A 72,089-nucleotide genomic window follows, 5' to 3' on the forward strand; every position below is an offset into this window, starting at 1 on the left:
AGTAATGGGCTTGAAATCCCTGCGTTTGGCCAGAGTGAGTGGGGATAAGTCTTGGAAGATCTGGAGAGGGGTATTCTGGAAAGTCAAAGAGTCCAGTCGTCGGGCCTCCCTCATGACAGCCTCCTTCGCAGTGAAGTAGTGCAGTCGGAGGATGACATCTCTTGGCTGGGAGGAGTCCTGAGAGCGAGATCGCAGGGCTCGATGCGCTCGGTCCAGGAGCAGATGTTCCTCAGGGGTGTCAGGTGACAGGTGGGCGAAGAGGCGCTTGAGGTAGAGGTCAAGGTGGGCCGTCTCGACCTCCTCGGGGATACCCCGAATCCTCAGGTTGTTTCTCCTTGCCCTATTGTCCTGGTCCTCATGCTCCTCCCGCAGGTGGGCGACATCTTGGCGGAGTTGATGGAAGTCGGTCTCGACCGTTTGTTGAAACGACCCCACCTCCTCCACTCGTCGTTCAAGTTGATCGGTTCTGGAGCCGATGTCGGCAATATCGGGTTTCAAGGAGTGGAGAGCCTGGACTGAGGCTTTAACATCCCGCATCTCCTTAAGGAGGGAGAGAAAGTCCCTGCGGGTGAGGGGCGTGAGATTGTCGTCCTCAGCCTCCGAGTCAGAGGGACTATGGGTGGGCTCGGGAGCATCAGGTCTGCACTTGGCCGGGGTGTTTTTTCTGGTAAGGAATGGTGTGAGGTCAGACCCCTGTGACTTTTTGCCACCCTTGGGCATCGTGAACTTATGAAAAGGGGGGTGGACAGGAGGGTGGGAAGTAGAGGTGGCACTCCAGCAGTGAAGCTCAGGACCAGGGGAGGTAAGGCGAGGGCCCTAGAGAGGCATCACAGTGTGTTCAGCCAAGCACTGCAGACGGGGCAGGTCCAGGGAGCCCCAGGAGAGCGAGGGGCCCACGCCGTCCCCGAGAGGAGCCAGAGAAACAGAGTTGTATGAGGCGGGGTTCCGTGGAGGACCACCCCCGCCGATGGGCCTCGGAGATAAGCCCCGGGCACGGACCAGCCAGTGACCAGGGCAGTACCGGGGTCAGAAAGCAGGGGGAGGGGGGTCCACGGCTGGCAGCGGCAATGGCCCCCAGATGGCATATGATGTAGGCTCCGGAGGACTGCAGCAGAGGAGCACTACTTGGAGGTATCAGTGGAGACGGGTCTGGAGGCCTGCAAGATGGCCGCTGTTAGTGTGCCACAGAGGGAGCCGCCGGGTGGTCCAGCGCTATTCCGGGGTCCTGCAGGAGGATCCCCGCCGTCTGGGGGCGCCAGGAGGGCCGGGGAAACCAGCAGGTATGTGGGGAGGAGGGAGGGGTCCGCCGGGCGCCCGCGGGAGCCCCTCGCGAGTGCAGACCGGGTCCTGAGCTCTCGGCCGGGCCGACGCCAAAATCGAAGCCCCGGCTTCAGATCGGGGGGGAAGGCCGCAACCCCCGGGAGCCGCCGGAAGCCTCTTGAGCGCTCATGGTCGGGTCTCAGGGCAGGGGCAGGGGGCGCAGTGGGCCGCACCTACCAGGGGGGTTCCCGCCGACCGCTGTCAATTCCGGGCCTCCTCGTCAGCCTCCCGGCTCCCGGCGTCCTCCAGCGAGACGGCCGCCGCTCGCACCGTGGCCCCCAGGAACCGTCCACTGGCCGGCCGGCCCCGGGTCCCAGCCTCCAGGAGTAGATGTGGGGAGATGCAGGCAGGATGGCCGGGAGGGTGCAGCTCACAGCGATGTCGCGGCTCCGATCCGCCGCTCCCGCCCGGCTCCAAACTCGAGCCCCCGGCTTCAGGCTGGGGGGAGGCAGCAATCTGCAGGAGAGCTTAAAAGCACTCCCCGACTCCGCGGGTCCCCCACAGCAGCTGCGGACACACACAGGGGGTCACGGCAGGTGATCTGTGGCAACCCAGTGCAGAACAGGGGAAGGAGAGGTAACTTAAAAGGCCTGTGTGTGCAGGAGCTGGGGAGAGCACGTCCTCTCTCCAAGACAACCAGGCCACGCACCCACCACAGATTTTCTAAAAAGACTAGAAGATCTGAAATGGGAAGAGGGGTTCATAATGGTAGCGGCAGATGTACGATCGCTATACACCATTATCGACCATGAGGACGGTCTATTAACATTGGACCACGCATTAGAAAAAAGCGCAATGGACATAAACCTCAAAACCCTCATAAAGGAGGGGTCAGGTTCATTTTAGAGAATAATTATTTTTCTTTCAATAACACATTTTATTTACAGAAAGTTGGAACATCAATGGGCACCAGGTTTGCCCCAAGCTATGCGAACATCTTCATGGGACAGTGGGAGGAAGAAACTATATGGAACCACTGTCCATTTGGGGTGAACCTGGAGACCTGGAAAAAGTACATTGATGATGTATTCTTTATTTGGAAGGGGGATGAAGAAAACCTAAACGATTTCTTCACATACCTAAATACGAATACCAAAAATATCCAATTTTCGTTTGAAAGTAGCAGACAAACCATCAATTTCCTAGACATCACAGTATCTGTGGATGAGAATGGTCTGAACACCAAAAAGTTTATCAAACCAACAGACTCGGGAACCTATATTAATGCTACCAGCTGCCATCATCCTAATTGGCTGGATTCAATCCCAGGAGGACAATTTAGGCACCTAAGACGAAATTGTACTAAATCGGAAGTCTTCAAGGAACAAGCTAAAGAGCTACAAAAGAAATTCGAGGCATCAGGATATGATACCAAAAAGGTCGCCTGTTCACTAATGACAGTATCAGATATAGACAAAAAAGATCTGTTGGTGACAAAAAAAAAAAATTCTGCTAGCAAGAATTACGATTGGTCTTTTGTCACTTAATTTAGTAGTCAGTATAAAGTTTTGGAAGGATCCCTCACCAGACATTGGAAGATCCTACAAAAAGATCCAGTCATAGGTGACCTTTTGCCAGTTAGGCCTAAGTGCATTTTTAAAAAGAGCACCTAACATTAAAACCAGTTTGGTTAAGAGCACACAACCGGGCATGAAAAGGATGAATACCATCAAGTCCAAAGGTTTCTTTCAATGTGGGAGTTGTCTGGGGTGTAGGGGTATCAAAGGGATTGGCAGTAAAGTTACAGAGGTAGCCATCAATAAGACAAAGTTTAAAATATTAGACTTCATTACCTGTAACACTAGTAATGTCATTTACGCAATCGAGTGCGATTGCGGCCTTTGGTACATCAGAAGAACCTCCCAACCACTTAAAATAAGATTGGTGGAACACCTCAGGAATATTAGAAAATCCCTGACCACTCACGCTTTATCAGAACATTTTCGTGTTGTCCACCAAAGTAATTGTGGTGCAATCAAACAGTTCTGTGGTATCAGAAACATTAAAGGCGACTGGAGATGCAAAGACATAGCGACCCAGTTAGCAAAAGCGGAAATGAGAGCGATATACGAATTAGGGACGCTAAAACCAGAGGGCCTTAATTGTGACTTTGAAATGAAATGGTTTTTATAAAGAACGATCTAGTGTTTAATTAATTCCAAAATACCTTTTACTAATTATCCTGTTTTTATGTACCGCTTCTTTTTCAATATTAGTGTATTTTTATGATTTTTTAAGAATTTATATAGAGCAAAAATCCCTCCTCTATATATATTGTAGTTTATTTATATATATTGGAGTTTTTTAAAGTACATATATATATATATATATGTCTGTGGTGAGAAGTTTAAATAATTGATACTATGCCTTTCTCCATTTAAGGATCAGTCTTCTACCATACATAGTATTCAATAACGGGACTGACTTTCTTCTGTTTACATCCATCACCGGCAGTGACGTTACGCTACTCGGAGAGGACACTGACTACTCACTAACAACAAACGTCACAGGAAGTGACGTGACGCCCCCCGATATGTACAAAATCCTGACCACGTCTGGACATTGGCAATGGACTAAGTATGCCTCGTTGAGCATACCTCCGGTAGAGATTTCACATCTGTGAGGTACATGGTCATGACGGGTCACAAAAGGAGATCGAGTCATGGACAGTGGACGATACCACAACTGGAAGTATGCAGCGGTCGCCATGACAACGCAGGGAATCCGGAAGAGCAGCGTGCAGCTAAGGACCATGGGACTCGGTTAGGTAATCAACTGTATAGGCAATAGAAAAAAAAAAAAAAGAAAAAAAACAACACACTTTATCAGAGCACTTTTTAAGAATACATAAATGCTCTACATCAAAAATTGCTTTCTTTATGGGAATTCAACAAGTGAGGTCAAATTGGAGAGATAGAGATACGGAAGGAAATTTGGCCAAGGCGGAAATGAATTGGATTTTTAAATTAAATACACTCATTCCCCTTGGTTTGAATTCTGATTTTGAGCTCAAATGGTTCATTTAATGAATCAATAGTTTTCATCAGTTCACATACAATCCTTGTTCCATTTAATTAATGACATAGAATCATGGGCTAAATTTAGTTTAAACATCAATAGAGAGATAAATTTTTATAATCTAATAATAAATGTGCCGGATAGATATTCCATTCATAATAAAAGTTTCTCCAAGTTCATTGTTGAATAACTAAATTAGGAGCAGAATGTACCGCTCTTTTAGACCTTTTTCTTATTATCATTGATGTTTGAAGAGATGCATTTTCCCTTCACTACAAACACCGCTGGACGGAAGTGCCGTTAGACGTACTTCCGGTAAGTGGAACGCACGCGGCTCCACTTCCGGTCAGATGGAACGCAAGACGGAACGCATGGCGTTCGTCATTGCGGTTCCTAACTTAACTTTCTTCATTTAAGATTACAATAGACAAATTCTTTTGAACATTACAGGAGTATGTAATTGCAATGTGTGAATGTGTACTTTATTATCATCTTTATTTTTTTTTAAAAAATTCCGTTACCCAGCATACCATGGGATAATTACCATTTCCTGTTTAGGGGCATAAATACCCTTGTTATCACTACCTGGACATGCACCTTGAAAAAGACCAGGGAGGTCGAAACGTCGTTGGTGAAACCAGGTAGTGATTTTTCTATCACTTTTGTTCATCTTGTTTTCTCTATGGAATACCCTTTTGGAGTATGTTTAACATGACAGTACTGGCATAAAACCGGATTATGCCATTTTTGTCCATTACTTCTGACCTGCATGTTTTTGTACAAACCAGAAAGTGGAAACTACATAGAAAAACATCTTATTGCTGTTTTTATTAACTTTTAATAAAAACGTTTTGGATTATCGTGGATGTTATCCTGACTTGAAAGATACCTTTATACGTGGGAACAATCCCCCTCCAAAAGTGAGTTGGGTATGTTTTTTGAAATAGCTCCTTTCCTGCCTTATAATACGGTGGATACAGTATTAAAAGATACCTTTATATACCTGTCCCTACTTATCTTGATGTGAGTTTTGATACGTCCAAAAATACCTGCAGAGCGGTGGCGAGATACTATCCTTATCTACTATCAAATTTGGTTTTTGGCACTTTAGGCCTCCTTTTCTGGACACTCAAAGGCTATTTTTATCAGTGTTTTAAGCAATATTACCCATAGATTGTATTATCTCTTTTTTTCATGTTTGATATCTGGATATTATGAGACATTTGAGACAGTGATTGCCCGAAGGGACAACAGAACATGTGACGTATATCAAATTTTATGATTGTGTTATCGCCTTTGATCTATCCTTTTACTTTTTTTTCTATTGATTATTATTTTGATCTGTTATTTGGACAGATCTGTTGAGGATCTAGATTGGGCTGACAACTTTGCGCCAGGAATTTACACTGTTGTATTTTTATAATCAACTGTATAGGGTCCAGCTGCATTAGCTGCGAAATGATTGGTTGGGAACCATTTATATGAATCCTGTAAGCAGCATACCAAACTACTCTGCACCTTGATAAAGACGTTTTTCTAAACGTTGTTAGTGTAAACCACTAGTGGGTTTATCACTAAAAGAAAGGCTTAGTGTGTGGCGCACTCTTTTGAAATATTAATACAGTATTAAAACATAACTTTTATTCAATCTTTTAAAATAAATCTCTATAGCCAGGCAAAGCAAATCATCTGATAGCCTGAGAGTGCAAGGTAATAAAATATTAACCCTAAAATCAAAATACTATGATTATAATAATTCTACAATAGGGTTAAAGTAAATGAAATATTGAACTACAAATATTAATAAAATAAACAGAGAATTTTTAAACAAGCTGTGTGAGTATTTATTCAGAAATTATCAATGCTAATAGGCTATTAATTCAAGGAATTCATAATCTAGGCGACTCATTACATTAGTAGTCCCTTATGATTTCTAGGACACAGACTATTACAAGGCGAGGTTTGTACATAAAAGGATAGTGTGGAGGTATTGTAACATAACGCCATCTTTTACACCAGTCTACTGTTCAAGACTGCAGTAATAGTGCAGATGTAAATTGATACAAAGTTATGTCCACCAACTCGCAACAACTATATGGCTGGCATAACAATAAATACAAGAGATCAGATAATGAATGAACTGTCTCTTGTAATAATATTCATAAGAACTGTGTGAAAAAAGAAAATTATAAATAAAATAATTGGTACTTCGGATGATTATTGCAAACTCACAAACGACCATTAATTTATCAAGTATAAGTGGACACAATTAGGTGTTAGAAGCTGGTCTCAAAACAACAAACAAAAAAACATATTATGTATATACATAGGTACAACAGTCCCAGTGCATGAAATGATAATAGATGGTATTTAATGGAACATATATAGACCTCTTTTGATGTCCTAAAAGCCAGGACTATTTAGCACAGACACACCCAAAGATGGGATAGCCAATCAATTTCCCAAAAGGATATAATTAGACCCATTTATCCATGTGTCAAATCTCCACATTTACAACAACTCTATAGACTGGATTCATTTATGTGGTGATATATAACATTAATAAGTTGCTATACTAATGTGGTTTTCTTAAAAGCTGATTATTATTGTTGCAGCTTATTGTTCTAGATCTCATATGACACTATAGTTTTTTAAAACATTTTGGAAGTGCATCAGATAGGGAGAAAAAACGTAAGATAGAGCCCCTGGTGTGTGGAAACGGATTCCCTTTCTACTGTTGCCCCATATGCCACAATGGGCAGTGGTGGGTACAATGAGAGCGGGGAAGAGCCGTCCACCAAGGACTGAAAGGACAGAGTAGTGCGAGCTGCTTCTGCTGTCCACGTTCTATGTCCCCCCTCCCCTGTTACATATGAGCATTGCAGGGGGGGCCGCAGACAAAAGAACAGTGGATGAGAGGGCTGCTCTGAGTACCTTTCTGATGTCCCGTCTGGTGTGTCTGTGCCAGAACAAGGTGAGTTCCCCGTTGGTCCTGGCAGATAACCTCGGTCCGGCAGTAGCGATGAGCTGGAAGAAATCACCCAATATAGGGGACAAACTGGTCAGAAGCCATTTCTGCCGTCTCCCAAAACGAGAGGATAAGATCAAAGGCACATATCCATGTGGATCATGTGTAGCCTGTGGATATGTCGAGACTAAACCTGACATCAAAGACAGGGATGGTAATAAACTGAGAATGAAAGAGTTCTCGAACTGTTTAACAACCAATGTCATTTACTGCATCCAATGCCCGTGTAAGATGCTATATGTAGGAATGACCACTAGAATGGTCAAGACTCGCATAATGGAACACATGGGCAACATTAGGAATGTAGAAATGGACTCAGCAAGATTCAGGAAAATTACATCAGTAGCCAGGCATTTTCATCGTAAACATGCAAAATCCCCACATGGACTTAAGTTCTTTTGCCTTGAAAGATTACGGATGGGCATTAGAGGAGGCGACTCCTCAAGGGAACTACAAAAACTGGAAAGCAAGTGGATATTCAAATTAGACACGTTGACACCCAAAGGTTTGAACGAAAACATTAATTATGGAGCTTTCCTTCCCGTATAATTACATTCTTGTCCCTCGAAACAATGTAATCTAATGCTATCTGTAGTGCGTTCTCTCTCGTTCTCAGTTCTCTCTCATGTCATGTACTCTTCTCTATATCAGTCCTTTTTTCTCTTCCCTCTTGTAACTTTTTCTCTAATGCCCTCTCTCATCCCATGATCCTTCTCATATTTATAGAAGGAGTGACTTACTTATTTAATACTAACCATTTATAGCTAATCGGATTTACTATGTTACCATTACTATTTTACCATTTATAGCAAAATGGATTTATTACTAACATTTAGAGATCCCTTTATCTAATATCACGATATTGTCATAGGCTAATTTTCCACCCATACTTACAATATTTCAATTTGCTTACTCACATCAACTGCACTATTAAATAGAGTCTGTATCAGGTATACATTAGTAGTTTATCAAGTTTATATTTATTATTATATTAATACTTTAGATCATATTGGATTTATACCCCAATATTGTTCAGCAAAAACTACATATATCACAATACTCTCACAACTGTTATATACATTCACATATCCCTCACCCTTTCTTATACACTTGTCTTAATAACTTTCAACTTACACTTATGTAGCGCTTCATTGTTTAATAATTTTTTATAAATATGTTTCTTAGTATCAATTTACATCACTAGTACTAACTCTCAACTGTCGACACCTTATCTTATTATAGATCTTTGATCATACTCTAAAGATTTATTATCAGAGTGTTTTATTAACACGGAACCCATAGTTGTGAATGGGGCACTTATATATTAGTGATTTTCATATATTACACCTCTTTACGATATATTAGTTTATATGCTTTTCATGTCACCACAAGTTCTCTTTCCTTCCTTTTTATATATGTAAAATATGCCAAATTATGTGTCAAATTTAAATTTATATATATTAATAGTAATTTGGCATATGTAAAATATGTCAAATAATATGTTAAATTTTAACTTATATATATAAGTAGTAATAACCTATTACTACCATACCGTGATATTTTAAATTATGGTTCTCTTGATGTGGAATATATTAACTGGAGCGCAATTGATATGTCTCTTTAGCTTTAGGGTTACCATTATTATTTACATATAAATATGAACCCAGGACATGGGTGTATCCTAATAAATAATTAATAACGATGAATAATTAGTGATGCTACGTGGGGTTACGATCTAACATAACCTCCTTTTCTCTCCCTGATATAATTAATTTATATTTAATAAGCAAATAAAACCACTTGGCACATATATGTGAATTAATTGATATTTAAAAGGAATCTCTTCTCTATATGTTTATATTAACTACTAGTCACATTCTATGAGATAATAGAGATCAGGTGATAGTTCATTCTCACAGTTTGACTGTTTTATTTTATATCCTTCTTGTATGTTTAAATCATCAAAGATAATAATCAGTAGTGTTTCTGATATCCAACAATTATTTTTCTTTGTTTCTAGAATGTTAATAGTAATTATTTACACCCATGATGATGGCTTTAAATATGTTCTCCGATTTATTGCTGTTATTATGATTCTAATTATCCTAATGACATGAATCTAATGGCCGTTCAATCAGTGTGCTTTAAATACTGCCTTTTCCCCCATAGCGTTACTGATGTGATCAAGCTATTCTGTGAAACGTACGTCATCAGCGGGATGTGGGCGTGTACCTCTTACGGAGGTTCGGGAATCATACCCGACCCGGCGCCCATCTCTCGTAAAGGCTCTCTGCAAGGACGGAGACCTGTCGGCTCCCTGCAAAGACGGAGACCTGTGTCTGATCTGGGCGCAAGGCGCCATCAGTACACAGGGGCGCAGGAATCAATCCTGACCTGGCGCTCTGTCAAGGTAGTGGCTCTTTAACAGACGGGTAATTATACCCAGCCCGGCACGCTATATTAGCGGGACTCGGGTGTACATTATTCACGGCTCCCTGCTAAGACGGAGACCTGTCGGCTCGGCTCCCTGCTATTACGGAGACCTGTGTCCGCTCCAGGTGCAGGGCGTACCTAATTATAGAGGTGCAGATATTTCTTCAGACCCGGCTTTCTGTCATGGTAACGGCTCTCTATAACTGACCCGACCTGGTACTTCACCTTGGTAGTGGTTCCACAGGACCAACGGGGAACTCACCTTGTTCTGGCACAGACACACCAGACGGGACATCAGAAAGGTACTCAGAGCAGCCCTCTCATCCACTGTTTTTTTGTCTGCGGCCCCCCCTGCAATGCTCATATGTAACAGGGGAGGGGGGACATAGAATGTGGACAGCAGAAGCAGCTCGCACTACTCTGTCCTTTCAGTCCTTGGTGGACGGCTCTTCCCCGCTCTCATTGTACCCACCACTGCCCATTGTGGCATATGGGGCAACAGTAGAAAGGGAATCCGTTTCCACACACCAGGGGCTCTATCTTACGTTTTTTCTCCCTATCTGATGCACTTCCAAAATGTTTTTAAAAACTATAGTGTCATATGAGATCTAGAACAATAAGCTGCAACAATAATAATCAGCTTTTAAGAAAACCACATTAGTATAGCAACTTATTAATGTTATATATCACCACATAAATGAATCCAGTCTATAGAGTTGTTGTAAATGTGGAGATTTGACACATGGATAAATGGGTCTAATTATATCCTTTTGGGAAATTGATTGGCTATCCCATCTTTGGGTGTGTCTGTGCTAAATAGTCCTGGCTTTTAGAACATCAAAAGAGGTCTATATATGTTCCATAAATACCATCTATTATCATTTCATGCACTGGGACTGTTGTACCTATGTATATACATAATATGTTTTTTTGTTTGTTGTTTTGAGACCAGCTTCTAACACCTAATTGTGTCCACTTATACTTGATAAATTAATGGTCGTTTGTGAGTTTGCAATAATCATCCGAAGTACCAATTATTTTATTTATAATTTTCTTTTTTCACACAGTTCTTATGAATATTATTACAAGAGACAGTTCATTCATTATCTGATCTCTTGTATTTATTGTTATGCCAGCCATATAGTTGTTGCGAGTTGGTGGACATAACTTTGTATCAATTTACATCTGCACTATTACTGCAGTCTTGAACAGTAGACTGGTGTAAAAGATGGCGTTATGTTACAATACCTCCACACTATCCTTTTATGTACAAACCTCGCCTTGTAATAGTCTGTGTCCTAGAAATCATAAGGGACTACTAATGTAATGAGTCGCCTAGATTATGAATTCCTTGAATTAATAGCCTATTAGCATTGATAATTTCTGAATAAATACTCACACAGCTTGTTTAAAAATTCTCTGTTTATTTTATTAATATTTGTAGTTCAATATTTCATTTACTTTAACCCTATTGTAGAATTATTATCATCATAGTATTTTGATTTTAGGGTTAATATTTTATTACCTTGCACTCTCAGGCTTTTAGATGATTTGCTTTGCCTGGCTATAGAGATTTATTTTAAAAGATTGAATAAGTGTTATGTTTTAATACTGTATTAATATTTCAAAAGAGTGCGCCACACACTAAGCCTTTCTTTTAGTGATAAACCCACTAGTGGTTTACACTAACAACGTTTAGAAAAACACTGTAATTTAGCTTAGTGGCGCACCTCCAACCTAGTTCCAATTTGACCAGGGCCTTCTTTCCCTTAGCCCTTACTATAGTTCATCTATTGGTTGGTTACTTACAATTACCTCTGTGAATTTTTGCAAAAATACCTGTGCATTATCCTTTAGACGTGTTGTCTTTCCTTCAAAATACCTTGATAAAGACCTCTGTGAGAGGTAGAAACGCGTTGGTGGACACAGGACCGTTAGTGGGGGAGCAGCGGCGAATCGACCGTTCCAGTGCAGCGTGGCACAAGGGATTCCCGGGTTTCCCTTAACCAATTAAACCCGCAAGCTGGCTTTGAACTGTGCTCACAGTTCTACACATCCGGTAATTCTTTACTACCCCTCATTACAGTCCTACCATATATGCTGCTATGTACCTAATGCTGGAATGTTTTTAATGTTTTAATATTGTATTTTACATATGTGCCCTATTAAAATTGTACTTCACCATATGTACACATTTTCCTCTCTTGTATGGCATCCATGTGAGTTTCCAAATAACTCTGGAATCGCTTGAACTGTAACCTACTGTGGAGCACAGGATAAGTCCCCTTCTTCATTATTTGTTTTCTTTGAAAATCTTATTGGTTCTATCCTTTGTTCCCAGGTGGCATTGGGACCTTGGATGGCTTTGCTGGGCCTTCCTTTGTCTGATTTAAATAGTATTGCTAATAAGCTTGTACTCCAAATCCTCCATGCCGCCAGATGTGTGATAGCTAAATGTTGGAAAAAGTCCATTGCTCCCCCTATAAGAATGGTATTGTCCAAAATATGATATATCTCCACGATGGAGAAAATTACTGCTTCCTTACATGATACTGTAGGTCAGATAAATGGGTGGTATTCATGTGACCGCCGGTCAGCTGACCGACAGTCACATGACCTCCTCCACCAGCCCGACGGGTCACTGTCCTGATGGTCGGCATGCCGACCAACAGGGACTATTTCCACTCGTGGGTGTCCACGACGCCCATAGAGTGGGAATAGAACCCGTGGCATGGCGAGCGCAGCGTGGCGAGCGCAGCGAGCCCGCAAGGGGCTTGCTGCACTCGCCCCTCCCCGCCGGGATCCCGGCGTCGGTATGCTGCCGGGATCCCGGCGTCGGTAAGCTGACAGGCGGTCAGGAGACCGCCGGTCAGCCGTACTACACCCCAGATAAATATGTAAGGATTTGGGAACCATGGTTCTCTTACACTAAAACCTCTATTTCATGGGTATGATATATTGCTTTGGAGTTGTATTACTTATGCTTATAAATGGTTGTACGGGTTTTTACTCTGTTTATGTATGATGAACGTGTCTTTTACCCTCATTATATGAGTTTGTTTCTGAAATTTTTCATGGTGGTCCCCCTCCCCCACCCTTCTCTTAGCTCTCTGCTTTTCTTTTTCTTTCTATTCTCCTTCCTTTTCTCTTTCATAGCTTCTCTTTTATACAGAAAATTTATGTTGACATTTGTGCTGTTGATGTACCTCTTTTTTTTTGTATCCCATGGGATATCCTGTACGTTATTCTGAAATGCTTTGTACCATCATTTCCTTTTTGTCTGTATTGGTTTACTCGACATTTTTCCAATAAAAACATTGCTTTAAAAAAAAATAAACAAGGGAGCAAGTGTTGCATAATCTATTTATGTATTCTGTTTTTTTTTATTTGTGCTAGATGAACACCCTATATTTGCAATTCTAGCAGCAGACCCTTTATTCACTTCCAAGGGGTGGGCAAACTAACGGAGGGGGGAGGGGCGTAGCTCAGGGTTAAACCACTGGCTGAAAGCCACAGGGAAAATTTCAAGTCACCTGAGCATTTACCAATGTCACATTATCCCCAGTGTTTGGGGCACAGTGGCACTAAGGTCAGGGATGTAGCTAGGTATGCTTATGGTAAAGTCCACCAATGTCAGCCATCCTACTAATGATTGGGAGGGGGGACAACTACAGATGGTGGTGAGAGGGTTAAGTATTATTTAAACCTCATATATTTACTGATGCGATCTTTATGCTTTTAGCATAAATCATTTTCTCACTGCTACATTAAAGCACAGTGGAGAATTCTTTCTCATTGATTAGTCTTTCTTACTGTAGCTTTTAGTTTTGCAGCAAAGGCTGTACTGGTTAGATCGTGTTTCATCACATACTGCATAGCATCCATTGCTGTCTGACTCCGTCACATTTAAATCTGATGGCAGTCCACATAAGCCCTGTATTTTTTTGTCACAAAAAGTGGGCAGGGCCTTTCCACATATACAGAGGGGCGCAATGTGATACATCTCGCAACTTATTGGGTAAACACTCTTTGTACCTAGAAATGTGATTAAAATCGCAAAGGACAGCTCTCCCGATAAGAGCTGCCCTTTGCAATAGAAGGACTGCAATACAAAATGATAGCTGCTCAATCAATTTAGTAATACTTCTTGGGTGCATAAAAGGGAGGGGGCTATGTCCCAGCAGTCCTTCTGCACATGAGCAGAATAATGTGCGCCGCAGTGGGCAGTGCTGGGAGAGATCTGTCTGGATCTTCAATCACATTTTGAAGCTACATCCCACCCATAGAGTTTTTTAAAGCAGCAATAATTTATTTTTTTAGCGGATATATATAATTGTTTTTACAAATCTGCTCAACAAAAATGTCTGTTATTGAGGGCTCCTTGAAGACAGCTTAGCTATGCCTGCAGGAGCACCGCCGCCGTGTTCACGATCGCGGCGGCTGCATGTGATGTCACGCAGCCACCATGATCACACCCCCGACACGCCCCCGTTTGGCCGCCTCCGCCCCCCATTCATGCCGCACCAGTATGGTTTTGCCTTATAATTGATTGTCACTTTAAAAAAAACAGCTGAATTTAGCCGGCATCCCGCATGGCTGCTGAACTCAGGTGGCGTTACATCCCACCCTAAGGCTGAAGAACAAACGGTGTCTTCACAAACTTCACAAATCTCTGTGGAGAGTCTAAGGGTATCCACAAGTGCTATGTGTGAGTTTGACATTTCTGACACTGTATTTGAAGACAACCCTCTTTCACCATTTCTGCATCCTCTGCAAATGTGGGGTTGAGCAATACAAGTAAAGATCTTGACGTAGGGCCTCATTCAGACCTGATTGCTGCTGTATGTATTCGCACGCAGCCGATCGCATAATGCGAACTCATCACACGTGTGCGCTCACACATAAAAACCTGCCTATTTTGCACGGCTGCACAAAAAGTGCAACAGTGCAAAAAAGAGGTGGTTACGATTCTGCAACGCAGGTGAGCGATGCGTTCGCATAGCTGCGAGTCGCAGCACCACTATCTGAAGAGTTATCGTACATGTGCGTAGCGATCACTACTTAGCAAATAATCGCACAAAGTTGGTTTTTTGCCCCCCTAAAGTAAAAAAACCTAAGGAATGGAAATGTGATTGAACAATTAAGTGATCAAACATTGCAAATTGAAGAGTTTGTCAATCTAATTGCTCAATGACATTCAGCAATTAAGGCAGCAAACATATCAATATAATATCCAATATCCATTATGTCCTATTTGCACAATACACTCAATACTATTTAAAAGTACTATGTATAAAAAATATTTAGTATTTGTTGTTAACCCCCCCCCCCCCAAAAAAAAAAAAAAAAAGCAAAGTCGGTAAAGACACATAAATTAAATGTTGAAAATTGAAAAATAGACACATACAGTATACAAAAACAGAGGATAGATGACATAGAAAATAGACACATAAAACTATATAAGATTATGTTTAGTAAAAACACCACACAATAGGTATTTTGTAAAAGTTTACTTTTTTAAACAAAAAAAACCATTTCAAACAATAATAAAATAAAAATAAATAAAAATAAATGTAACAAATGGTTCACATTGGCCAGCAGGGCCAGGATATGGGACTGCATGGCTAGCAGCTCCATCCGGATCACTTCATTATGCTCTCCAACATCAGGGTCTGTAATAATTGGGGGGGGAAAGGAAAAAAAACACAGTTACAAACATATTGCAAAATTCATAAAATACTCAACACTACAATCCATGAATAATGCCACCGCAAAGTTCATTTTAAACACAACGACTTTGTCATTCTCCCTATTGTATTCACATATGCTACTGGATTAATTATTTAAAAAACTTGGACTCACATATAAATCCAAATATTAAAATACATATCTCATAAATAAGAAATATCTTCCCTTATCTAAAAAAATAACCCAACTCCACCTCTTCACTGGACTTTCTTCACCCACTACCCCACCCCATGTAATGTCCTCCCACACATTATAAGACTGTCCTGTAGGCTTACATTTTCCCTGCATACCCTGTAAATTCACTTCTTCATGCAAGGCTAACAAATTCAAGAACCACCCACATTACTTTCTAAAGCATTCATATGTAATGACAATGACATCAGGACCGTCTTTGCAATGTATTGAGGCCACTATGATAGTGCTACAAATAGTTACTAGCATTGTATATTTTTCCTAATACCATATATTTTATTTAATGGGAGCAGGACCTTCCTACCTCTATGTCTGTTATGACCCAGTTTGCTACCAATTGTAAAGTTAAATGGAATATGTTGTGCTATAAAAAAAACAGAATAAGAAAGCTACCTAAAAGTACATTTTAAAAAATGTGCTTACTTTCAACCATAGGCGCCCACTCATCCTCCTCTTCTTCCACTGGTGGTGGCTGGATGGGGGAAGGGTCTTGAAATGGGGAGGGAGGTTGGATGGGGGAAGGGGCTTGAAAGGGGTAGGCAGCTCGAGAAGGGGGTGAAGTTTGAGGAGGGGATGGAGTTTGAGGGAGGATGGAGCTTGATGGGGGGTGGAGTTTGAGGGGGGATGAAGTTTATGGGGGGGGGGGGCAGAGCCTGAGTTGGGGAGAAACTGAACTGCTGAAATGGTGCTGGTTGGGGTTGCTGCCTCTCAGTCCTTTGTGCTCTGCCTAAGGAGAGTGGAACACAGTTTTGAAAAGGCATTATTAAACATTTGACACTTACCCAGCTAAAATACACATTACCTACTCTCAGTGGTGCAAGTAGAAAAAATGTCTTATAGGTACTGTGTGCGCGTGACGAAGGTGCGCGTCAAAAATGGGTGTGACCAAATGCCAAATGGGGCGTGGCCAATGAAAATGGGGGTGTGGTATACATATGGGGGAGGGGCAGAAACACATATGACCCCAATAGTGCCAGATACACGTTGCCCCACAGTGCCAGATATACATTGCCCCACAGTGCCAGATATACATTGCCCCACAGTGCCAGATACACATTGCCACACTGTGCCAGATCCACAAATGCCCCCAGAGTGCCAGATATACATTGCCCCACAGTGCCAGATACACATTGCCCCACAGTGCCAGATACACAAATGCCCCCAGAGTGCCAGATATACATTGCCTCACAGTGCCAGATACACATGTCCCCCCATATGCCCCCAGTGCCAGATACACATGTGCCCCCAGTGCCAGATATGCCCTCAGTGTCAGATATGCCCCCAGTGCGAGATATGCCTCCAGTGCCAGATACACATGTCCGTCCAGTGTCAGATATGCCCCCAGTGGCAGATGCACATGTCCCCCACAGTGCCAGATATGCCCACAGTGCCAGATACACATGTCCCCCGCAGTGCCAGATATGCCCCCAGTGCCAAATACACATGTCCCCTTAGTGCCAGATATGCCCTCAGTGTCAGATATGCCTCCAGTGCCAGATACACATGTCCCCCCAGTGCCAGAAATGCCCCCAGTGCCAGGTATACATGCCCCCCCTTCCCCTGCTGCTCACCACTGCTGCTGCTGCTGTCCTGTGTGTGTGTGAGGTGAGGAGAGCGCAGCCTGCGCCTCCCCTGCCCCTCAGTCTCTGGCGGCGGTGCAGGTGTCTTCCTTCAATTCAGTGCCGATCCGTGAGCCAATCAAAGCTCGCGGCCGGTGCTGAATTGGCTCACGGGCCGGTGCTGAATTGAAGGAAGACACTATGGGGCAGGAGAGGCGAACGCTGCGCTCTCCTTCCCTCACAGCAGCAGCAGTGGTGAGCAGCGGAGGGAGGGAGCGGCGGCCCGGCGGCGGTGGGTACGGCGTACTCACGGCTAAATTCTTAAGGGTACACCATACCCACCCGTACCCGCCCACTCGCACTGCTGCCTACTCTAGAATGCAAACATTAAATTTAATGGCCCTTTTTTTAGTTATATTAAAGTTAAAATACATTATGATTAACTACAAACACACTTGTTGCTTTTAAATATTTTTTATTTACTGTATTTTCTAAACATTAATTTAAATAAAGAAATGCTAAAAAAAATTGTTGTCAAAATGTACGTTATTAATAACCACTTTTTTAAAATTAGTCAAAATAAAACCCACACACTTACTGTATACATGCACACAAACATGCATTCATACATACATACATACATACATACATACATACACACATTAACACTATCTACAGGCCATACAACATACACACACTAATGGTAGCAAATTTTTATATCTTTTTTATATGAACCTACAAACACACTCATGCGCACACAGATATATTCGGTAATGCTACAGTATGCATTACTTAAGTTGATGTATTTGCTGGCATAGTTGTGCCAGCAAACCAGGCTGTCGCCGGCGGAGGTCGGACCACCGCCTCTCTAATTGCATGATGGTCTGCCTGGTGCGGCCCCTAGCACACAGTTTGCATTTTACTTCTTCGCAGGCTGCATGTTTACGAGCATTTGATACATAAGGGCCTATGCGGCCTACGCGGCGGTCCATTATGGAAGTGAGGAACCACAGCTCCCTCATACTAAATGCGGCAGCTCGCATGGTGCCAATGGCGTATTCTTCAGAAATGCTAATATTTATACAGTCTGCCATATGTTGATTGGCCCACAGCTATGATGCATATAAATACAAATAAACTTTATTGATGCACATGGGAGTTGACATGGTGTATCATGGAGTGGATTCGTTCACAGTAGCGGAGGTTTTCAAATCATACCCATAAAAACACAATCACTTACCACACTTTTTCTTGGTATCTTCTCAACTAAACATTCTAGGGATCATTGTCATAATTTTTTTTATGCAATAAAACAAACATTGTTAATAAAATAAGGTTATGGCCATTGTGTTTAGCCTAGCAACATCATGACAGGTTACTATTCCAAATCTTAGTCCATGTGGATCGTAAATTATGAAAAAATTCACAAACTTAAAACAAATGTGAACCACTCATGTTGTCCTTTTCATGTGTTGACCTTGGCCATGTAGACCTATTGGCCATGTCGACCTAAATACCATGTATACCTAATGCATGTCGAACAATAGTTGTCGACCTAATGAGTGTCGACCTAAGTGTTGTCGACCTAAAGAACAGATATCATATTGGTAAAGCACATCAACTTGGACAGCAAATTAAAACTATTGGTATTTTAAAAACATACAAAAAAATGCACATTATGTGTTTTTATATTACAACCAAATAACGATTATTTAAAAAAAAAACATGCCTGAAATATTGTGCAACAATTCACTCACTTGTAGCATGTCCGAGTCTGTTTATTGGCCCTCAGAAATGGCCAACCCCTGGCCCTGTGGGCAAGATGTCATGTGCCGGCAATGCCACATAAATAAATTTGTTAGCCTACACATAAAGTCACATTTACACATGATGTCAAAAAACTCACCCAAAATCCACGTCATGGCCTTCCAACATGGTTAATTTTTGCCATATCCCTGATTGCCGAATCACGTGTGAATCGTGGGCACTTCCTGGGTGTGTTTTCCATAACTAAAACAAAAACAAAAGGAAGGAAGGAAATATAATTAAGTTTTAGTATTAACAAAAATCTGCAAAAATGTAAAAATGTAAGATACAGTGCCAGAAAAACACACCTCCGCAAACCCCACCATACACTTACCAGCAGAGAATAAATAGAAGGATAAAACGCAAAAGAAGGCAACTCTGGCCAGAAAAAAATACTTAAAGTCACGCAGCCTTTGATAAAAAAACAAATGATACATACATTAATAACACAACACACTGTGCCAAAAAAACACATCACTTCAAACCCCACCATATACTTACCAGAAGAGAAAGAAAGGAAGGTGAAAATCCAAAAGAAAAAATGCCAACTCCAGCCAAATAACAACGTAACTTCATGTACCTTTAAAATATACATTATGCATGTATGAATACCACACCATGCAAACGCAATACACCACTGCAAACCCCACCATTTACTTACCAGCAGGGAGAGAAAGAGAAATTCAATTACAGCCTACAGGATACATCATTACATTATTACAGTGTTACATTATTACACAGCCATATGCATATTAACACACACTAATAATACATATTTACACTTACACCTTCAGGACAAGACCACACAGCTTCTCTCTTGCTCACCATCACCCTCAATACACAGCTGGCTAGCACCTCCTTAAACAAGGCATCCAATCAGTCATATTTTCTAAATTGTGTATACATCACCTGAGCATGTATCGGTAAGCGTGCATTCGCATGTATAAAAACCGCACCCCCAGTTCCGTATGCAGCGTGGTTATGTACCATGGATCCCACAGAGAGGTGTATGAGGAGATTGAATGCCAATTTCTGTGAATATTTATATAGAATAGCTGTTAGACAATGGCAAGCAGCACTTCAGCGACAGCAGCTGCAGGCAGCACAACTCCAGCTGCCAGCTGATCCACAACAGCTGCAAGTACCTAGCTGTGCAGAGGATGTAGAAGCAGGACCCAGTACCCAGTCTAGCTAATCTCAGGCATCAAAGCAGAAGAAGAGACAACCCCCATTAGGCAGGAGGGAGTTGGAGATTCTCGTTCCATAAGCCAGGGAGAGAATCTACTTTGGCCCCCAAAATATGGGTAAAGTAACAAAGGAACACATCTGGCGGGAGATCACAGATCACACAATAAATGTGGAGGCCACCATCGTATGGACACCTCAGAAGGTTAAAAGATGGTATGTGCATCCTGAAAATCACTTTAGGAGAGTAGTATGGGTACAAGGACAAGTAGGCCTAAGTAATGTAATGTAGGCATTTTGTTTTTCATAATGATTTGAAATAGTTCAATCGTTGCTTTAGTTTTGTTTTACTATATTTTTGTGTGTGTTTTGCGTTTAAAAGATGATGGCCATAATATTACAGACTGTATCAGAAACTTGTAAAGACTGTTTAGTTTATTAACTGCACAAACAGATGATGAATAGGTGTGCTTAAGATTTCTTAAATTTTTTAGATGGGCAGACTTCAAGTGCCGGCTGAAGGGGAAGATATCTGCATGGTGGCAGCATGCGAGGGGAACAGGTGGGGTCAGACTCCCTGAGAGTCTGGAGTACTCTACCTTGGAGGAGCAGACCTTGGACTGCCTGGCCGATGAGGAGGTGAGAGGCGTGTTTCATATGGACACAAACGTGCCTGCCCTTGAAGCTCCATATGCTGAGCCAGGTTATTATGTTAGTAATATGTAACTCAATTTAATGTGCATTCCAAATGGCATTACTAATTTTTTTTTTCCCAAACACATTTACAGAACAGGAGGTGCAGCCTGGGGAGGGTGTGTTGGATTCTCTGTCTGAGGGTGGCCTGGAATAACCACCACACCAAGAACACACTGAAGCCCCCCCAATCAAACCTCCAAGAGCTTTTGTTGCAAATATACCAACACGGGGAAAGAAATTAGCTTTTCCAGCAACAGATGCTCTTCACCTCCACTATTGGCAACGGTATGCATAAGCTAACCCTCCTTCTAGGCCTCGTAGCCCAAGGGCTGCAGGCCATTGCATCCCTACAGTACATGCTCAGACTCTCAGGGAGTCTACTTTACCTGCCCAGCCCTGGCTAGGAACAAAACCTCTCTGGCCAAGCCCCTCACAGGTCAACCCGCAGAAGCCAATACCCAGAATCCCCTTCAGCTGGCAAAAACAAGAGGCAGACGCTGAGATTTCTTGCCAGATGTGTTCCTAACAGTTCCTGCCCCCATATTTTTTTTGGCTTTTGGAACGAGAATCTCCAACTCCCTCCTGCCAAATGGGGGTTGATTCTTCTTCTCCCATGATGCCCGAGATTGGCTAGACTGGGTACTGGGTCCTGCTTCTTCATCCTCTGCACAGCCAAGTGCTTGCTGTTGTGTTTATCTTGTTTAAAAAATAAGTTTTTTGTCTTTGATCAAAGAGATTCTTTGTATAATATTTTTTGTTTAATATTATGGGGAAATTTGACTTTTTGTGACAAAAACAAAGCCAAAAATATTTATTTTTGGTTGACCCTTCTACTACTGTATATATTGTTTGTTCTTTTATTGAAGCATGAGTGAGGTACATTATGGCAACACTTGCAGTGAGGTACAATGAGGTGCAATATGACTAACACAAGTGAAGTATTGGTTTAGAAAACATGGCATGTAGGTGGGAGGAAGTGCATATAGCAAGTCTATTTAGATTGCACACAGCAGTTTGAAAGTCAGCTCAAAGCAATGTGAAAACACAAACAGGGATTTAAAAATGAGTTAATCTGTTGTAAGCAGGGCTTAAAGTGGTCCTGGAGAAGTGGTGGAACTCATTTACAGTACCTCTCCACCTACCCTTACCCTCCCCCCACCACATTAAATGTAGCCAGTGCTAGTGTTTTCGGCACCCCCCTGCATACTGTAACTTAGTGCCCTACTTCCCATACTTTATAAAGGGAAATTGATCTCACAAAGAAGCAGCATGGTCACATAATAGTACCCCCAATTCAAATTACACCACACAGTAGCACAATCTTGTTCACATTACACTGCATGTTGTGCCCCTGATTCATATTACACAACATAGTAATGCCCCTTATACAGGTTACGTCATTCAGTAGTGCCCTTAATTAACATTGCACTACACAATGGTACCCTTTATACATGTTATGCCACGCAGTAGTGCCCCTTATACACAATTTCCACAGAAGTAGTGCCCCTTATACATAATGCCTACAGTTGTTGTGCCCCTTACACATACTGACCACAGTAGTGCCACTTGAACACATAGAAGTACCGCTAATATACAAAATGCCCACAGTAGTAGTTCTTCCTTACACATAATGACCTCACTAGTGCCACTTATACACATCTCTGCCTCTGTGACTCCAGTAGTTCACTGTCTGTGTCCCTCCAGCAGATGGAGGAGGAACATGGAGCCACAAGGACCTGAGGAAGGGAGAGGTGGCTGCATATCATCAGTAACACTAGCTCCGCCTGCATCATCTATTGATATAGCTGTTGGGGAAGTTTTTCAGTTGGAATTACTGTACAGGGCAATGGAGGTGGTGGAACTAGTTCCCCCTACCATTACAGGTGGTGGAACTCAGTTCCACCTCGTTCCCCCCAACTTTAACCCCTGGTTGTAAGAGTGTAATGTTTACAATGTTGTTCTTAAACACACATGTATTACATGTGTAGTACACATGTGGTAGTTGTAAGCAAATAACAGTGAAGATTGTGTGTTGCACATATCCAGAGAATGACAGGCTACATACCATTTCACAGAGATCTAGAGATGTAATGAGGTGTTGAGGCATTTGGATTGAAAACAGGGTGTGTGTGATCCTGCTATTATTTGCAGGAAGATCGATAGCAGGACACCTATGTTGGGCATTCGAATGCTGTCCGCAGCCCTAGACTTACTCGGTATCTGCAAATGCTCAGTGTGCAGTGACAGAGAATTGCTTTGCAGACGTGCGAAAACCCCACCTGCAGCCCATGACATACACCCCCACTACACGCCCAACTTCACGCCCCATTTTGTATGTGTGCACTCATTACTTTGCACGTGCGCATTTAGCTAAAAATCGCCGCTTTGCAGCAGCGATCAGGGCTGAATTAGGCCCATAGAAATTGAGCATGCTATTGTGGAAGTGCAAAAAGATGAGGGGGATATTTGTTTCTCTAATGCTAATGAGGATGTTGATGATGAGAAAACTGTTTGTTACAAAGTAAGTCAGCCACCAGTAGCAGCAGTTCTTGACCATGGTTAATAGAAGAACATTGTTGTAACCCCTAGGTTGGGACAGCAATTTATACTACAATTTATTCCCTGTGCTAATCAGAATATTACCACTCTTACACTATGGGGGTAATTCAGAGTTGATTTTAGTTGATTGCTAAATTTAGCACATCTACAATCAGTTACTCTGACATGTAGGGGATGCCCAGCACAGGGCTAGTCCGCCCCGCATGTCAGGCCCTACCCCCCTTCCTGCACATGTTCAAAAGCATTGCTTGGTGGCAATGCTTTTGTTCCTGACAAGCAGCTCCCTGCCAGTGCAGCTCCTGTGCACTGTCAGGGAGCTACTGACCGCGTACTGGGTTGTAGCAGCTGTGTGTGACATCATGCAGCCACCGTGGACTGCCCCACTAATGGTCAATGCATGCCTTCATTGTCCGGACAGTGCCCCGTCCCACCTCGGTACCACCTCTGCCTGTCAATCAGGCAGAGGCGATCGCTGCCAATGAGATGCTGACAGCATCTCGCTGGCCTTCCAGGGTGCGCACACGCTGTACGGCTGCCGCGCGTGCACACTCCACACAGTAGTTCATACTGCAATCACTGCCGCAATCCAGTCTGAATTACCCCCTATGTTTTTTGTTAAATAAATGTGATAATATTTAATTGGAATAAAGTACTGTATGTACAATGCTAACAAGACTGTAATGTGACAGGAAGTTACAATTTAATAAACTTTTCCTTCTAATACCCCCTATGACCTATTCAGAATATCTGCATGCATTACAAAAATTACCTTTACCTTTTAGGTAGCTACCTAAATTCACCCTAGGCTGGGAAAAAAAATTTCCAAGGTGAACGCCCGGGTACTTAATTAGATGTCATGCATGACACACCTCCTCTTATACATACATTAGTTGAAATAATGACTTTAGTAATATACATACATACATTTGTGCATAAATTCAACTTATGTGAAATACTGCAGTCCTTTTACACAACCCTTAATGTATGTATTCATATAGGCGCTTTAGGCACAAAGTTAATGTCCACTTTAAATGCTACTTGTTTATACTTAGGGGGGAATTCAAATGTTTGAAAAGTCGGCTGGGTGTCTGTTTTTTCCTGTCTATTAGATAGGAAAAAACAGACACCCAACTGACTTTTCAAACATTTGAATTCCCCCCATTGAATGCTAAGATCACCAAGTACTGTAAATGTATGATGACACAAATATCCTTGTGCCTTTTTGCAATTTCTTAAAAGCCAGTTTTAAGTTTACATGTACTGTCTGGAAGGTTTCCACTGGCTACAATACTTCACTTTGACAGACAGTGCTTGTTTCAAAATTGTGCCTTTTCCTGCTGTAACAATTATAACTAGACCATCTGGCAGTGCTCCCAGAGTCTAAAAGTTAATTTGTTTAGCCAGACTGAAATGTTCCCGATAATGTATCTATAATGTTCCCAAAGCCCTGTTAAGCCTGTCTAGCAGTACTTCTGATGTTGTTCCAGGTAGTGAGTGCACTTTAGAAAATTGTACTGAAAGTAAAATAAGTTTAAACTAATACACAAAAGTATCTTTATCTTGCGCCAACTCAGGAGCGGCACACTGGGAGAGGTCTTTGTTGGAAAACCTCAAAAACATACAGAGAAAACATAAATTCCCAAGTGCGCTAATAATGAAATGTAGTTACACAAATCTTCCAGCGTTTATTTCGTCGGAAAATGTAGACTGGAGGATGTTTAGATCTGGAGACCTGTAACAGACACCCCTCACCAAAAAGTCACCCAAACAAGAGGCCAACAGGCTAATTAATAAAAAGTTTTTTTTAATAACATATATTTGAACATATGAATTTTGGTACACAATTCAAGATATAAAATTGTATCAATAAAACACAGCCACAACCAACATGTTTGTAAGATGGATTCTAGATACTCCCTCACCTTTTTCAAGGTGCGAGCTCGAAGGGAGTATCTTCACAAACTAGGGTGCGCTTTTCTGACTAACAAACCCAACGCGTTTCGTCTTATCGACTTCATCAGGGGTAACTTGTTTGGGGAAAAAGATAATGTTCTATTTGAGAAAAACTGCTATTGTGAGATAGGAATATTATATATACATATATGTATATATATATATATGTATAGACACATATATCTTTGTGGTATGCAAAGCATTTTTTTCCTATATATACCTACCACATATAGGGAAAAGGATGATTTGCTCTTGATAGATTTCTATGGCAGATCGTAACCTGAAATATGAATAACACATTCTAAGATGTGTTTATTTGATGGAACTACTAGGACATTATTCTTATTATCCATTTTAGTGTTACAAATAGTGACTAAGACATACCTCCAAATAGGGATTAATCAAATTCTCCTTTATTAGAATTTAATGGGTAGAGCTCCTATATTCGTGCTTCTGACTGGAACTTAAATGGTTATCCTTTTTGTATATAAAATCTATAGTATAGTGTTTTTATAAGCACTGCCTAATAGAAAGAGAAAGGGAATTGGATGTAGACCATTTTTAATGGTTTCCCACCTCATAGAACCTATTAATTGATCATAAAAGATAACATACCTTAAAACTGATCAAGCAAAGTTCCTTAAGGGTCGTCTAAAAAAACTCTTGATCATAGTCCATTGGGACTGTCGGCAACCATATGTCGGCGTTTTTGCAGACTGCTAAAGAAATACACAAATATTGGTATTTATATAGAAATACCTGTCCATGTAATTTATTACAGGGTCAAGCCAATTCTACTATAAGTATACCTAAAGTGTGGTCTTCTGCTCTTATAGTCAAAATTATTTCTGGTTTCAATGTTGACTCACGTGAAATTCTGAAAGCTTTCAATTAATTTTTTTTTTGTGTAAGGTGTGTCAGTCATAGAAGATCACTAGCACATATATGAGTGTACATACCAAAACTTATATGGCTGGTTTGACAATCACAAGGATAAAAAAGATGCGACTTCCTCAATAGGTCTCAAGGAATAGATCCTTTCAAAGAAATGGAAACATTGTTGTTGTCAAAATAGAGGGCACAGTTCCAAACATAGGGATAGTAACAATTTACAATAAGTTTCACAAAGTAAATTTTTTTCCAGAAAAACACAGCAACACTGTCATTATTTATAAGAAGGCACAGTTCTAACAAATAGCTAAAATCCAGCAGATTTCAAAGTCATTTTTATCAGAAATCAGAGCATTATTAATACTTATAAAGGCCCACTTTTAACAGCAAGAAAAATCTCAACTCCTCGGTACCAGACCAGCAAAAGAATTACACTCATGATTAATAGTTAAAGCCTTCAAAAAGTGAAACAAATAGAAATGATGTGAGGACTCACCCTGGAGAAAATTTGGCTGTGTGTGGAAGTCACAGAATGAAGTGGTAATTGATGCAGCTGTTATTTAAGCTGCTAGCACACTTACATCACTTCCTTTAATTAGATAACTCTTAATGATTAGATCAGCCTGAATAGAGCCAAAAAACTTTATTTATGAATCCATATTTTTCTTCTATAGGGATCCTTAGATGGTAGTAATTGTTTAATGTGGATTAAATATTTAATTTATACTTTAAACAGATCTTTAGTCACTTTAAAGGTGCTAAATTACTTACACCTGATCGGACAAGCATACTTCCAGCATGCGTTCCAATCTGCGTTCCACCTACTAATTAATTAAATGACTCCTCCTGCTTGATCTTTCACTTCAAAAATAGGAGTCAGAGAGAGGGCTGTCTTATTGGTATAGGCTCTCCCTCGAGCCGCACCTCCCATCTGACGCATACCGCGTCATGGGGCATGTCCTCCTGTTTCGCCCCATCACGCCTCACCAATGCTGGACAGGAGCGCAATGGGGTGTGTCCTCCTGCTCTGACGCACCACGCATCATCAATCCTGGGTGGGCCGGTTCGGCTCCCAACCATGCGCGTGGCGCATCATAGAGGTTGCTAGGTAACAACACGCGATACAGCACGTACATCCCGACGCGCACCACCACGTGATCTCAACTATCTACATGACGGAAACCGCGTCTTGGTATCCTAGCAACCTCTAATATCGGTCTGTGGCGTCCTGATGTCTTGGCAACCTCTGATATCGGCTTATGGCTCAAATGGTGTTGTCACCTAGCAACCTCCATGGTCAGCGAGCCCACTTATGAGACATTGCCTGTTAGTTTCCCCTCCCCACTGATCCAATATATATAAATGATAATCTGTCATTAAACACCATATTCTCAATTAGAGATACATGTTGGATTTGCATATGCATTTATTGTTTTACCATTTCAAGAGTATTATAGGAAACATAATAGACTTCCATAGCAATTATTTTTATGACATGGATTTTGTTAAAAATATGTTAGCTCATCCATCATTGGTATTCTAATATAAATTCATGACTATGACGTAATATTTTACAATGAAATCACCCATTTTCCCTCAAAGAGACCTCCAAATGGTCAAAAAAAAAATTTTTTTTTGTTATTTATTATTTATTAATTTTTTATATTTAATTTTTTATTAATTTTATTTAAATTTGCTTGTGGATGCTAAAATAATTTTTATACTATATGTGTGTGTTACTGTCGCATTGCTCTTCAGAATATTAAAATAAAAAATAATTTGAAATTATAAATATATCTCGTACTGAGGACCATGGACCACTGTGATTGTGCTAATATGTGAGACTGTTATATGTTTCTATTATAATAACATACTTATTGTATATATCTTTTAAGTGGTATACTTATTTCCAACTTTTATAATAAATTGTGTGTTCTGTTATAGTGGGCCATAAGTTATATCATATCTCATAGTGCAACCTATATACTACTTAAATTCGACTATATTGAATGTGTTTCATGTGCAATAAAGTGAAGTGAATGATTGAAATATTGAATTAAAAATGCTATTAATGAATTGAATACTATCATTAGACCTCCTGTTAACTTATGAGGAATATAAGATAGACCTATACCATTATTTCAAAAATTTCTTTTGGAGGAAAATGGATGATGGTAAATTTAGAACTTTTAATACAGTCTCATAGATATAGGCATACCTACACACGCCCCCACCCACGTGTATATACACACATATATGCATACATATACACACACACGTGCATGGGACCTCTTAGTAAGCGATCTCATTTCATTGTATAATTTTTTGGTTCCAAAACCCCTGAACCAGATATGAAATGGAAGTGCATCCTAGTTGATCATGCACTCCTAAAATATAGATGTGAAGACAATTGTGCTGAAAAACTCCTCCATCAGTTCAACCCTTCATCTTTTGAGGCTTCAACTTTACAATAATTGCATTTGAATTTTAAGGCCAAATAACAAATAAACAAGGAAACAGAAGAATATGTCAAAAATAATCTCATAAAAAACACATGGTAACATGACTTATGGGCAGTATGTTATTGTTCTACATAAACTAAATGTTTATAACCTGAATGCAGCCCTACCGATGAAAATTGAAAAGGAAAAAACTTAAAGGAATGACACAATGTCTATATTTTCATTAAGGCCATTTGGATGGAGAGTATTAAGGGTGAAAATCCAAAAAGATTCTCTTCTTGAGAGCAGACGTTCTTTATCGCCTCCTCTGGGGCCTAATTTAATCAATTCCAATATAGTAAATTTTAGATCTTTTACATTGGAGTTATGAATTTCAGAAAAAGGACGAGGTAAATTGTGATTAGTCACTTTATTTTTTATACCTCGCAGGTGCTCCTGGATTCTAAGTTTGAAATTGCGTTTTGTTTTGCCTATATACATTAGGTTGCAACTACAGGTTATTCTATAAATGACACACTCACTATTACAGTTGACTCTATCTTTTAGAGTGTATTCCATTCCATTTTCATGTTTCCAGGAGAAGGTGGATTTCTCCATATGCTTGCAGCATATACACCTATTACATGGGAAACATCCCATAGTTTTTTCCAACAAGAAATTTAATTTGGGTTGAACAGTGTATTTCTTAGATTTCAATGTACTTGGAGCTAAAATACTTTTCAAGTTCTTTGCCCTTCTGAAAACTACTTGTGGTTTGGGAGGAAGTGAAGGTCCAAGAATTGGATCTTTTAATAAGATTGGCCAGTGTTTATCTAGTATTTTAGTAATTAAACGGTTTTCTTTGTTGAATTGGGTTATGAAAGGCCTACATTTAGGGTCCCTTTTCTTTTTGGGAATTGGATTTGAAGATAGAAGATTCACCCGATTTATATTACTTGCCTTCTGTATGGCTTCTTCAATTCTAATCTGATCATATCCACGTGCTATAAAGTTTTCCTTCAGTGCATTAGCTTGTATTATAAAGTCACTGAAGGTGCTGTAGTTTCTCCTCAATCTGAGGAACTGAGAATAGGGAACTCCTTCAATCCATTTCGGATGGTGGCAGCTTGATGTTGGAATGAAATTGTTTGCATCGACTTCTTTAAAAAAAGTCGATGTTTCAACTTCCTTCCCTACTATGCTTTCTAATTTCAGATCTAAATAATCTATCAGATTTGTGTTAGTCTTAAACGTAAATTTTAAATTGAAAGGATTAACTTGAAGATATTCCATAAACTGTACTACACTTTCTTCGTCTCCTTTCCATATGAAAATCAAATCGTCTATGTACCTTCGGTATAATTTGATGTGACTTTTCTCATATTCAGATCCTTATATGAAAGAGTCCTCCCATACTCCCATCAGCAGGTTAGCATACGATGGGGCAAATTTAGTCCCCATCACAGTTCCCTGCTGCTGGAGGTAATGGGAGTCCTCAAACCTGAAATAATTATGTTTTAGTATAAAATTTATACTCTCCAAAATAAACTTGGTTTCAACCTCTGATTTTTCTGTATCAGCTACCAGGAAAGATCGCACTGCTTCAATACCTTTCATGTGGGGTATAGAGGAATACAAGGCTTGTACATCAATTGTAAGCCATCTTTCGTCAATGCCCCACGTATATCCGTCTAACGCCTGTAACAGGCTGGTGGAATCTCTCAAATAGGACGGTAAGGTTTTCACGTAAGATTGTAATTTTAGATCGATATAATGTGAAAGATTCGCTGTCAAGGAATCTATTCCCGAAATGATTGGTCTTCCGGGGGGAGACTGTATGTTTTTATGGACTTTGGGAAGATGATAAAAAATGGCGGTGGTTGGATGTTCCACCCATAAATAATCAAATTCCTTTTTGCATATTACATTATTTCTTTGTGCATCATATAGAAGAACTCTTAAATTTTCTTTAAAGCTTTTAGTGGGGTCATCTTCAAGTTTAGTATAAGTTGATGCATCATTAAGTATATTATATGCTTCTTTAAGGTAGTCAGTTCTGTCCTGTAGAACTACAGCTCCCCCTTTATCTGCACTCCTAATAATGATATTATCCTCTTTTTTAAGGTGATTTAAGGCTTTTTTCTCTTCTGGATTTAGATTGGAAGTATACTTATTGTTTTTTATTTTTAATTCCCTAAAGTCGTCTTTAACTGACTCGTAAAAGATATCAACATTACTTCCCCTCGACTCCACCGGGTAAAACTTGGATGGGGGAGCTACTAGCGGTTTTTGTGGTTCTTGTGTAACCGAAACTGGAGGGTGTTTCAAAAAATGTCGCTGCAATGTAAGAGACCTAATATATTTATTTAGGTCGATAAACAAATCGAACTTATCCGCATGTTGGTCAGGTGCGAATTTCAGTCCCTTATTTAATAGCGCTGTTTGTGGTGCGCATAGTTCTCTGCCTGAGAGGTTGATGATCCCGGTTTTTGTCCCATTTTCAGATGAAACAATGGGCGTCTTTTTTTTGGGGATCTTTCTCCCCCCTCTTTTGCCTCTTCCATTCCAAGGCCTCTTTTTCTGCCTTGGGGTGTGGCTGAATCTATGCCATCTCCTAAAAAATGGTCATTAGGTCCATTTGGTGAAGGTGACCTAAGAGTTTCATATTTGTTAGTATGGAAGAAGGTGTCATATCTATTCGAAGAACGGCGCCTTCTCCTCTGGTCATGATAAGAATTAATTCTATTCCTATATCCATTCCTGATGGGGTATGGAGAACGGTAAGACGGCCTTCTCCTATCTCCATATCCTTGATAGTAACCATCCCTCCTCCTAGGATTCGTTCTTTGATCATTTCTGTGGTTATATCTCTCTTGTTGGTATACATTAATACCACGGTTATGGGCATGATGTGCGGCAGGGTTATCATTCTGTCTCGCATTTTTTGCCCAATCAAATATTAATCCTTTTTGGTAATCTTCCTTATCCCTAGAGAATTTGTTCTTTTTTCTCGAGATAATTTCGCTTTCTGTTATATCAAGTTGGTTTTAAAGTTTACCAACATCATGTATAAATTCCTCGCTAGTTTCAAATTTAGTAACTGAAGTCTCTAGTTTCATTAGTTCCTCCTCTAGCTTAGTTAGATCCCTTTTCCTTTCTGATATTAATAATCCCATTAATTTCTTGGAACAGTCTCCTAAGATATCGTTCCAGATTTTCATAAAGGGTTCGCTTTGTATACCGTATGTTGGCTTTTTCAATATGCGTAGTCCCCTAGGGACTCTCCCTACTTCAATATATTTTTCTAGTGTCACTATCTCATACCAATTTTTCATTTCCTTTATGGACAGTTTTTCTATCATATTTAATTGGGAATAATAATCTTCTTCATTACTAATAGGTGTCGTACTATCTATATCCTCTGAAAATAGATTTTTACATTTATGTGTTCTTGATGTCCTATCCTTAAAAATAGGCATACTGGCAGCAATTACAGATACACAACAAAATAGATACAGAAATACACAAAAGTATCTTTATCTTGCGCCAACTCAGGAGCGGCACACTGGGAGAGGTCTTTGTTGGAAAACCTCAAAAACATACAGAGAAAACATAAATTCCCAAGTGCGCTAATAATGAAATGTAGTTACACAAATCTTCCAGCGTTTATTTCGTCGGAAAATGTAGACTGGAGGATGTTTAGATCTGGGGACCTGTAACAGACACCCCTCACCAAAAAGTCACCCAAACAAGAGGCCAACAGGCCAATTAATAAAAAGTTTTTTTTAATAACATATATTTGAACATATGAATTTTGGTACACAATTCAAGATATAAAATTGTATCAATAAAACACAGCCACAACCAACATGTTTGTAAGATGGATTCTAGATACTCCCTCACCTTTTTCAAGGTGCGAGCTCGAAGGGAGTATCTTCACAAACTAGGGTGCGCTTTTCTGACTGACAAACCCAACACGTTTCGTCTTATCGACTTCATCAGGGGTAACTTGTTTGGGGAAAAAGATAATGTTGTGAGATAGGAATATTACATATACATATATGTATATATATATATGTATAGACACATATATCTTTGTGGTATGCAAAGCATTTTTTTTCCTATATATACCTACCACATATAGGGAAAAGGATGATTTGCTCTTGATAGATTTCTATGGCAGATCGTAACCTGAAATATGAATAACACATTCTAAGATGTGTTTATTTGATGGAACTACTAGGACATTATTCTTATTATCCATTTTAGTGTTACAAATAGTGACTAAGACATACCTCCAAATAGGGATTAATCAAATTCTCCTTTATTAGAATTTAATGGGTAGAGCTCCTATATTCGTGCTTCTGACTGGAACTTAAATGGTTATCCTTTTTGTATATAAAATCTATAGAATAGTGTTTTTATAAGCACTGCCTAATAGAAAGAGAAAGGGAATTGGATGTAGACCATTTTTAATGGTTTCCCACCTCATAGAACCTATTAATTGATCATAAAAGATAACATACCTTAAAACTGATCAAGCAAAGTTCCTTAAGGGCCGTCTAAAAAAACTCTTGATCATAGTCCATTGGGACTGTCGGCAACCATATGTCGGCGTTTTTGCAGACTGCTAAAGAAATACACAAATATTGGTATTTATATAGAAATACCTGTCCATGTAATTTATTACACGGTCAAGCCAATTCTACTATAAGTATACCTAAAGTGTGGTCTTCTGCTCTTATAGTCAAAATTATTTCTGGTTTCAATGTTGACTCACGTGAAATTCTGAAAGCTTTCAATTAAATTTTTTTTAGTGTAAGGTGTGTCAGTCATAGAAGATCACTAGCACATATATGAGTGTACATACCAAAACTTATATGGCTGGTTTGACAATCACAAGGATAAAAAAGATGCGACTTCCTCAATAGGTCTCAAGGAATAGATCCTTTCAAAGAAATGGAAACATTGTTGTTGTCAAAATAGAGGGCACAGTTCCAACCATAGGGATAGTAACAATTTACAATAAGTTTCACAAAGTAAATTTTTTTCCAGAAAAACACAGCAACACTGTCATTATTTATAAGAAGGCACAGTTCTAACAAATAGCTAAAATCCAGCAGATTTCAAAGTCATTTTTATCAGAAATCAGAGCATTATTAATACTTATAAAGGCCCACTTTTAACAGCAAGAAAAATCTCAACTCCTCGGTACCAGACCAGCAAAAGAATTACACTCATGATTAATAGTTAAAGCCTTCAAAAAGTGAAACAAATAGAAATGATGTGAGGACTCACCCTGGAGAAAATTTGGCTGTGTGTGGAAGTCACAGAATGAAGTGGTAATTGATGCAGCTGTTATTTAAGCTGCTAGCACACTTACATCTCTTCCTTTAATTAGATAACTCTTAATGATTAGATCAGCCTGAATAGAGCCAAAAAACTTTATTTATGAATCCATATTTTTCTTCTATAGGGATCCTTAGATGGGAGTAATTGTTTAATGTGGATTAAATATTTAATTTATACTTTAAACAGATCTTTAGTCACTTTAAAGGTGCTAAATTACTTACACCTGATCGGACAAGCATACTTCCAGCATGCGTTCCAATCTGCGTTCCACCTACTAATTAATTAAATGACTCCTCCTGCTTGATCTTTCACTTCAAAAATAGGAGTCAGAGAGAGGGCTGTCTTATTGGTATAGGCTCTCCCTCGAGCCGCACCTCCCATCTGACGCATACCGCGTCATGGGGCATGTCCTCTTGTTTCGCCCCATCACGCCTCAACAATGCTGGACAGGAGCGCAATGGGGTGTGTCCTCCTGCTCTGATGCACCACGCATCATCAATCCTGGGTGGGCCGGTTCGGCTCCCAACCATGCGCGTGGCGCATCATAGAGGTTGCTAGGTAACAACACGCGATACAGCACGTACATCCCGACGCGCACCACCACGTGATCTCAACTATCTACATGACGGAAACCGCATCTTGGTATCCTAGCAACCTCTAATATCGGTCTGTGGCGTCCTGATGTCTTGGCAACCTCTGATATCGGCTTATGGCTCAAATGGTGTTGTCACCTAGCAACCTCCATGGTCAGCGAGCCCACATATGAGACATTGCCTGTTAGTTTCCCCTCCCCACTGATCCAATATATATAAATGATAATCTGTCATTAAACACCATATTCTCAATTAGAGATACATGTTGGATTTGCATATGCATTTATTGTTTTACCATTTCAAGAGTATTATAGGAAACATAATAGACTTCCATAGCAATTATTTTTATGACATGGATTTTGTTAAAAATATGTTAGCTCATCCATCATTGGTATTCTAATATAAATTCATGACTATGACGTAATATTTTACAATGAAATCACCCATTTTCCCTCAAAGAGTCCTCCAAATGGTCAAAAAAAAAAATGTTTTTGTTATTTATTATTTATTAATTTTTTATATTTAATTTTTTATTAATTTTATTTAAATTTGCTTGTGGATGCTAAAATCATTTTTATACTATATGTGTGTGTTACTGTCGCATTGCTCTTCAGAATATTAAAATAAAAAATAATTTGAAATTATAAATATATCTCGTACTGAGGACCATGGACCACTGTGATTGTGCTAATATGTGAGACTGTTATATGTTTCTATTATAATAACATACTTATTGTATATATCTTTTAAGTGGTATACTTATTTCCAACTTTTATAATAAATTGTGTGTTCTATTATAGTGGGCCATAAGTTATATCATATCTCATAGTGCAACCTATATACTACTTAAATTCGACTATATTGAATGTGTTTCATGTGCAATAAAGTGAAGTGAATGATTGAAATATTGAATTAAAAATGCTATTAATGAATTGAATACTATCATTAGACCTCCTGTTAACTTATGAGGAATATAAGATAGACCTATACCATTATTTCAAAAATTTCTTTTGGAGGAAAATGGATGATGGTAAATTTAGAACTTTTAATACAGTCTCATAGATATAGGCATACCTACACATGCCCCCACCCACGTGTATATACACACATATATGCATACATATACACACACATGCATGGGACCTCTTAGTAAGCGATCTCATTCCATTGTATAATTTTTTGGTTCCAAAACCCCTGAACCAGATATGAAACGGAAGTGCATCCTAGTTGATCATGCACTCCTAAAATATAGATGTGAAGACAATTGTGCTGAAAAACTCCTCCATCAGTCCAACCCTTCATCTTTTGAGGCTTCAACTTTACAATAATTGCATTTGAATTTTAAGGCCAAATAACAAATAAACAAGGAAACAGAAGAATATGTCAAAAATAATCTCATAAAAAACACATGGTAACATGACTTATGGGCAGTATGTTATTGTTCTACATAAACTAAATGTTTATAACCTGAATGCAGCCCTACCTATGAAAATTGAGAAGGAAAAAAACTTAAAGGAATGACACAATGTCTATATTTTCATTAAGGCCATTTGGATGGAGAGTATTAAGGGTGAAAATCCAAAAAGATTCTCTTCTTGAGAGCAGACGTTCTTTATCGCCTCCTCTGGGGCCTAATTTAATCAATTCCAATATAGTAAATTTTAGATCTTTTACATTGGAGTTATGAATTTCAGAAAAATGACGAGGTAAATTGTGATTAGTCACTTTATTTTTTATACCTCGCAGGTGCTCCTGGATTCTAAGTTTGAAATTGCGTTTTGTTTTGCCTATATACATTAGGTTGCAACTACAGGTTATTCTATAAATGACACACTCACTATTACAGTTGACTCTATCTTTTAGAGTGTATTCCATTCCATTTTCATGTTTCCAGGAGAAGGTGGATTTCTCCATATGCTTGCAGCATATACACCTATTACATGGGAAATATCCCATAGTTTTTTCCAACAAGAAATTTAATTTGGGTTGAACAGTGGATTTCTTAGATTTCAATGTACTTGGAGCTAAAATACTTTTCAAGTTCTTTGCCCTTCTGAAAACTACTTGTGGTTTGGGAGGAAGTGAAGGTCCAAGAATTGGATCTTTTAATAAGATTGGCCAGTGTTTATCTAGTATTTTAGTAATTAAACGGTTTTCTTTGTTGAATTGGGTTATGAAAGGCCTACATTTAGGGTCCCTTTTCTTTTTGGGAATTGGATTTGAAGATAGAAGATTCACCCGATTTATATTACTTGCCTTCTGTATGGCTTCTTCAATTCTAATCTGATCATATCCACGTGCTATAAAGTTTTCCTTCAGTGCATTAGCTTGTATTATAAAGTCACTGAAGGTGCTGTAGTTTCTCCTCAATCTGAGGAACTGAGAATAGGGAACTCCTTCAATCCATTTCGGATGGTGGCAGCTTGATGTTGGAATGAAATTGTTTGCATCGACTTCTTTAAAAAAAGTCGATGTTTCAACTTCCTTCCCTACTATGCTTTCTAATTTCAGATCTAAATAATCTATCAGATTTGTGTTAGTCTTAAACGTAAATTTTAAATTGAAAGGATTAACTTGAAGATATTCCATAAACTGTACTACACTTTCTTCGTCTCCTTTCCATATGAAAATCAAATCGTCTATGTACCTTCGGTATAATTTGATGTGACTTTTCTCATATTCAGATCCTTATATGAAAGAGTCCTCCAATACTCCCATCAGCAGGTTAGCATACGATGGGGCAAATTTAGTCCCCATCACAGTTCCCTGCTGCTGGAGGTAATGGGAGTCCTCAAACCTGAAATAATTATGTTTTAGTATAAAATTTATACTCTCCAAAATAAACTTGGTTTCAACCTCTGATTTTTCTGTATCAGCTACCAGGAAAGATCGCACTGCTTCAATACCTTTCATGTGGGGTATAGAGGAATACAAGGCTTGTACATCAATTGTAAGCCATCTTTCGTCAATGCCCCACGTATATCCGTCTAACGCCTGTAACAGGCTGGTGGAATCTCTCAAATAGGACGGTAAGGTTTTCACGTAAGATTGTAATTTTAGATCGATATAATGTGAAAGATTCGCTGTCAAGGAATCTATTCCCGAAAGGATTGGTCTTCCGGGGGGAGACTGTATGTTTTTATGGACTTTGGGAAGATGATAAAAAATGGCGGTGGTTGGATGTTCCACCCATAAATAATCAAATTCCTTTTTGCATATTACATTATTTCTTTGTGCATCATATAGAAGAACTCTTAAATTTTCTTTAAAGCTTTTAGTGGGGTCATCTTCAAGTTTAGTATAAGTTGATGCATCATTAAGTATATTATATGCTTCTTTAAGGTAGTCAGTTCTGTCCTGTAGAACTACAGCTCCCCCTTTATCTGCACTCCTAATAATGATATTATCCTCTTTTTTAAGGTGATTTAAGGCTTTTTTCTCTTCTGGATTTAGATTGGAAGTATACTTATTGTTTTTTATTTTTAATTCCCTAAAGTCGTCTTTAACTGACTCGTAAAAGATATCAACATTACTTCCCCTCGACTCCACCGGGTAAAACTTGGATGGGGGAGCTACTAGCGGTTTTTGTGGTTCTTGTGTAACCGAAACTGGAGGGTGTTTCAAAAAATGTCGCTGCAATGTAAGAGACCTAATATATTTATTTAGGTCGATAAACAAATCGAACTTATCCGCATGTTGGTCAGGTGCGAATTTCAGTCCCTTATTTAATAGCGCTGTTTGTGGTGCGCATAGTTCTCTGCCTGAGAGGTTGATGATCCCGGTTTTTGTCCCATTTTCAGATGAAACAATGGGCGTCTTTTTTTTGGGGATCTTTCTCCCCCCTCTTTTGCCTCTTCCATTCCAAGGCCTCTTTTTCTGCCTTGGGGTGTGGCTGAATCTATGCCATCTCCTAAAAAATGGTCATTAGGTCCATTTGGTGAAGGTGACCTAAGAGTTTCATATTTGTTAGTATGGAAGAAGGTGTCATATCTATTCGAAGAACGGCGCCTTCTCCTCTGGTCATGATAAGAATTAATTCTATTCCTATATCCATTCCTGATGGGGTATGGAGAACGGTAAGACGGCCTTCTCCTATCTCCATATCCTTGATAGTAACCATCCCTCCTCCTAGGATTCGTTCTTTGATCATTTCTGTGGTTATATCTCTCTTGTTGGTATACATTAATACCACGGTTATGGGCATGATGTGCGGCAGGGTTATCATTCTGTCTCGCATTTTTTGCCCAATCAAATATTAATCCTTTTTGGTAATCTTCCTTATCCCTAGAGAATTTGTTCTTTTTTCTCGAGATAATTTCGCTTTCTGTTATATCAAGTTGGTTTTAAAGTTTACCAACATCATGTATAAATTCCTCGCTAGTTTCAAATTTAGTAACTGAAGTCTCTAGTTTCATTAGTTCCTCCTCTAGCTTAGTTAGATCCCTTTTCCTTTCTGATATTAATAATCCCATTAATTTCTTGGAACAGTCTCCTAAGATATCGTTCCAGATTTTCATAAAGGGTTCGCTTTGTATACCGTATGTTGGCTTTTTCAATATGCGTAGTCCCCTAGGGACTCTCCCTACTTCAATATATTTTTCTAGTGTCACTATCTCATACCAATTTTTCATTTCCTTTATGGACAGTTTTTCTATCATATTTAATTGGGAATAATAATCTTCTTCATTACTAATAGGTGTCGTACTATCTATATCCTCTGAAAATAGATTTTTACATTTATGTGTTCTTGATGTCCTATCCTTAAAAATAGGCATACTGGCAGCAATTACAGATACACAACAAAATAGATACAGAAATACACAAAAGTATCTTTATCTTGCGCCAACTCAGGAGCGGCACACTGGGAGAGGTCTTTGTTGGAAAACCTCAAAAACATACAGAGAAAACATAAATTCCCAAGTGCGCTAATAATGAAATGTAGTTACACAAATCTTCCAGCGTTTATTTCGTCGGAAAATGTAGACTGGAGGATGTTTAGATCTGGGGACCTGTAACAGACACCCCTCACCAAAAAGTCACCCAAACAAGAGGCCAACAGGCCAATTAATAAAAAGTTTTTTTTAATAACATATATTTGAACATATGAATTTTGGTACACAATTCAAGATATAAAATTGTATCAATAAAACACAGCCACAACCAACATGTTTGTAAGATGGATTCTAGATACTCCCTCACCTTTTTCAAGGTGCGAGCTCGAAGGGAGTATCTTCACAAACTAGGGTGCGCTTTTCTGACTGACAAACCCAACACGTTTCGTCTTATCGACTTCATCAGGGGTAACTTGTTTGGGGAAAAAGATAATGTTGTGAGATAGGAATATTACATATACATATATGTATATATATATATGTATAGACACATATATCTTTGTGGTATGCAAAGCATTTTTTTTCCTATATATACCTACCACATATAGGGAAAAGGATGATTTGCTCTTGATAGATTTCTATGGCAGATCGTAACCTGAAATATGAATAACACATTCTAAGATGTGTTTATTTGATGGAACTACTAGGACATTATTCTTATTATCCATTTTAGTGTTACAAATAGTGACTAAGACATACCTCCAAATAGGGATTAATCAAATTCTCCTTTATTAGAATTTAATGGGTAGAGCTCCTATATTCGTGCTTCTGACTGGAACTTAAATGGTTATCCTTTTTGTATATAAAATCTATAGAATAGTGTTTTTATAAGCACTGCCTAATAGAAAGAGAAAGGGAATTGGATGTAGACCATTTTTAATGGTTTCCCACCTCATAGAACCTATTAATTGATCATAAAAGATAACATACCTTAAAACTGATCAAGCAAAGTTCCTTAAGGGCCGTCTAAAAAAACTCTTGATCATAGTCCATTGGGACTGTCGGCAACCATATGTCGGCGTTTTTGCAGACTGCTAAAGAAATACACAAATATTGGTATTTATATAGAAATACCTGTCCATGTAATTTATTACACGGTCAAGCCAATTCTACTATAAGTATACCTAAAGTGTGGTCTTCTGCTCTTATAGTCAAAATTATTTCTGGTTTCAATGTTGACTCACGTGAAATTCTGAAAGCTTTCAATTAAATTTTTTTTAGTGTAAGGTGTGTCAGTCATAGAAGATCACTAGCACATATATGAGTGTACATACCAAAACTTATATGGCTGGTTTGACAATCACAAGGATAAAAAAGATGCGACTTCCTCAATAGGTCTCAAGGAATAGATCCTTTCAAAGAAATGGAAACATTGTTGTTGTCAAAATAGAGGGCACAGTTCCAACCATAGGGATAGTAACAATTTACAATAAGTTTCACAAAGTAAATTTTTTTCCAGAAAAACACAGCAACACTGTCATTATTTATAAGAAGGCACAGTTCTAACAAATAGCTAAAATCCAGCAGATTTCAAAGTCATTTTTATCAGAAATCAGAGCATTATTAATACTTATAAAGGCCCACTTTTAACAGCAAGAAAAATCTCAACTCCTCGGTACCAGACCAGCAAAAGAATTACACTCATGATTAATAGTTAAAGCCTTCAAAAAGTGAAACAAATAGAAATGATGTGAGGACTCACCCTGGAGAAAATTTGGCTGTGTGTGGAAGTCACAGAATGAAGTGGTAATTGATGCAGCTGTTATTTAAGCTGCTAGCACACTTACATCTCTTCCTTTAATTAGATAACTCTTAATGATTAGATCAGCCTGAATAGAGCCAAAAAACTTTATTTATGAATCCATATTTTTCTTCTATAGGGATCCTTAGATGGGAGTAATTGTTTAATGTGGATTAAATATTTAATTTATACTTTAAACAGATCTTTAGTCACTTTAAAGGTGCTAAATTACTTACACCTGATCGGACAAGCATACTTCCAGCATGCGTTCCAATCTGCGTTCCACCTACTAATTAATTAAATGACTCCTCCTGCTTGATCTTTCACTTCAAAAATAGGAGTCAGAGAGAGGGCTGTCTTATTGGTATAGGCTCTCCCTCGAGCCGCACCTCCCATCTGACGCATACCGCGTCATGGGGCATGTCCTCTTGTTTCGCCCCATCACGCCTCAACAATGCTGGACAGGAGCGCAATGGGGTGTGTCCTCCTGCTCTGATGCACCACGCATCATCAATCCTGGGTGGGCCGGTTCGGCTCCCAACCATGCGCGTGGCGCATCATAGAGGTTGCTAGGTAACAACACGCGATACAGCACGTACATCCCGACGCGCACCACCACGTGATCTCAACTATCTACATGACGGAAACCGCATCTTGGTATCCTAGCAACCTCTAATATCGGTCTGTGGCGTCCTGATGTCTTGGCAACCTCTGATATCGGCTTATGGCTCAAATGGTGTTGTCACCTAGCAACCTCCATGGTCAGCGAGCCCACATATGAGACATTGCCTGTTAGTTTCCCCTCCCCACTGATCCAATATATATAAATGATAATCTGTCATTAAACACCATATTCTCAATTAGAGATACATGTTGGATTTGCATATGCATTTATTGTTTTACCATTTCAAGAGTATTATAGGAAACATAATAGACTTCCATAGCAATTATTTTTATGACATGGATTTTGTTAAAAATATGTTAGCTCATCCATCATTGGTATTCTAATATAAATTCATGACTATGACGTAATATTTTACAATGAAATCACCCATTTTCCCTCAAAGAGTCCTCCAAATGGTCAAAAAAAAAAATGTTTTTGTTATTTATTATTTATTAATTTTTTATATTTAATTTTTTATTAATTTTATTTAAATTTGCTTGTGGATGCTAAAATCATTTTTATACTATATGTGTGTGTTACTGTCGCATTGCTCTTCAGAATATTAAAATAAAAAATAATTTGAAATTATAAATATATCTCGTACTGAGGACCATGGACCACTGTGATTGTGCTAATATGTGAGACTGTTATATGTTTCTATTATAATAACATACTTATTGTATATATCTTTTAAGTGGTATACTTATTTCCAACTTTTATAATAAATTGTGTGTTCTATTATAGTGGGCCATAAGTTATATCATATCTCATAGTGCAACCTATATACTACTTAAATTCGACTATATTGAATGTGTTTCATGTGCAATAAAGTGAAGTGAATGATTGAAATATTGAATTAAAAATGCTATTAATGAATTGAATACTATCATTAGACCTCCTGTTAACTTATGAGGAATATAAGATAGACCTATACCATTATTTCAAAAATTTCTTTTGGAGGAAAATGGATGATGGTAAATTTAGAACTTTTAATACAGTCTCATAGATATAGGCATACCTACACATGCCCCCACCCACGTGTATATACACACATATATGCATACATATACACACACATGCATGGGACCTCTTAGTAAGCGATCTCATTCCATTGTATAATTTTTTGGTTCCAAAACCCCTGAACCAGATATGAAACGGAAGTGCATCCTAGTTGATCATGCACTCCTAAAATATAGATGTGAAGACAATTGTGCTGAAAAACTCCTCCATCAGTCCAACCCTTCATCTTTTGAGGCTTCAACTTTACAATAATTGCATTTGAATTTTAAGGCCAAATAACAAATAAACAAGGAAACAGAAGAATATGTCAAAAATAATCTCATAAAAAACACATGGTAACATGACTTATGGGCAGTATGTTATTGTTCTACATAAACTAAATGTTTATAACCTGAATGCAGCCCTACCTATGAAAATTGAGAAGGAAAAAAACTTAAAGGAATGACACAATGTCTATATTTTCATTAAGGCCATTTGGATGGAGAGTATTAAGGGTGAAAATCCAAAAAGATTCTCTTCTTGAGAGCAGACGTTCTTTATCGCCTCCTCTGGGGCCTAATTTAATCAATTCCAATATAGTAAATTTTAGATCTTTTACATTGGAGTTATGAATTTCAGAAAAATGACGAGGTAAATTGTGATTAGTCACTTTATTTTTTATACCTCGCAGGTGCTCCTGGATTCTAAGTTTGAAATTGCGTTTTGTTTTGCCTATATACATTAGGTTGCAACTACAGGTTATTCTATAAATGACACACTCACTATTACAGTTGACTCTATCTTTTAGAGTGTATTCCATTCCATTTTCATGTTTCCAGGAGAAGGTGGATTTCTCCATATGCTTGCAGCATATACACCTATTACATGGGAAATATCCCATAGTTTTTTCCAACAAGAAATTTAATTTGGGTTGAACAGTGGATTTCTTAGATTTCAATGTACTTGGAGCTAAAATACTTTTCAAGTTCTTTGCCCTTCTGAAAACTACTTGTGGTTTGGGAGGAAGTGAAGGTCCAAGAATTGGATCTTTTAATAAGATTGGCCAGTGTTTATCTAGTATTTTAGTAATTAAACGGTTTTCTTTGTTGAATTGGGTTATGAAAGGCCTACATTTAGGGTCCCTTTTCTTTTTGGGAATTGGATTTGAAGATAGAAGATTCACCCGATTTATATTACTTGCCTTCTGTATGGCTTCTTCAATTCTAATCTGATCATATCCACGTGCTATAAAGTTTTCCTTCAGTGCATTAGCTTGTATTATAAAGTCACTGAAGGTGCTGTAGTTTCTCCTCAATCTGAGGAACTGAGAATAGGGAACTCCTTCAATCCATTTCGGATGGTGGCAGCTTGATGTTGGAATGAAATTGTTTGCATCGACTTCTTTAAAAAAAGTCGATGTTTCAACTTCCTTCCCTACTATGCTTTCTAATTTCAGATCTAAATAATCTATCAGATTTGTGTTAGTCTTAAACGTAAATTTTAAATTGAAAGGATTAACTTGAAGATATTCCATAAACTGTACTACACTTTCTTCGTCTCCTTTCCATATGAAAATCAAATCGTCTATGTACCTTCGGTATAATTTGATGTGACTTTTCTCATATTCAGATCCTTATATGAAAGAGTCCTCCAATACTCCCATCAGCAGGTTAGCATACGATGGGGCAAATTTAGTCCCCATCACAGTTCCCTGCTGCTGGAGGTAATGGGAGTCCTCAAACCTGAAATAATTATGTTTTAGTATAAAATTTATACTCTCCAAAATAAACTTGGTTTCAACCTCTGATTTTTCTGTATCAGCTACCAGGAAAGATCGCACTGCTTCAATACCTTTCATGTGGGGTATAGAGGAATACAAGGCTTGTACATCAATTGTAAGCCATCTTTCTTCAATGCCCCACGTATATCCGTCTAACGCCTGTAACAGGCTGGTGGAATCTCTCAAATAGGACGGTAAGGTTTTCACGTAAGATTGTAATTTTAGATCGATATAATGTGAAAGATTCGCTGTCAAGGAATCTATTCCCGAAATGATTGGTCTTCCGGGGGGAGACTGTATGTTTTTATGGACTTTGGGAAGATGATAAAAAATGGTGGTGGTTGGATGTTCCACCCATAAATAATCAAATTCCTTTTTGCATATTACATTATTTCTTTGTGCATCATATAGAAGAACTCTTAAATTTTCTTTAAAGCTTTTAGTGGGGTCATCTTCAAGTTTAGTATAAGTTGATGCATCATTAAGTATATTATATGCTTCTTTAAGGTAGTCAGTTCTGTCCTGTAGAACTACAGCTCCTAATAATGATATTATCCTCTTTTTTAAGGTGATTTAAGGCTTTTTTCTCTTCTGGATTTAGATTGGAAGTATACTTATTGTTTTTTATTTTTAATTCCCTAAAGTCGTCTTTAACTGACTCGTAAAAGATATCAACATTACTTCCCCTCGACTCCACCGGGTAAAACTTGGATGGGGGAGCTACTAGCGGTTTTTGTGGTTCTTGTGTAACCGAAACTGGAGGGTGTTTCAAAAAATGTCGCTGCAATGTAAGAGACCTAATATATTTATTTAGGTCGATAAACAAATCGAACTTATCCGCATGTTGGTCAGGTGCGAATTTCAGTCCCTTATTTAATAGCGCTGTTTGTGGTGCGCATAGTTCTCTGCCTGAGAGGTTGATGATCCCGGTTTTTGTCCCATTTTCAGATGAAACAATGGGCGTCTTTTTTTTGGGGATCTTTCTCCCCCCTCTTTTGCCTCTTCCATTCCAAGGCCTCTTTTTCTGCCTTGGGGTGTGGCTGAATCTATGCCATCTCCTAAAAAATGGTCATTAGGTCCATTTGGTGAAGGTGACCTAAGAGTTTCATATTTGTTAGTATGGAAGAAGGTGTCATATCTATTCGAAGAACGGCGCCTTCTCCTCTGGTCATGATAAGAATTAATTCTATTCCTATATCCATTCCTGATGGGGTATGGAGAACGGTAAGACGGCCTTCTCCTATCTCCATATCCTTGATAGTAACCATCCCTCCTCCTAGGATTCGTTCTTTGATCATTTCTGTGGTTATATCTCTCTTGTTGGTATACATTAATACCACGGTTATGGGCATGATGTGCGGCAGGGTTATCATTCTGTCTCGCATTTTTTGCCCAATCAAATATTAATCCTTTTTGGTAATCTTCCTTATCCCTAGAGAATTTGTTCTTTTTTCTCGAGATAATTTCGCTTTCTGTTATATCAAGTTGGTTTTGAAGTTTACCAACATCATGTATAAATTCCTCGCTAGTTTCAAATTTAGTAACTGAAGTCTCTAGTTTCATTAGTTCCTCCTCTAGCTTAGTTAGATCCCTTTTCCTTTCTGATATTAATAATCCCATTAATTTCTTGGAACAGTCTCCTAAGATATCGTTCCAGATTTTCATAAAGGGTTCGCTTTGTATACCGTATGTTGGCTTTTTCAATATGCGTAGTCCCCTAGGGACTCTCCCTACTTCAATATATTTTTCTAGTGTCACTATCTCATACCAATTTTTCATTTCCTTTATGGACAGTTTTTCTATCATATTTAATTGGGAATAATAATCTTCTTCATTACTAATAGGTGTCGTACTATCTATATCCTCTGAAAATAGATTTTTACATTTATGTGTTCTTGATGTCCTATCCTTAAAAATAGGCATACTGGCAGCAATTACAGATACACAACAAAATAGATACAGAAATACACAAAAGTATCTTTATCTTGCGCCAACTCAGGAGCGGCACACTGGGAGAGGTCTTTGTTGGAAAACCTCAAAAACATACAGAGAAAACATAAATTCCCAAGTGCGCTAATAATGAAATGTAGTTACACAAATCTTCCAGCGTTTATTTCGTCGGAAAATGTAGACTGGAGGATGTTTAGATCTGGGGACCTGTAACAGACACCCCTCACCAAAAAGTCACCCAAACAAGAGGCCAACAGGCCAATTAATAAAAAGTTTTTTTTAATAACATATATTTGAACATATGAATTTTGGTACACAATTCAAGATATAAAATTGTATCAATAAAACACAGCCACAACCAACATGTTTGTAAGATGGATTCTAGATACTCCCTCACCTTTTTCAAGGTGCGAGCTCGAAGGGAGTATCTTCACAAACTAGGGTGCGCTTTTCTGACTGACAAACCCAACGCGTTTCGTCTTATCGACTTCATCAGGGGTAACTTGTTTGGGGAAAAAGATAATGTTCTATTTGAGAAAAACTGCTATTGTGAGATAGGAATATTATATATACATATATGTATATATATGTATAGACACATATATCTTTGTGGTATGCAAAGCATTTTTTTTCCTATATATACCTACCACATATAGGGAAAAGGATGATTTGCTCTTGATAGATTTCTATGGCAGATCGTAACCTGAAATATGAATAACACATTCTAAGATGTGTTTATTTGATGGAACTACTAGGACATTATTCTTATTATCCATTTTAGTGTTACAAATAGTGACTAAGACATACCTCCAAATAGGGATTAATCAAATTCTCCTTTATTAGAATTTAATGGGTAGAGCTCCTATATTCGTGCTTCTGACTGGAACTTAAATGGTTATCCTTTTTGTATATAAAATCTATAGAATAGTGTTTTTATAAGCACTGCCTAATAGAAAGAGAAAGGGAATTGGATGTAGACCATTTTTAATGGTTTCCCACCTCATAGAACCTATTAATTGATCATAAAAGATAACATACCTTAAAATTGATCAAGCAAAGTTCCTTAAGGGCCGTCTAAAAAAACTCTTGATCATAGTCCATTGGGACTGTCGGCAACCATATGTCGGCGTTTTTGCAGACTGCTAAAGAAATACACAAATATTGGTATTTATATAGAAATACCTGTCCATGTAATTTATTACACGGTCAAGCCAATTCTACTATAAGTATACCTAAAGTGTGGTCTTCTGCTCTTATAGTCAAAATTATTTCTGGTTTCAATGTTGACTCACGTGAAATTCTGAAAGCTTTCAATTAAATTTTCTTTAGTGTAAGGTGTGTCAGTCATAGAAGATCACTAGCACATATATGAGTGTACATACCAAAACTTATATGGCTGGTTTGACAATCACAAGGATAAAAAAGATGCGACTTCCTCAATAGGTCTCAAGGAATAGATCCTTTCAAAGAAATGGAAACATTGTTGTTGTCAAAATAGAGGGCACAGTTCCAACCATAGGGATAGTAACAATTTACAATAAGTTTCACAAAGTAAATTTTTTTCCAGAAAAACACAGCAACACTGTCATTATTTATAAGAAAGCACAGTTCTAACAAATAGCTAAAATCCAGCAGATTTCAAAGTCATTTTTATCAGAAATCAGAGCATTATTAATACTTATAAAGGCCCACTTTTAACAGCAAGAAAAATCTCAACTCCTCGGTACCAGACCAGCAAAAGAATTACACTCATGATTAATAGTTAAAGCCTTCAAAAAGTGAAACAAATAGAAATGATGTGAGGACTCACCCTGGAGAAAATTTGGCTGTGTGTGGAAGTCACAGAATGAAGTGGTAATTGATGCAGCTGTTATTTAAGCTGCTAGCACACTTACATCACTTCCTTTAATTAGATAACTCTTAATGATTAGATCAGCCTGAATAGAGCCAAAAAACTTTATTTATGAATCCATATTTTTCTTCTATAGGGATCCTTAGATGGGAGTAATTGTTTAATGTGGATTAAATATTTAATTTATACTTTAAACAGATCTTTAGTCACTTTAAAGGTGCTAAATTACTTACACCTGATCGGACAAGCATACTTCCAGCATGCGTTCCAATCTGCGTTCCACCTACTAATTAATTAAATGACTCCTCCTGCTTGATCTTTCACTTCAAAAATAGGAGTCAGAGAGAGGGCTGTCTTATTGGTATAGGCTCTCCCTCGAGCCGCACCTCCCATCTGACTCATACCGCGTCATGGGGCATGTCCTCTTGTTTCGCCCCATCACGCCTCAACAATGCTGGACAGGAGCGCAATGGGGTGTGTCCTCCTGCTCTGATGCACCACGCATCATCAATCCTGGGTGGGCCGGTTCGGCTCCCAACCATGCGCGTGGCGCATCATAGAGGTTGCTAGGTAACAACACGCGATACAGCACGTACATCCCGACGCGCACCACCACGTGATCTCAACTATCTACATGACGGAAACCGCATCTTGGTATCCTAGCAACCTCTAATATCGGTCTGTGGCGTCCTGATGTCTTGGCAACCTCTGATATCGGCTTATGGCTCAAATGGTGTTGTCACCTAGCAACCTCCATGGTCAGCGAGCCCACATATGAGACATTGCCTGTTAGTTTCCCCTCCCCACTGATCCAATATATATAAATGATAATCTGTCATTAAACACCATATTCTCAATTAGAGATACATGTTGGATTTGCATATGCATTTATTGTTTTACCATTTCAAGAGTATTATAGGAAACATAATAGACTTCCATAGCAATTATTTTTATGACATGGATTTTGTTAAAAATATGTCAGCTCATCCATCATTGGTATTCTAATATAAATTCATGACTATGACGTAATATTTTACAATGAAATCACCCATTTTCCCTCAAAGAGACCTCCAAATGGTCAAAAAAAAAATGTTTTTGTTATTTATTATTTATTAATTTTTTATATTTAATTTTTTATTAATTTTATTTAAATTTGCTTGTGGATGCTAAAATCATTTTTATACTATATGTGTGTGTTACTGTCGCATTGCTCTTCAGAATATTAAAATAAAAAATAATTTGAAATTATAAATATATCTCGTACTGAGGACCATGGACCACTGTGATTGTGCTAATATGTGAGACTGTTATATGTTTCTATTATAATAACATACTTATTGTATATATCTTTTAAGTGGTATACTTATTTCCAACTTTTATAATAAATTGTGTGTTCTGTTATAGTGGGCCATAAGTTATATCATATCTCATAGTGCAACCTATATACTACTTAAATTCGACTATATTGAATGTGTTTCATGTGCAATAAAGTGAAGTGAATGATTGAAATATTGAATTAAAAATGCTATTAATGAATTGAATACTATCATTAGACCTCCTGTTAACTTATGAGGAATATAAGATAGACCTATACCATTATTTCAAAAATTTCTTTTGGAGGAAAATGGATGATGGTAAATTTAGAAATTTTAATACAGTCTCATAGATATAGGCATACCTACACATGCCCCCACCCACGTGTATATACACACATATATGCATACATATACACACACATGCATGGGACCTCTTAGTAAGCGATCTCATTCCATTGTATAATTTTTTGGTTCCAAAACCCCTGAACCAGATATGAAACGGAAGTGCATCCTAGTTGATCATGCACTCCTAAAATATAGATGTGAAGACAATTGTGCTGAAAAACTCCTCCATCAGTTCAACCCTTCATCTTTTGAGGCTTCAACTTTACAATAATTGCATTTGAATTTTAAGGCCAAATAACAAATAAACAAGGAAACAGAAGAATATGTCAAAAATAATCTCATAAAAAACACATGGTAACATGACTTATGGGCAGTATGTTATTGTTCTACATAAACTAAATGTTTATAACCTGAATGCAGCCCTACCGATGAAAATTGAGAAGGAAAAAAACTTAAAGGAATGACACAATGTCTATATTTTCATTAAGGCCATTTGGATGGAGAGTATTAAGGGTGAAAATCCAAAAAGATTCTCTTCTTGAGAGCAGACGTTCTTTATCGCCTCCTCTGGGGCCTAATTTAATCAATTCCAATATAGTAAATTTTAGATCTTTTACATTGGAGTTATGAATTTCAGAAAAATGACGAGGTAAATTGTGATTAGTCACTTTATTTTTTATACCTCGCAGGTGCTCCTGGATTCTAAGTTTGAAATTGCGTTTTGTTTTGCCTATATACATTAGGTTGCAACTACAGGTTATTCTATAAATGACACACTCACTATTACAGTTGACTCTATCTTTTAGAGTGTATTCCATTCCATTTTCATGTTTCCAGGAGAAGGTGGATTTCTCCATATGCTTGCAGCATATACACCTATTACATGGGAAATATCCCATAGTTTTTTCCAACAAGAAATTTAATTTGGGTTGAACAGTGGATTTCTTAGATTTCAATGTACTTGGAGCTAAAATACTTTTCAAGTTCTTTGCCCTTCTGAAAACTACTTGTGGTTTGGGAGGAAGTGAAGGTCCAAGAATTGGATCTTTTAATAAGATTGGCCAGTGTTTATCTAGTATTTTAGTAATTAAACGGTTTTCTTTGTTGAATTGGGTTATGAAAGGCCTACATTTAGGGTCCCTTTTCTTTTTGGGAATTGGATTTGAAGATAGAAGATTCACCCGATTTATATTACTTGCCTTCTGTATGGCTTCTTCAATTCTAATCTGATCATATCCACGTGCTATAAAGTTTTCCTTCAGTGCATTAGCTTGTATTATAAAGTCACTGAAGGTGCTGTAGTTTCTCCTCAATCTGAGGAACTGAGAATAGGGAACTCCTTCAATCCATTTCGGATGGTGGCAGCTTGCTGTTGGAATGAAATTGTTTGCATCGACTTCTTTAAAAAAAGTCGATGTTTCAACTTCCTTCCCTACTATGCTTTCTAATTTCAGATCTAAATAATCTATCAGATTTGTGTTAGTCTTAAACGTAAATTTTAAATTGAAAGGATTAACTTGAAGATATTCCATAAACTGTACTACACTTTCTTCGTCTCCTTTCCATATGAAAATCAAATCGTCTATGTACCTTCGGTATAATTTGATGTGACTTTTCTCATATTCAGATCCTTATATGAAAGAGTCCTCCCATACTCCCATCAGCAGGTTAGCATACGATGGGGCAAATTTAGTCCCCATCACAGTTCCCTGCTGCTGGAGGTAATGGGAGTCCTCAAACCTGAAATAATTATGTTTTAGTATAAAATTTATACTCTCCAAAATAAACTTGGTTTCAACCTCTGATTTTTCTGTATCAGCTACCAGGAAAGATCGCACTGCTTCAATACCTTTCATGTGGGGTATAGAGGAATACAAGGCTTGTACATCAATTGTAAGCCATCTTTCTTCAATGCCCCACGTATATCCGTCTAACGCCTGTAACAGGCTGGTGGAATCTCTCAAATAGGACGGTAAGGTTTTCACGTAAGATTGTAATTTTAGATCGATATAATGTGAAAGATTCGCTGTCAAGGAATCTATTCCCGAAATGATTGGTCTTCCGGGGGGAGACTGTATGTTTTTATGGACTTTGGGAAGATGATAAAAAATGGCGGTGGTTGGATGTTCCACCCATAAATAATCAAATTCCTTTTTGCATATTACATTATTTCTTTGTGCATCATATAGAAGAACTCTTAAATTTTCTTTAAAGCTTTTAGTGGGGTCATCTTCAAGTTTAGTATAAGTTGATGCATCATTAAGTATATTATATGCTTCTTTAAGGTAGTCAGTTCTGTCCTGTAGAACTACAGCTCCCCCTTTATCTGCACTCCTAATAATGATATTATCCTCTTTTTTAAGGTGATTTAAGGCTTTTTTCTCTTCTGGATTTAGATTGGAAGTATACTTATTGTTTTTTATTTTTAATTCCCTAAAGTCGTCTTTAACTGACTCGTAAAAGATATCAACATTACTTCCCCTCGACTCCACCGGGTAAAACTTGGATGGGGGAGCTACTAGCGGTTTTTGTGGTTCTTGTGTAACCGAAACTGGAGGGTGTTTCAAAAAATGTCGCTGCAATGTAAGAGACCTAATATATTTATTTAGGTCGATAAACAAATCGAACTTATCCGCATGTTGGTCAGGTGCGAATTTCAGTCCCTTATTTAATAGCGCTGTTTGTGGTGCGCATAGTTCTCTGCCTGAGAGGTTGATGATCCCGGTTTTTGTCCCATTTTCAGATGAAACAATGGGCGTCTTTTTTTTGGGGATCTTTCTCCCCCCTCTTTTGCCTCTTCCATTCCAAGGCCTCTTTTTCTGCCTTGGGGTGTGGCTGAATCTATGCCATCTCCTAAAAAATGGTCATTAGGTCCATTTGGTGAAGGTGACCTAAGAGTTTCATATTTGTTAGTATGGAAGAAGGTGTCATATCTATTCGAAGAACGGCGCCTTCTCCTCTGGTCATGATAAGAATTAATTCTATTCCTATATCCATTCCTGATGGGGTATGGAGAACGGTAAGACGGCCTTCTCCTATCTCCATATCCTTGATAGTAACCATCCCTCCTCCTAGGATTCGTTCTTTGATCATTTCTGTGGTTATATCTCTCTTGTTGGTATACATTAATACCACGGTTATGGGCATGATGTGCGGCAGGGTTATCATTCTGTCTCGCATTTTTTGCCCAATCAAATATTAATCCTTTTTGGTAATCTTCCTTATCCCTAGAGAATTTGTTCTTTTTTCTCGAGATAATTTCGCTTTCTGTTATATCAAGTTGGTTTTGAAGTTTACCAACATCATGTATAAATTCCTCGCTAGTTTCAAATTTAGTAACTGAAGTCTCTAGTTTCATTAGTTCCTCCTCTAGCTTAGTTAGATCCCTTTTCCTTTCTGATATTAATAATCCCATTAATTTCTTGGAACAGTCTCCTAAGATATCGTTCCAGATTTTCATAAAGGGTTCGCTTTGTATACCGTATGTTGGCTTTTTCAATATGCGTAGTCCCCTAGGGACTCTCCCTACTTCAATATATTTTTCTAGTGTCACTATCTCATACCAATTTTTCATTTCCTTTATGGACAGTTTTTCTATCATATTTAATTGGGAATAATAATCTTCTTCATTACTAATAGGTGTCGTACTATCTATATCCTCTGAAAATAGATTTTTACATTTATGTGTTCTTGATGTCCTATCCTTAAAAATAGGCATACTGGCAGCAATTACAGATACACAACAAAATAGATACAGAAATACACAAAAGTATCTTTATCTTGCGCCAACTCAGGAGCGGCACACTGGGAGAGGTCTTTGTTGGAAAACCTCAAAAACATACAGAGAAAACATAAATTCCCAAGTGCGCTAATAATGAAATGTAGTTACACAAATCTTCCAGCGTTTATTTCGTCAGAAAATGTAGACTGGAGGATGTTTAGATCTGGGGACCTGTAACAGACACCCCTCACCAAAAAGTCACCCAAACAAGAGGCCAACAGGCCAATTAATAAAAAGTTTTTTTTAATAACATATATTTGAACATATGAATTTTGGTACACAATTCAAGATATAAAATTGTATCAATAAAACACAGCCACAACCAACATGTTTGTAAGATGGATTCTAGATACTCCCTCACCTTTTTCAAGGTGCGAGCTCGAAGGGAGTATCTTCACAAACTAGGGTGCGCTTTTCTGACTGACAAACCCAACGCGTTTCGTCTTATCGACTTCATCAGGGGTAACTTGTTTGGGGAAAAAGATAATGTTCTATTTGAGAAAAACTGCTATTGTGAGATAGGAATATTATATATACATATATGTATATATATGTATAGACACATATATCTTTGTGGTATGCAAAGCATTTTTTTTCCTATATATACCTACCACATATAGGGAAAAGGATGATTTGCTCTTGATAGATTTCTATGGCAGATCGTAACCTGAAATATGAATAACACATTCTAAGATGTGTTTATTTGATGGAACTACTAGGACATTATTCTTATTATCCATTTTAGTGTTACAAATAGTGACTAAGACATACCTCCAAATAGGGATTAATCAAATTCTCCTTTATTAGAATTTAATGGGTAGAGCTCCTATATTCGTGCTTCTGACTGGAACTTAAATGGTTATCCTTTTTGTATATAAAATCTATAGAATAGTGTTTTTATAAGCACTGCCTAATAGAAAGAGAAAGGGAATTGGATGTAGACCATTTTTAATGGTTTCCCACCTCATAGAACCTATTAATTGATCATAAAAGATAACATACCTTAAAATTGATCAAGCAAAGTTCCTTAAGGGCCGTCTAAAAAAACTCTTGATCATAGTCCATTGGGACTGTCGGCAACCATATGTCGGCGTTTTTGCAGACTGCTAAAGAAATACACAAATATTGGTATTTATATAGAAATACCTGTCCATGTAATTTATTACACGGTCAAGCCAATTCTACTATAAGTATACCTAAAGTGTGGTCTTCTGCTCTTATAGTCAAAATTATTTCTGGTTTCAATGTTGACTCACGTGAAATTCTGAAAGCTTTCAATTACATTTTTTTTAGTGTAAGGTGTGTCAGTCATAGAAGATCACTAGCACATATATGAGTGTACATACCAAAACTTATATGGCTGGTTTGACAATCACAAGGATAAAAAAGATGCGACTTCCTCAATAGGTCTCAAGGAATAGATCCTTTCAAAGAAATGGAAACATTGTTGTTGTCAAAATAGAGGGCACAGTTCCAACCATAGGGATAGTAACAATTTACAATAAGTTTCACAAAGTAAATTTTTTTCCAGAAAAACACAGCAACACTGTCATTATTTATAAGAAGGCACAGTTCTAACAAATAGCTAAAATCCAGCAGATTTCAAAGTCATTTTTATCAGAAATCAGAGCATTATTAATACTTATAAAGGCCCACTTTTAACAGCAAGAAAAATCTCAACTCCTCGGTACCAGACCAGCAAAAGAATTACACTCATGATTAATAGTTAAAGCCTTCAAAAAGTGAAACAAATAGAAATGATGTGAGGACTCACCCTGGAGAAAATTTGGCTGTGTGTGGAAGTCACAGAATGAAGTGGTAATTGATGCAGCTGTTATTTAAGCTGCTAGCACACTTACATCACTTCCTTTAATTAGATAACTCTTAATGATTAGATCAGCCTGAATAGAGCCAAAAAACTTTATTTATGAATCCATATTTTTCTTCTATAGGGATCCTTAGATGGGAGTAATTGTTTAATGTGGATTAAATATTTAATTTATACTTTAAACAGATCTTTAGTCACTTTAAAGGTGCTAAATTACTTACACCTGATCGGACAAGCATACTTCCAGCATGCGTTCCAATCTGCGTTCCACCTACTAATTAATTAAATGACTCCTCCTGCTTGATCTTTCACTTCAAAAATAGGAGTCAGAGAGAGGGCTGTCTTATTGGTATAGGCTCTCCCTCGAGCCGCACCTCCCATCTGACTCATACCGCGTCATGGGGAATGTCCTCTTGTTTCGCCCCATCACGCCTCAACAATGCTGGACAGGAGCGCAATGGGGTGTGTCCTCCTGCTCTGATGCACCACGCATCATCAATCCTGGGTGGGCCGGTTCGGCTCCCAACCATGCGCGTGGCGCATCATAGAGGTTGCTAGGTAACAACACGCGATACAGCACGTACATCCCGACGCGCACCACCACGTGATCTCAACTATCTACATGACGGAAACCGCATCTTGGTACCCTAGCAACCTCTAATATCGGTCTGTGGCGTCCTGATGTCTTGGCAACCTCTGATATCGGCTTATGGCTCAAATGGTGTTGTCACCTAGCAACCTCCATGGTCAGCGAGCCCACATATGAGACATTGCCTGTTAGTTTCCCCTCCCCACTGATCCAATATATATAAATGATAATCTGTCATTAAACACCATATTCTCAATTAGAGATACATGTTGGATTTGCATATGCATTTATTGTTTTACCATTTCAAGAGTATTATAGGAAACATAATAGACTTCCATAGCAATTATTTTTATGACATGGATTTTGTTAAAAATATGTCAGCTCATCCATCATTGGTATTCTAATATAAATTCATGACTATGACGTAATATTTTACAATGAAATCACCCATTTTCCCTCAAAGAGACCTCCAAATGGTCAAAAAAAAATGTTTTTGTTATTTATTATTTATTAATTTTTTATATTTAATTTTTTATTAATTTTATTTAAATTTGCTTGTGGATGCTAAAATCATTTTTATACTATATGTGTGTGTTACTGTCGCATTGCTCTTCAGAATATTAAAATAAAAAATAATTTGAAATTATAAATATATCTCGTACTGAGGACCATGGACCACTGTGATTGTGCTAATATGTGAGACTGTTATATGTTTCTATTATAATAACATACTTATTGTATATATCTTTTAAGTGGTATACTTATTTCCAACTTTTATAATAAATTGTGTGTTCTGTTATAGTGGGCCATAAGTTATATCATATCTCATAGTGCAACCTATATACTACTTAAATTCGACTATATTGAATGTGTTTCATGTGCAATAAAGTGAAGTGAATGATTGAAATATTGAATTAAAAATGCTATTAATGAATTGAATACTATCATTAGACCTCCTGTTAACTTATGAGGAATATAAGATAGACCTATACCATTATTTAAAAAATTTCTTTTGGAGGAAAATGGATGATGGTAAATTTAGAAATTTTAATACAGTCTCATAGATATAGGCATACCTACACATGCCCCCACCCACGTGTATATACACACATATATGCATACATATACACACACATGCATGGGACCTCTTAGTAAGCGATCTCATTCCATTGTATAATTTTTTGGTTCCAAAACCCCTGAACCAGATATGAAACGGAAGTGCATCCTAGTTGATCATGCACTCCTAAAATATAGATGTGAAGACAATTGTGCTGAAAAACTCCTCCATCAGTTCAACCCTTCATCTTTTGAGGCTTCAACTTTACAATAATTGCATTTGAATTTTAAGGCCAAATAACAAATAAACAAGGAAACAGAAGAATATGTCAAAAATAATCTCATAAAAAACACATGGTAACATGACTTATGGGCAGTATGTTATTGTTCTACATAAACTAAATGTTTATAACCTGAATGCAGCCCTACCGATGAAAATTGAGAAGGAAAAAAACTTAAAGGAATGACACAATGTCTATATTTTCATTAAGGCCATTTGGATGGAGAGTATTAAGGGTGAAAATCCAAAAAGATTCTCTTCTTGAGAGCAGACGTTCTTTATCGCCTCCTCTGGGGCCTAATTTAATCAATTCCAATATAGTAAATTTTAGATCTTTTACATTGGAGTTATGAATTTCAGAAAAATGACGAGGTAAATTGTGATTAGTCACTTTATTTTTTATACCTCGCAGGTGCTCCTGGATTCTAAGTTTGAAATTGCGTTTTGTTTTGCCTATATACATTAGGTTGCAACTACAGGTTATTCTATAAATGACACACTCACTATTACAGTTGACTCTATCTTTTAGAGTGTATTCCATTCCATTTTCATGTTTCCAGGAGAAGGTGGATTTCTCCATATGCTTGCAGCATATACACCTATTACATGGGAAATATCCCATAGTTTTTTTCCAACAAGAAATTTAATTTGGGTTGAACAGTGGATTTCTTAGATTTCAATGTACTTGGAGCTAAAATACTTTTCAAGTTCTTTGCCCTTCTGAAAACTACTTGTGGTTTGGGAGGAAGTGAAGGTCCAAGAATTGGATCTTTTAATAAGATTGGCCAGTGTTTATCTAGTATTTTAGTAATTAAACGGTTTTCTTTGTTGAATTGGGTTATGAAAGGCCTACATTTAGGGTCCCTTTTCTTTTTGGGAATTGGATTTGAAGATAGAAGATTCACCCGATTTATATTACTTGCTTTCTGTATGGCTTCTTCAATTCTAATCTGATCATATCCACGTGCTATAAAGTTTTCCTTCAGTGCATTAGCTTGTATTATAAAGTCACTGAAGGTGCTGCAGTTTCTCCTCAATCTGAGGAACTGAGAATAGGGAACTCCTTCAATCCATTTCGGATGGTGGCAGCTTGATGTTGGAATGAAATTGTTTGCATCGACTTCTTTAAAAAAAGTCGATGTTTCAACTTCCTTCCCTACTATGCTTTCTAATTTCAGATCTAAATAATCTATCAGATTTGTGTTAGTCTTAAACGTAAATTTTAAATTGAAAGGATTAACTTGAAGATATTCCATAAACTGTACTACACTTTCTTCGTCTCCTTTCCATATGAAAATCAAATCGTCTATGTACCTTCTGTATAATTTGATGTGACTTTTCTCATATTCAGATCGTATATGAAAGAGTCCTCCCATACCCCCATCAGCAGGTTAGCATACGATGGGGCAAATTTAGTCCCCATCGCAGTTCCCTGCTGCTGGAGGTAATGGGAGTCCTCAAACCTGAAATAATTATGTTTTAGTATAAAATTTATACTCTCCAAAATAAACTTGGTTTCTACCTCTGATTTTTCTGTATCAGCTACCAGGAAAGATCGCACTGCTTCAATACCTTTCATGTGGGGTATAGAGGAATACAAGGCTTGTACATCAATTGTAAGCCATCTTTCTTCAATGCCCCACGTATATCCGTCTAACACCTGTAACAGGCTGGTGGAATCTCTCGAATAGGACGGTAAGGTTTTCACGTAAGATTGTAATTTTAGATCGATATAATGTGAAAGATTCGCTGTCAAGGAATCTATTCCCGAAATGATTGGTCTTCCGGGGGGAGACTGTATGTTTTTATGGACTTTGGGAAGATGATAAAAAATGGCGGTGTTTGGATGTTCCACCCATAAATAATCAAATTTCTTTTTGCATATTACATTATTTCTTTGTGCATCATATAGAAGAACTCTTAAATTTTCTTTAAAGCTTTTAGTGGGGTCATCTTCAAGTTTAGTATAAGTTGATGCATCATTAAGTATATTATATGCTTCTTTAAGGTAGTCAGTTCTGTCCTGTAGAACTACAGCTCCCCCTTTATCTGCACTCCTAATAATGATATTATCCTCTTTTTTAAGGTGATTTAAGGCTTTTTTCTCTTCTGGATTTAGATTGGAAGTATACTTATTGTTTTTTATTTTTAATTCCCTAAAGTCGTCTTTAACTGACTCGTAAAAGATATCGACATTACTTCCCCTCGACTCCACCGGGTAAAACTTGGATGGGGGAGCTACTAGCGGTTTTTGTGGTTCTTGTGTAACCGAAACTGGAGGGTGTTTCAAAAAATGTCGCTGCAATGTAAGAGACCTAATATATTTATTTAGGTCGATAAACAAATCGAACTTATCCGCATGTTGGTCAGGTGCGAATTTCAGTCCCTTATTTAATAGCGCTGTTTGTGGTGCGCATAGTTCTCTGCCTGAGAGGTTGATGATCCCGGTTTTTGTCCCATTTTCAGATGAAACAATGGGCGTCTTTTTTTTGGGGATCTTTCTCCCCCCTCTTTTGCCTCTTCCATTCCAAGGCCTCTTTTTCTGCCTTGGGGTGTGGCTGAATCTATGCCATCTCCTAAAAAATGGTCATTAGGTCCATTTGGTGAAGGTGACCTAAGAGTTTCATATTTGTTAGTATGGAAGAAGGTGTCATATCTATTCGAAGAACGGCGCCTTCTCCTCTGGTCATGATAAGAATTAATTCTATTTCTATATCCATTCCTGATGGGGTATGGAGAACGGTAAGACGGCCTTCTCCTATCTCCATATCCTTGATAGTAACCATCCCTCCTCCTAGGATTCGTTCTTTGATCATTTCTGTGGTTATATCTCTCTTGTTGGTATACATTAATACCACGGTTATGGGCATGATGTGCGGCAGGGTTATCATTCTGTCTCGCATTTTTTGCCCAATCAAATATTAATCCTTTTTGGTAATCTTCCTTATCCCTAGAGAATTTGTTCTTTTTTCTCGAGATAATTTCGCTTTCTGTTATATCAACAGAAGTCGATGCAAACAATTTCATTCCAACATCAAGCTGCCACCATCCGAAATGGATTGAAGGAGTTCCCTATTCTCAGTTCCTCAGATTGAGGAGAAACTGCAGCACCTTCAGTGACTTTATAATACAAGCTAATGCACTGAAGGAAAACTTTATAGCACGTTGATATGATCAGATTAGAATTGAAGAAGCCATACAGAAGGCAAGTAATATAAATCGGATGAATCTTCTATCTTCAAATCCAATTCCCAAAAAGAAAAGGGACCCTAAATGTAGGCCTTTCATAACCCAATTCAACAAAGAAAACCGTTTAATTACTAAAATACTAGATAAACACTGGCCAATCTTATTAAAAGATACAATTCTTGGACCTTCACTTCCTCCCAAACCACAAGTAGTTTTCAGAAGGGCAAAGAACTTGAAAAGTATTTTAGCTCCAAGTACATTGAAATCTAAGAAATCCACTGTTCAACCCAAATTAAATTTCTTGTTGGAAAAAACTATGGGATGTTTCCCATGTAATAGGTGTATATGCTGCAAGCATATGGAGAAATCCACCTTCTCCTGGAAACATGAAAATGGAATGGAATACACTCTAAAAGATAGAGTCAACTGTAATAGTGAGTGTGTCATTTATAGAATAACCTGTAGTTGCAACCTAATGTATATAGGCAAAACAAAACGCAATGTCAAACTTAGAATCCAGGAGCACCTGCGAGGTATAAATAATAAAGTGACTAATCACAATTTACCTCGTCATTTTTCTGAAATTCATAACTCCAATGTAAAAGATCTAAAATGTACTATATTGGAATTGATTAAATTAGGCCCCAGAGGAGGCGATAAAGAACGTCTGCTCTCAAGAAGAGAATCTTTTTGGATTTTCACCCTTAATACTCTCCATCCAAATGGCCTTAATGAAAATATAGACATTGTGTCATTCCTTTAAGTTTTTTCCTTTTCAATTTTCATCGGTAGGGCTGCATTCAGGTTATAAACATTTAGTTTATGTAGAACAATAACATACTGCCCATAAGTCATGTTACCATGTGTTTTTTATGAGATTATTTTTGACATATTCTTCTGTTTCCTTGTTTATTTGTTATTTGGCCTTAAAATTCAAATGCAATTATTGTAAAGTTGAAGCCTCAAAAGATGAAGGGTTAAACTGATGGAGGAGTTTTTCAGCACAATTGTCTTCACATCTATATTTTAGGAGTGCATGATCAACTAGGATGCACTTCCGTTTCATATCTGGTTCAGGGGTTTTGGAACCAAAAAATTATACAATGGAATGAGATCGCTTACTAAGAGGTCCCATGCACGTGTGTGTGTATATGTATGCATATATGTGTGTATATACACGCGGGTGGGGGCGTTTGTAGGTATGCCTATATCTATGAGACTGTATTAAAAGTTCTAAATTTACCATCATCCATTTTCCTCCAAAAGAAATTTTTGAAATAATGGTATAGGTCTATCTTATATTCCTCATAAGTTAACAGGAGGTCTAATGATAGTATTCAATTCATTAATAGCATTTTTAATTCAATATTTCAATCATTCACTTCACTTTATTGCACATGAAACACATTCAATATAGTCGAATTTAAGTAGTATATAGGTTGCACTATGAGATATGATATAACTTATGGCCCACTATAACAGAACACACAATTTATTATAAAAGTTGGAAATAAGTATACCATGTCATGACTGAGGTTTTTGTGAACCCGGTGTAGTGAAGTCTGTGCGGGCGACTGGAGGATTATGTGAATACTACCACTGACCTGGTTTGGAAATGTTGTGGACTCGAGTATTCTTCCGATGACTGGGAAGAGGAACCGCGGCAGAGATGTCCGAATCTAGGCTCTCCTCATACAGGATTAGGTCGGCAGACAGGAAGCACGTGGGGGCGCTGAAGGTCTCCTGAAAGACAGAACTGGAAAGGCGCTGATGAATCAGTGAAGAATACCAGGTTCAACTGTGCTAAAGGGCACGGGATGCTTGGAGACACTGAGGTGCTTGGAGACACTGAGGTGCTTGAGGACACTGAGGTGCTTGAGGACACTGAGGTGCTTGAGAACACTGAGGTGCTTGAGGACACTGAGGTGCTTGAGGACACTGAGGTGCTTGAGGACACTGAGGTGCTTGAGGACACTGAGGTGCTTGGGGACACTGAGGTGCTTGGGGACACTGAGGTGCGTAGAGGCACTGGGATGCGTGGAGGCACGGAGGTACTAAGGCACGGAGGTGCTGAGGCATGGAGGTACTGAGGCACGGAGGTGCTGGAAGCACGGAGGTACTGAGGCACGGAGGTGCTGGAAGCACGGAGGTACTGAGGCACGGAGGTGCTGGAAGCACGGAGGTACTGAGGCACGGAGGTGCTGGAAGCACGGAGGTACTGAGGCACGGAGGTACTGAGGCACGGAGGTACTGAAGCACGGAGGTACTGAGGCACGGAGATGATGAGGCACTGAGGTACTGAGTCACGGAGGTGCTGGAAGCACGGAGGTACTGAGGCACGAGGTGCTGGAAGCACGGAGATGCTGAGGCACGAGGTACTGAGGCACGGAGGTACTGAGTCACGGAGGTCCCAACTACAACAGTAGTAAAACTGAAACACGACTTCTGTGGTTTTCAGTGGAGAACACGGAATTCAGTACTGTGCCTTTAAGACGAAACATTGCAGCTGTGCCTTTACATTGAGACTCAGGGAAAATGATGAAATCAAATGGCAACACACAAGTAAACCAAACGGTAACAAGGGAACAGAGTTCCCACAGGAACTTAGGTACAAAGGTTACCTTAAGGGAGCTCAGCATAAGACTCACACAAGGCTGTATGTGACATGAGGAACTGGCCCAGATTCCAACTCAGCCTCCTGATTTATGCTTCCTGGTCCCTGATGATTGGTGGGCAGGATTAGGTGATGTAGAGAGTCTCAGGCTGGCAGAGGATTGGACAACTCTGGGTCAGGTGAAGTCACTGTCATGTGACTACTCTAGAGGAGGCTGTGAAGTGCAGCGAGGCCTAGCAGGCCGAGAGAACACTGAAGCCTGAACTTCAGATTACTGAATTCAGCCTCACACAGGAGATCACCACAGGTGGAGCTAATTAACTATTACCTCTCAGGCAGAGAACTCAGGAACACTGACAAGCTGTTTAACTCCGTGAGTGAAAAGACACAGGATCCAGGACAGATGGCAGGGGTAAGTCACCAATTATAAAACCTACAGTCAGGATTGTGACAGTATCCCCCTCTTCAAGGGTGGACTCCGGACACCCATCTTGAATCTTAGAGGAACTTGAGAAATTCATACAGAAGAATTTAGGACCTTCGTTGATGCAGATTCCAAAGGTTTAGGACTAAATTCTTTAACTACAGCATTACTGAAAGTCTGTAAGTCATGGAACACAGGATCATTACTCTCAAAGAGCATGTTGGCCCACTCCAAAGCTCTTCCTCTGAATGCCAGGAACAGATATCGAGTAACGTTGGAAAGAGTTACTGCACCTGAAGGATCAGACTCCATCCGAGAGAGAAATTGTTCAACCAGAGCGGCATATTGCAATAAATCTCCATCAAAGTAAATAGGTGGAAAACCATCAGACGAAAGCTTAGAGGATGAAACTGAAGAAAGCTTTGGCTGGACGAGTAGGACTGGATTGGATCCGAGGATACTTGAATTGGCTGGAGCCAAAGGAGACGGACCAGGCTGGTCCTGGAGTATTGCTGGACCGGCTGGAACCGGGACGGACTGACCAGGCGGAGCCTGGAGTATTGATGGACCGGCTGGAACCGGAACGGACTGGCCAAGCTGGGCCTGGAGTATTGCTGGACCGGCTGGAACCGGGACGGACTGACCAGGCGGAGCCTGGAGTATTGATGGACCGGCTGGAACCGGGACGGACTGACCAGGCGGAGCCTGGAGTATTGCTGGACCGGCTGGAACCGGGACGGACTGACCAGGCTGGGCCTGGAGTATTGCTGGACCGGCTGGAACCGGGACGGACTGACCAGGCTGGGCCTGGAGTATTGCTGGACCGGCTGGAACCGGGACGGACTGACCAGGCAGGGCCTGGAGTATTGCTGGACCGGCTGGAACCGGGACGGGCTGAGCCCTTTCTTCACAGGGCTGGGCTGAGGCAAGAGCCCCCACTTCACGGGGCTGGGCTGAGGCAAGAGCTCCCACTCCACGGGGCTGGGCTGAGGCAAGAGCCCCCTCTTCACGGGGCTGGGCTGAGGCAAGAGCCCCCTCTTCACGGGGCTGGGCTGAGGCAAGAGCCCCCTCTTCACGTGGCTGGGCTGAGGCAAAAGCCCCCTCTTCACGGGGCTGGGCAGCACTCTGTAGACTCTCTGGCTGGGCAGCACTCTGTTGACTCTCTGGCTGGGCAGCACTCTGTAGACTCTCTGGCTGGGCAGCACTCTGTAGACTCTCTGGCTGGGCAGCACTCTGTAGAATCTCTGGCTGGGCAGCACTCTGTAGAATCTCTGGCTGGGCAGCACTCTGTAGAATCTCTGGCTGGGCAGCACTCTGTAGAATCTCTGGCTGGGCAGCACTCTGTAGAATCTCTGGCTGGGCAGCACCCTGTAGACTCTCTGGGGCTGGGCGCTCTGAACCCCTCACTGGGGCTGGACGCTCTGAAGATGCCCCTCCTGGGGCTGGACGCTCTGAAGACGCCCCTCCTGGGGCTGGACGCTCTGAAGACGCCCCTCCTGGGGCTGGACGCTCTGAAGACGCCCCTCCTGGGGCTGTGGACACGGACTCCTCTGTGACTGTAAATGGCTTGAACATTCTTCTCTGGACACCCAACTTGGGATAAGGTCTTTTAACCACCGGACCCCAGTCATAAATTTGAGTCTCTCTCAGAAGAGTAGCCTTCTTGATACCCCCGTCAGCAGCAGATGGATCGGATACTGTGGATGACTTGTAGACATGAGCACTATGATACTGAGATTTGTCACTATTACCTGGCTTGCGAAGAATACAGTCTTTAACAAAATGACCAGAATTTCCACAGTAAAGACAGAGATGTAGCTCCTTACGCCGCTGACGTTCAGCTTCAGAGAGCTTGGGCCGTGGATAGCTCTGATGAAAAACTTTCCCTTGCGCAGAGGAAGAGACTCTATTAACTGAATGGGACAAAACAGGATCAACAACGTTGGTAGTATTCCTGAGGAGATCAGGCATCACAGAGAGAATACTAGGCAAAAGTTCTTGTAACTGTAGTAACATCTGGTAGAAAATCTGCAGTTGGTCAGGAGTCTTAGAGCAGAAGGTCATAGAATCTCTGGAGGACGAATTCCGCTGCAGACACTGTGCCAATCGATGCTGAGTCGACTCCAGACCTCCCAAGCGTCCTGCAATATTGCTTAGGAGGTCATGCGTCAGACAAACACTTTCGGCCGGGTCCATGTGGCCAGTTCCTACTGTCATGACTGAGGTTTTTGTGAACCCGGTGTAGTGAAGTCTGTGCGGGCGACTGGAGGATTATGTGAATACTACCACTGACCTGGTTTGGAAATGTTGTGGACTCGAGTATTCTTCCGATGACTGGGAAGAGGAACCGCGGCAGAGATGGCCGAATCTAGGCTCTCCTCATACAGGATTAGGTCGGCAGACAGGAAGCACGTGGGGGCGCTGAAGGTCTCCTGAAAGACAGAACTGGAAAGGCGCTGATGAATCAGTGAAGAATACCAGGTTCAACTGTGCTAAAGGGCACGGGATGCTTGGAGACACTGAGGTGCTTGGAGACACTGAGGTGCTTGAGGACACTGAGGTGCTTGAGGACACTGAGGTGCTTGAGAACACTGAGGTGCTTGAGGACACTGAGGTGCTTGAGGACACTGAGGTGCTTGAGGACACTGAGGTGCTTGGGGACACTGAGGTGCTTGGGGACACTGAGGTGCGTAGAGGCACTGGGATGCGTGGAGGCACGGAGGTACTAAGGCACAGAGGTGCTGAGGCACGGAGGTACTGAGGCACGGAGGTGCTGGAAGCACGGAGGTACTGAGGCACGGAGGTGCTGGAAGCACGGAGGTACTGAGGCACGGAGGTGCTGGAAGCACGGAGGTACTGAGGCACGGAGGTGCTGGAAGCACGGAGGTACTGAGGCACGGAGGTACTGAGGCACGGAGGTACTGAGGCACGGAGATGATGAGGCACTGAGGTACTGAGTCATGGAGGTGCTGGAAGCACGGAGGTACTGAGGCACGAGGTGCTGGAAGCACGGAGATGCTGAGGCACGAGGTACTGAGGCACGGAGGTACTGAGTCACGGAGGTCCCAACTACAACAGTAGTAAAACTGAAACACGACTTCTGTGGTTTTCAGTGGAGAACACGGAATTCAGTACTGTGCCTTTAAGACGAAACATTGCAGCTGTGCCTTTACATTGAGACTCAGGGAAAATGATGAAATCAAATGGCAACACACAAGTAAACCAAACGGTAACAAGGGAACAGAGTTCCCACAGGAACTTAGGTACAAAGGTTACCTTAAGGGAGCTCAGCATAAGACTCACACAAGGCTTTATGTGACATGAGGAACTGGCCCAGATTCCAAATCAGCCTCCTGATTTATACTTCCTGGTCCCTGATGATTGGTGGGCAGGATTAGGTGATGTAGAGAGTCTCAGGCTGGCAGAGGATTGGACAACTCTGGGTCAGGTGAAGTCACTGTCATGTGACTACTCTAGAGGAGGCTGTGAAGTGCAGCGAGGCCTAGCAGGCCGAGAGAACACTGAAGCCTGAACTTCAGATTACTGAATTCAGCCTCACACAGGAGATCACCACAGGTGGAGCTAATTAACTATTACCTCTCAGGCAGAGAACTCAGGAAAACTGACAAGCTGTTTAACTCCGTGAGTGAAAAGACACAGGATCCAGGACAGATGGCAGGGGTAAGTCACCAATTATAAAACCTACGGTCAGGATTGTGACATACCACTTAAAAGATATATACAATAAGTATGTTATTATAATAGAAACATATAACAGTCTCACATATTAGCACAAACACAGTGGTCCATGGTCCTCAGTACGAGATATATTTATAATTTCAAATTATTTTTTATTTTAATATTCTGAAGAGCAATGCGACAGTAACACACACATATAGTATAAAAATTATTTTAGCATCCACAAGCAAATTTAAATAAAATTAATAAAAAATTAAATATAAAAAATTAATAAATAATAAATAACAAAAACATTTTTTTTTGACCATTTGGAGGTCTCTTTGAGGGAAAATGGGTGATTTCATTGTAAAATATTACGTCATAGTCATGAATTTATATTAGAATACCAATGATGGATGAGCTAACATATTTTTAACAAAATCCATGTCATAAAAATAATTGCTATGAAAGTCTATTATGTTTCCTATAATACTCTTGAAATGGTAAAACAATAAATGCATATGCAAATCCAACATGTATCTCTAATTGAGAATATGGTGTTTAATGACAGATTATCATTTATATATATTGGATCAGTGGGGAGGGGAAACAGGCAATGTCTCATATATGGGCTCGCTGACCATGGAGGTTGCTAGGTGACAACACCATTTGAGCCATAAGCGGATATCAGAGGTTGCCAAGACATCAGGACGCCACAGACCGATATTAGAGGTTGCTAGGATACCAAGACGTGGTTTCCGTCATGTAGATAGTTGAGATCACGTGGTGGTGCGCGTTGGGATGTACGTGCTGTATCGCGTGTTGTTACCTAGCAACCTCTATGGTTGGGAGCCGAACCGGCCCACCCAGGATTGATGATGCGTGGTGCGTCAGAGCAAGAGGACACACCCCATTGCGCTCCTGTCCAGCATTGGTGAGGCGTGATGGGGCGAAACAGGAGGACATGCCCCATGACGCGGTATGCGTCAGATGGGAGGTGCGGCTCGAGGGAGAGCCTATACCAATAAGACAGCCCTCTCTCTGACTCCTATTTTTGAAGTGAAAGATCAAGCAGGAGGAGTCATTTAATTAATTAGTAGGTGGAACGCAGATTGGAACGCATGCTGGAAGTATGCTTGTCCGATCAGGTGTAAGTAATTTAGCACCTTTAAAGTGACTAAAGATCTGTTTAAAGTATAAATTAAATATTTAATCCACATTAAACAATTACTACCATCTAAGGATCCCTATAGAAGAAAAATATGGATTCATAAATAAAGTTTTTTGGCTCTATTCAGGCTGATCTAATCATTAAGAGTTATCTAATTAAAGGAAGTGATGTAAGTGTGCTAGCAGCTTAAATAACAGCTGCATCAATTACCACTTCATTCTGTGACTTCCACACACAGCCAAATTTTCTCCAGGGTGAGTCCTCACATCATTTCTATTTGTTTCACTTTTTGAAGGCTTTAACTATTAATCATGAGTGTAATTCTTTTGCTGGTCTGGTACCGAGGAGTTGAGATTTTTCTTGCTGTTAAAAGTGGGCCTTTATAAGTATTAATAATGCTCTGATTTCTGATAAAAATTACTTTGAAATCTGCTGGATTTTAGCTATTTGTTAGAACTGTGCTTTCTTATAAATAATGACAGTGTTGCTGTGTTTTTCTGGAAAAAAATTTACTTTGTGAAACTTATTGTAAATTGTTACTATCCCTATGGTTGGAACTGTGCCCTCTATTTTGACAACAACAATGTTTCCATTTCTTTGAAAGGATCTATTCCTTGAGACCTATTGAGGAAGTCGCATCTTTTTTATCCTTGTGATTGTCAAACCAGCCATATAAGTTTTGGTATGTACACTCATATATGTGCTAGTGATCTTCTATGACTGACACACCTTACACTAAAAAAAATTTAATTGAAAGCTTTCAGAATTTCACGTGAGTCAACATTGAAACCAGAAATAATTTTGACTATAAGAGCAGAAGACCACACTTTAGGTATACTTATAGTAGAATTGGCTTGACCGTGTAGTAAATTACATGGACAGGTATTTCTATATAAATACCAATATTTGTGTATTTCTTTAGCAGTCTGCGAAAACGCCGACATATGGTTGCCGACAGTCCCAATGGACTATGATCAAGAGTTTTTTTAGACGGCCCTTAAGGAACTTTGCTTGATCAGTTTTAAGGTATGTTATCTTTTATGATCAATTAATAGGTTCTATGAGGTGGGAAACCATTAAAAATGGTCTACATCCAATTCCCTTTCTCTTTCTATTAGGCAGTGCTTATAAAAACACTATTCTATAGATTTTATATACAAAAAGGATAACCATTTAAGTTCCAGTCAGAAGCACGAATATAGGAGCTCTACCCATTAATTTCTAATAAAGGAGAATTTGATTAATCCCTATTTGGAGGTATGTCTTAGTCACTATTTGTAACACTAAAATGGATAATAAGAATAATGTCCTAGTAGTTCCATCAAATAAACACATCTTAGAATGTGTTATTCATATTTCAGGTTACGATCTGCCATAGAAATCTATCAAGAGCAAATCATCCTTTTCCCTATATGTGGTAGGTATATATAGGAAAAAAATGCTTTGCATACCACAAAGATATATGTGTCTATACATATATATATACATATATGTATATATAATATTCCTATCTCACAATAGCAGTTTTTCTCAAATAGAACATTATCTTTTTCCCCAAACAAGTTACCCCTGATGAAGTCGATAAGACGAAACGCGTTGGGTTTGTCAGTCAGAAAAGCGCACCCTAGTTTGTGAAGATACTCCCTTCGAGCTCGCACCTTGAAAAAGGTGAGGGAGTATCTAGAATCCATCTTACAAACATGTTGGTTGTGGCTGTGTTTTATTGATACAATTTTATATCTTGAATTGTGTACCAAAATTCATATGTTCAAATATATGTTATTAAAAAAAACTTTTTATTAATTGGCCTGTTGGCCTCTTGTTTGGGTGACTTTTTGGTGAGGGGTGTCTGTTACAGGTCTCCAGATCTAAACATCCTCCAGTCTACATTTTCCGACGAAATAAACGCTGGAAGATTTGTGTAACTACATTTCATTATTAGCGCACTTGGGAATTTATGTTTTCTCTGTATGTTTTTGAGGTTTTCCAACAAAGACCTCTCCCAGTGTGCCGCTCCTGAGTTGGCGCAAGATAAAGATACTTTTGTGTATTTCTGTATCTATTTTGTTGTGTATCTGTAATTGCTGCCAGTATGCCTATTTTTAAGGATAGGACATCAAGAACACATAAATGTAAAAATCTATTTTCAGAGGATAAAGATAGTACGACACCTATTAGTAATGAAGAAGATTATTATTCCCAATTAAATATGATAGAAAAACTGTCCATAAAGGAAATGAAAAATTGGTATGAGATAGTGACACTAGAAAAATATATTGAAGTAGGGAGAGTCCCTAGGGGACTACGCATATTGAAAAAGCCAACATACGGTATACAAAGCAAACCCTTTATGAAAATCTGGAACGATATCTTAGGAGACTGTTCCAAGAAATTAATGGGATTATTAATATCAGAAAGGAAAAGGGATCTAACTAAGCTAGAGGAGGAACTAATGAAACTAGAGACTTCAGTTACTAAATTTGAAACTAGCGAGGAATTTATACATGATGTTGGTAAACTTCAAAACCAACTTGATATAACAGAAAGGGAAATTATCTCGAGAAAAAAGAACAAATTCTCTAGGGATAAGGAAGATTACCAAAAAGGATTAATATTTGATTGGGCAAAAAATGCGAGACAGAATGATAACCCTGCCGCACATCATGCCCATAACCGTGGTATTAATGTATACCAACAAGAGAGATATAACCACAGAAATGATCAAAGAACGAATCCTAGGAGGAGGGATGGTTACTATCAAGGATATGGAGATAGGAGAAGGCCGTCTTACCGTTCTCCATACCCCATCAGGAATGGATATAGGAATAGAATTAATTCTTATCATGACCAGAGGAGAAGGCGCCGTTCTTCGAATAGATATGACACCTTTTTCCATACTAACAAATATGAAACTCTTAGGTCACCTTCACCAAATGGACCTAATGACCATTTTTTAGGAGATGGCATAGATTCAGCCACACCCCAAGGCAGAAAAAGAGGCCTTGGAATGGAAGAGGCAAAAGAGGGGGGAGAAAGATCCCCCCAAAAAAGACGCCCATTGTTTCATCTGAAAATAAGACAAAAACCGGGATCATCAACCTCTCAGGCAGAGAACTATGCGCACCACAAACAGCGCTATTAAATAAGGAACTGAAATTCGCACCTG

At 39.1% G+C, this 72,089-nt stretch overlaps 6 long non-coding RNA genes across 6 annotated transcripts; 1 reads left to right on the forward strand and 5 right to left on the reverse strand.

Moving 5' to 3' along the window:
• Positions 1 to 26,311: 26,311 nt before the first annotated feature.
• LOC135057499 (uncharacterized) lies at positions 26,312 to 26,911 on the reverse strand. The gene is made up of 3 exons (XR_010244164.1): positions 26,885 to 26,911; positions 26,457 to 26,534; positions 26,312 to 26,381 (listed from the first exon to the last, which is right to left on the reverse strand). It is a non-coding gene; the product is annotated as an uncharacterized LOC135057499 (long non-coding RNA).
• A 6,219-nt stretch (positions 26,912 to 33,130) lies between these two features.
• Positions 33,131 to 34,174, reverse strand: LOC135057500 (uncharacterized). Its single transcript, XR_010244165.1, has 5 exons — positions 34,128 to 34,174; positions 33,700 to 33,777; positions 33,550 to 33,624; positions 33,356 to 33,459; positions 33,131 to 33,263 (listed from the first exon to the last, which is right to left on the reverse strand). It is a non-coding gene; the product is annotated as an uncharacterized LOC135057500 (long non-coding RNA).
• Positions 34,175 to 40,371: 6,197 nt separating this feature from the next.
• On the reverse strand, positions 40,372 to 41,415 carry LOC135057501 (uncharacterized). Its single transcript, XR_010244166.1, has 5 exons — positions 41,369 to 41,415; positions 40,941 to 41,018; positions 40,791 to 40,865; positions 40,597 to 40,700; positions 40,372 to 40,504 (listed from the first exon to the last, which is right to left on the reverse strand). It is a non-coding gene; the product is annotated as an uncharacterized LOC135057501 (long non-coding RNA).
• Positions 41,416 to 47,867: 6,452 nt separating this feature from the next.
• LOC135057502 (uncharacterized) lies at positions 47,868 to 48,657 on the reverse strand. The gene is made up of 4 exons (XR_010244167.1): positions 48,611 to 48,657; positions 48,183 to 48,260; positions 48,033 to 48,107; positions 47,868 to 47,942 (listed from the first exon to the last, which is right to left on the reverse strand). It is a non-coding gene; the product is annotated as an uncharacterized LOC135057502 (long non-coding RNA).
• Positions 48,658 to 55,125: 6,468 nt separating this feature from the next.
• On the reverse strand, positions 55,126 to 55,915 carry LOC135057503 (uncharacterized). The gene is made up of 4 exons (XR_010244168.1): positions 55,869 to 55,915; positions 55,441 to 55,518; positions 55,291 to 55,365; positions 55,126 to 55,200 (listed from the first exon to the last, which is right to left on the reverse strand). It is a non-coding gene; the product is annotated as an uncharacterized LOC135057503 (long non-coding RNA).
• Positions 55,916 to 69,154: 13,239 nt separating this feature from the next.
• Positions 69,155 to 69,750, forward strand: LOC135057504 (uncharacterized). The gene is made up of 3 exons (XR_010244169.1): positions 69,155 to 69,177; positions 69,528 to 69,605; positions 69,681 to 69,750. It is a non-coding gene; the product is annotated as an uncharacterized LOC135057504 (long non-coding RNA).
• Positions 69,751 to 72,089: the final 2,339 nt, after the last annotated feature.

This window comes from Pseudophryne corroboree, chromosome 3 (genome assembly GCF_028390025.1).
Source record: "Pseudophryne corroboree isolate aPseCor3 chromosome 3, aPseCor3.hap2, whole genome shotgun sequence".
Taxonomy (NCBI): domain Eukaryota; kingdom Metazoa; phylum Chordata; class Amphibia; order Anura; family Myobatrachidae; genus Pseudophryne; species Pseudophryne corroboree.